The sequence below is a fragment of the Rhinatrema bivittatum genome, chromosome 4, assembly GCF_901001135.1.
Source record: "Rhinatrema bivittatum chromosome 4, aRhiBiv1.1, whole genome shotgun sequence".
NCBI lineage: Eukaryota > Metazoa > Chordata > Amphibia > Gymnophiona > Rhinatrematidae > Rhinatrema > Rhinatrema bivittatum.
Genome location: NC_042618.1, coordinates 55,254,385 through 55,322,810, shown reverse-complemented (window position 1 = coordinate 55,322,810; position 68,426 = coordinate 55,254,385). Strand labels below are relative to the sequence as shown.

Here is a 68,426-nt window from a genome sequence, read left to right as displayed (position 1 = left end):
CAATTAATACACATACACACACATACCGTATATAGAGAGAGGCATGGATATAGAATGTGAACTTTTAGCATATACCAAACCATTTTTAGTTTGAATATTCATATTGTATCAGCTAGTCGTGATTTTCACTTTTTCACATTTGCATGATTCAGGAAATGTTGTATAAATGCAGCCTATAGATATTCTTTTGCCCAGTATTAGTGCTGTTTTATGACTCATATAATAGATTTCAAAAGGCTCCTACTCTACTTTCTTAATAGGTGAGTAGTGATAAATGTACTTGTAAGCTGTTATTATTATGGCTACTTCATGGTGTTTACAAGAATCTGGTTCATATACCCATTTTAATGCAGCCAGTCCATAAAATACTGTATATTGTAAAAACAATATTAGCCATTCCCATTCTTCCAAGGATTGAGAATACAAATATTAAATTATCATATCTCTTTTCATTTGTTTGAACTAAACCTTACCTCAATTACCATAACAAAACTCAAAGTTGTTCTTCAATAATAAGCAGAAGAAATTGACATGAATTATTTTTTCTTCTTCTCCTAAAAGTAGGATTATTTTGCTCTGTCTGTGGCCCCCAGCATCTTGTATTAATCAGCCTGTCAGCTCTTAATAATGATGTAAGAAAACCTCAGCTGCTATATTGTATTTGAAAAGAAGCCAGTGCACACATTGCTATTTATAGCTGAGCGCTTGCAGATGCAGACAGGCATTTTAACCTCAGAGGGAGGAAGTGAGCAGCAGAGTACGGCACTCTGATGAAGGGCAGCGGCACCTGAGGCGTTGTAACACCATAACACAGACAGACAGGCCCATTAACAAGAAGTGGGGGGGTCAATCACACACAAGATGGAAGAACTATTTGTTTAAAGGGAAATGAGTAGTATGCAAATGAATGAACACTGTTAATGCTGATCCATAAGAACCAGGGCCAGTTCTAGGCTAACCGGAGCTCTGAATGAAAACTGAAATTGGCATAACCTTACCTGTCAGCTCTAGTGCAGTATTCCCTCCTTTGGCAGCGGAGGGGGCTGCAGCACAGTATTCCCAGCTCTTCCCCCTCCACTCCCCCATCCTCTCCCAGTATACACCCCTTCTTCCCTGCTCTCTTTCCCCCATCCACAGTGCCCAGCATCGCCTTCTCTCTCTCTGCCAACCTAGCATCCTCTTCTCTGTCACCCCTTTCCTGCCCAGCAGCATTCCCCCCCCCACCTTATTTTTCTCTTCTCCCCTCCTCCTCTTCCCTGCAGGCTGATCCTTCCACCTATCTCCACAGAAGGAAGCCTCCTTCTTCCTGCACAGCACTTTCAAGTTTCCTGCCTGCAGACATTATAGAGAAGAGGGCGGGAGGGAGGAATCAGTGGTGCCCTATTGGCGCCCTGTGCAGCCGCACAGGTCACGCCCGGTCTTGATAAGAACAGCACAAAAACCGATGTTATTTCATCTAGTCTTACACAAATCTTGACTTTGGCACACATATCAATAAACATATAGATGGATAAAACACAACATGGAGGGCAATTTTCAAAGTCATTCACCCGGGTGAATTGGCCTGTCTGAAAATTGCCCTCCTCTGCATGGCAAAAAGTGTACATTGGGCAAATACCTGAATATGCAGTCTGCCCTGAAGTGCCAAAAAGTGGAATATGAAATAAACGTTTAAAATTGTACTTTTAGCCAAGTTAAAAAGGGGGGCGAGTTTAGGTCAGGAGAGAAAATGGTGTGTGCATGTGGGATTTCCAAAAGTACATGAACTCTTTACCCTCCTCCGCCCTTCTGCTGCCTGCACAAACAGCTGGTGCACTGGATAGTTCCTCTCTAAAAAAAAAAAAAAATAGCTGCAAGTACATACGGTAAAAATACCAATGTACTTTGCAACTACCTCTGCTATTTGAAAACTGCCCACAAAGAGATCAGTCTCAGTAAAAAGAAAATATTTATATGTTTATTTTTCTAACTTTGTTATACCTAACAATATATATTTGAACTTCTGACCACATATCAGGGATTTTATGCACTAGAATAGGCCAAAGTGATCAATGTGATGCATAGTGACATAAAATACACAGCTTCCATGAAAACAAATCTAAAGAGTGTGGTGCTGAAGAGTGTATGTGTGTGTGTACTTCAGAGCCTTTTATACACGTTCTGTAGTGGAAGTGATACAAACAGATTGTACTGAATGGGAAATTGATTTAGAAATCTCTGACAAACAATCTGAAGTGATAAGTCTAGGAAAGAAGAATAAAGATTACAAAAACTAAAATGCTGTTGTAAAAGAACAACCAATAGCTTTTTTAATAACCGATGAAGGGGTGTTCTGTTTGATCATCAGTTTTAAAAAAGAAAAACACCTTAGTACAAAAGAAGTCTCTACCCTGTCAGAAGATAATGTTGCCAGATAGAAATCCAGAGCTGAAATGGATTTACACAGAATACCCCAGTTACAATTATTTTATTTAAAAGATGCTTGTATTGAATGCCACACTAGGTCTTATAGCGGGGTAAAAAGTAATCAATAACTAGAAGCATATCATATCCTGGAAAAGTCTAGGAAGCAACTGTAGATGGAAGAAGCTCCTTCTCCCATGCCTCCTTTTCCCCACCCAAACACAACACAGACAAGGTACAGTTGTACCAATATGAATACAAAGCCACAGCTCTCTGAAATGGTATTCCAGACATTGGGGATCTTCCACAGAGCTAGCCCTACCTCTGTGCCAGTTTTACTCCAGACAGAAAAAGCTTCCTCATTTGTGGACCTCAGCCACCATCAGGGGGTGGGATGTCAGGATACCACTACAATGGCAATAGGAGTTTGTTTAAGTCCTTATGTGGCCACTAATGTGCAGCTGTGATATTGAAGGGGGACCGCAGCCAGCCAGTTCCCGTCATCAAAGAACCTCCCCTTCCCCCATGGCTGGCTGGAAATTCAGAGAGGGGCACAGCCCGCTCTAAACACTTCCCTTCTCCCAGCCACTGGGATTGCCAGGGGCATTGGTTACACCAGTGATGGGCTGCACGCTAGCAGAGCTATAACTCGTCATTTCTCTGATCCCCAGTACTTTTTCCACTACCCTGGATGGTAGGATGAGAGAGACACTACTCCTGGCTTTTCATCTTTTGCTGGCACTCGCATGATTTCGGTCATTTTTCCACCTCCAAGGAGGCTTTGTGCTCTGGGCAGTAATCTCTCTTGCCCACCCTAGTTATTGCCCTGTCTCACATTTCAAACCTTATCAGCCTGAAGAGAAAATTGCTGCCACAAGAACTGGTCCAGAGCTTGATGTTCAATTGGAAGTGGGGAGAAAATGTTGCTGCGAATAAAGATGGTGACTTTCAAACCAGCATGCAGGCGCACTTTGGTGCATGTGCGTCAGTGCATGCCCAGATTCGTGGCATATTGCGTGCACATAGGCATGCATGTTATAAAATAGCCTGGCCGTGCGCACATGTGCCCCAAAATGTAAGTGGGTGCGTGCCTAGGCGTGCAAATCCTGATTCTACCACGTGAGTCAGGATATTTTATAATGGGTGCATATCCACCCGCCATCACCAGTTCATTCACCAGTTCACCCAGTTATTAGCTAGGTCCTCCAAATCCCCCTGGTTTGATAGTCTGCACTCCTCCCAGTTATCCCAGACCCTTTAAACCTGACAGAAATGGCTGGTTTTAATTTTTTTTTTTTAATTTACACCACCTCCCCAGCAGAAGAGAACTTATGCAGCAGTGGACCTAGGCTCGCACAAGGGCACATCTCTTGGCCACACTCTGAAATGCTCACAACCCACCCAGCCCACACCACACCCGTTTTTGAAATCAAGGGAGACGTGCATGCAGCGGGAGATATGTGGGCATCTGGGTGGCTTTTAAAATTTGGTCGCCACATGTAAAGCCCAACTTGTGCATGCATCCCCTAATTTATGTGTGCGCCAGGCTTTTAACATTCACCTGAGAGCTAAACATATCACCAGAGTAAATGAGCTTTCTCTTTGAGAGGTGCATTTTTTTTTAACATATTACCCATTGCTATAGTGTCTTTCCGCAAAAAAAAAAAAAAAAAAGTGCTAATTCCAAAGCACCCTACTAGGAGATGGCTACCTTTTTCTATCATTAAGGTTTCCATTTAGGGTAGTCAAATGGTGGTGTGCATATTGCAGGCACCGTTTAACAAGTCAACCTTTTTCAGTGACTGCTTTAAATTATTGATATCTTATCGTATTTTAAATTCCACCTCCGTGCTGTTCCAAACTGTCTTTATGACTAAGCAAAAGCTGCTTAGAATGCTAGAATGTATCCGCAGAAATTTTCCTGGAGAAGAGCATTGCCTTCGCATAGAGAATAGCCGTTTATATTATTTCATTTTATCGTCTGACATGTTCACGTTGGAGTGTGAACACTACTCCTCATATCACGGTTCTTTTCAGCCTGTTTTCTTTATTTCTGGAGATTTTTTTTACTTTTTTTTTTTTTTTTTTTTAAATAATCAAAATATTATTTTCTGAAGCTTACCGGCAACTATACATTTTCCTTCCTATAATTTTCCAGAGCACAGTCCCTCTTCTCCGTTTAAACTGAAATAAAATAAAATAAAAACCGCACTGCAAAGTTGCTTCTGAGATGCTGAGAGAGCGTCAATGCAGCCTAGCAACTCGCCTAGCAACGGAGCAACAGCTGCTCCCACCGGTCCAATCGTGTGAGAGCCGCAGCTGGGGCTTGTGCTGTATGCGGGGCTGAGGAGGAGGAGGAGCTGCCGCTCTCCCCCTCGCTGGTGTCCAGGTACCAGCCAAGAGCCCGCGCTTCTCGTCCATCCAGGCTGCACAGGAGGAGGCATTCGCTTCTTGGGAAAAAAAAAACCCTTCGCCAGCAGCGCTCCGGGCAGAGCCACACGCGTCACCAGTAAGGCAAGTAGCACCTCGGGCGGGGGGGGGGGGAGCGGCGCGCGCCCTGCAAATCACGCGCCCTCGCCACTGAGACCTTGCCCTCCAGCCGGCGCCAGGTGTTAAAAAAAAAACAAAACCAAAAACAACCCAGCTCCGCGCACGCACGCTCTCCCGCTCTTTCTTCAGGGATCATAGGACAGGAGGGAGGTCAAGCGACCCAAGACCTCTTCCTCCTCCGGCCACACCATTATTCAGTCCGGCTAACCCCCCCCCCCCCCCAATACTGCCAGAAACTACTTCGTAAAACTTCTGGGTAGGGGATACAAATCAAGAAAACCACAAGGAGCGAGAATCTGAATACTGGTTCTTGGGCCTGACCGATGGTCAAAACTACAGGCAAGGTGTGCCTGAAAATGAATTCCATCCTCCCCTTCCCTCGCATCCGTTTTTTCAGGTGTAGGTACGAGGCGTTCACATTTAATGCATCTGGAAGAGCTTTCCATGCGTGGCATTGTAAATGGTTATGTCATATTTTTGATACACCAAAAGATAAGGTTTATACTTTATATATGTTTAAATTGTTTAAGCTATTTTCTTACAGGATGTCTTCTTTTGTAACTTTCGATTGCTATGTATATGTTAGAAAGGGAAGAGAGTGGTGCAGTGCACGAGTCTAACTTGTTCAGCAATAATTGGGTAGGGCATATCCTTTCTCTATACAGATTCGTTCATTTTACTCTATGTCGGCAGGCAACTCCTTACATTGGAGGCAGCTGCCCACAGGTTATGGTAGGTTCTGTGCCACACGGTACATTAAAAAAAAAATTGCAGTCACTCTATAGTAAATGTTCTCATAATGTTACAAATCTTTTTAACCATAAGATGAAATACTTTTCTTAAAATTGTGACAATAATACCATACCACGATGCACGTCTATGGGGGCTGAGAGCAACAGGACGGGATGAGTTCATATCCTGGACGTACAACGATGGGGGCTCCACAGGGATCCATTCTTGGCCCGCTGCTGCATATGCTTTTATAACCAACTTTGTGTGGATGAGGAATGAATACTTTTATATGCAATGACAAATTACTGTACTTTTCAGAAAAGAGCTGTCTTGATTTACGAAGTTGCAATTTGATTTTAATAACAAAGACTTGTAAAATGCTAATATGTTGCAGCTTACTATAAAAAACAATAATGTGCTTACTGCTTTGGTAATATGGTATGGTATGAAACCTCATAGGTGGGTATTGACGCTAAGGAAGGGATCCTATATAATCAATTAGAGTTTTAAAATATATTGTTGGTTAAGTTAGGGCCATAAACTAGGAATTCTCATCTCAGATTTGGTTTACAGTTACCAAAATATTCATAGTAATTCGTGGACCACATTTATGCAGATATCTCTGATGTATAAACATTGTTTATATCATGATCAATGCCAGGCATGTTTGTGGTCCTTGAGGACTGGACTGAGAACTCCTGCAATAATTTTTGATTGCCACTTTTCTGAATTACTGAAAACAAGTAACATTAGATGTAGTTCCAAGGCAAAGGACTGTGCTATAATCTATTACAAGGAAAATCGCATGACCATGGCCTGAAATTTTGAAACAGATGTTGCTGTATTAAAAAAAACAAACAATGATTATGTTCTTAACACTCAAAATCCAGAAATCACTAAGCTAAATGAATGATTTACAGTTGAAAGAAGATGGGAAATACTGCAGCCCAGACTGACATCCAGAAATTAATCTGGTTTTATGAGTCTCATGTGCAAAATATTATTTCTTCCTGCTTAACATGTTCACTCCTTGAGGTCACTTGATAATGGAAAACTGAGTGTCTCAAAGGAAACACTGAATTACTTAAAGTCTCTTAATTTTATTTTTTTTTTAGTTTTGAGGCTGGACTGTCACTTAACATTCAGAAATATTCAACTCTTAATAGCATTATATCTGCTGTAAATGACCATTTGATAACTGAAGCATTTACACACAAATTTAGTTATCTACAGCATGTATGTAATTGCTGTGTTGTAGATGTTTTCCTTGTCTTAATTTTAATATTTTCCATATACTTTGTCACCTCCTCAGACCTAGTTAATATGGCTTTCCAGTAGTAATTATCTTATAGGAACTTGAGTTAAATATTACATTTTGGAAGTTGAAAATTTTTTCGTGAATCTAGATTTGGAAGGATAATTGTTTGTGGATTTAGAAGATAATAATAAACCTCTACATTTTAAAGAAAACAATTTTGTAAGTAAAATATTTCAAAATAAAAGTAAATGGAGGCCTTGGTATATTGCTGTAGATTACAGTTTAGACCTTTGAAGAGTAATGTGGTCAATATACTTGACATAGTTGATTTAGGGTAGTACAACAGTACAATATTTACTATCTTGAATATTTTCAATTTTAAGCATTCTTTTTGTATATTGTTGATATATTTTTAATTGTAGCATCTTTAATAATGGTACCATTTCACGCTAAATATCTTGTAAAGTTATCATGGTAATTCTTGTTCTGGATTTCCCTACATTCCTGCTGGAAAAAAAGTTTTACTTATGATTTTATTTAAGCCATTATCAGTTTTCGCCCAAGCTTAATTATAATTTTTAGGTCAGATTCTCTTAAAGTATGTATGTAACACAAGTAGTTTTATATAACATTAAATTCTAAACAAGAGGGTTTTTTTACATATATTATTTTGTTAATATGATACTCATTTTCTCTCTCCCCTCCCTTTCTTTTTTCCTGTAGTTCTGTCTCACTATCTAGCCCTCTCTCTATTCAATCCTTCTGACAATGCAGAACCCTCTCTGTAGAAAGAGAATATGATTTATCACATCTTCAGTAATCCAACACAGACTGTAGCACCTTTTAAAATAACTTGTCTCTGAGAAACAGTGGTTTCTGCCATTGAATTTTATTTTGACATAATTTGCACTTAAATTTGCAAAATGTTATAGTATTAAAGGATTTGCTATTTGAAAAACATTAGAAGGGTGCAAGATGATGATAAGTCTACCTCAGACAAGTCACGGGTGTGATATTTATAGACAAGGTAATTACATTTGTTAGACTCCCATTTCTCCAGAGATAAGTGTCATGAATATAGCTTATTTTCCCCTTCCTTTCAGCTGTTTTACTTTTGGAGCTGTCAGAGCTATAGGGAAAAGTGTATCCTTTTGCTAATCTTACTATGACATAATGAAATTATTTAAGTGCAGCTGTTTTTGAGAAAATCTTGGTACTTTTATGTTACATTCATGCTTCATTAGAGCAGAAATATATAACAAGAACAAGCATCAAAGCTGATTACTGCATAGGCTTTCCAGTGTTAGAATTGCTACAGCAACATGAACTGTTTATCGAAACCAACCAAATCAATCTGTATTCTGTTTCAATCTGTCCTTCTGTCTATCAGTCTATACACTGATTTGCCTGGCCATCTTTCCAGCTCTGTTTGTCTATATATAATTTCCATTTATTTATCTATCCCAAAATATCTCTCCTAAGTAAGTACACAACTAACTGCAGTCATACTGCATTTATCTCCCCCACACCCCTTTTTGTTTGTACTCTTACTAGGGTTAATGCAAATGTGGAACTTTGCCAAGAGTTGCTTTATATCTTTCTCCAGGTAATCTTCCAAGGAAATGCAAGCTGTGCAAGGCAAAAGTCTATACAGAATTACTACAGCAATCCAAGCAGAACTATTTTCAGACTGATTAAGCATTACAGGTACAGTAATCAATGCATTCATATATAATTAGTCATGTGTTAATTTTATTGGCATTCTGATTGCTTATATTGTACAGTACTGTATAGATAACAGATCCATTTATAATGCAGTTTAAATAACATTTCTGATCAACTGAATATGACTGAATATAACACATGCTATGATTGCAATGAGTGTATATTATTAAAAGGATGGTGTCTTGGAATCTTCACAATTCAAAATTCACCCATAGTGCTCCATACAATCACCTCTTTCCCCTATCCTTCATACAAGTTACATTTCAGACCTTTATTTTTATAAAATTGGAAACAGGCCTTATGCATACAGACCATCTAGGTAACAGACAATAAATTACCCAACCTATTTGAAAAATAGGTGTCTCTATTTAAGCATTTATACAATTCTCAACCTCATGCTTGTTACAAAATTAGTTCACTTATTACTTTTAGCTACAGACATAGCTACAGACATAAATTAAGGGAAAACAAACCATGCATATGAATATATTTGGAACATTTTCCAGCTATTGCCCTATTGAAAATGGCCTCACCATTATCAGGTCAAGGTCATTTTCAATAGGGTTGACTCCAGGACCCTGGTTGACCTTCCCACAAATTTCATCCTAATTGGTTCACTGGCATGCAAATAATTGTGCCTCTGGATGGATAGATTTAATCACCACATAAGCACTTCCTCTGCACTCAGGCAGGCCAATCCCCACAAGTGGGTTATTCACCTCTACCAACAGATAGCGACAGAGTAAAAGCTGATGTCACGGATATATAGCTCTGCCTTGACATCAGCCTGCCAGTATTCTCCGTCTCCAGCAGATGGTGGACATACATTTCCCTACTGGGGATTGCTTGTAGTAAAAAAGATGAAGATTGAGAAAAAAGAAGTTTATTGCATTGGGTCCCTCCCTCAGTTGAGTGCCTGGCAGTCATTTTGGGCATGGGTCTAAAAAAAAGAAAAAAGGGGTGAAGTGATTGAAGGATGAGGGAGGCTCAACGGGTGAAAGGCTTTTATCCTCCCCCCTGTGGCTGGAGACCCGGTCATATTCTCAGCCAGGGTGGATGGCTGAGCTTAGGTGGTAAAAAAAAGAAGAAGGATAGAGAGTAGGGAGGTTTTATTTCCCCTAATCCTTCCTTACTGGATTTTTCTCCCTCAGTTTGAGTGTTCTGCATGAGTGGTCAGCATCTTTTCTTTTTTCTCTCTCATTTCTCTGGGGAGTTTAGTGAGGTGCGGTGATGGCGCAGGCACAGCGGGTTGAGTAGCCTCTGGCTAGGTCCTGCTCCCAGACTTGCTTCTTTGAGCTGTGTGGTAGGCCATGTTGGCATTTTTGTATGCTTGTTTGTGCATATGCTTGCCACACAGTGGTGTGGTGATATAGATGCGTACGTGCTTGCCTACTTGTGTGCACAAGGCTGAGTCCTATATTTGCAGGGCGCCTATTTGGGACTTAGTACTGACTTGAGTGCATACTGAGTACTGACCTGAGTGCGTACTGAGCACCTACTTAAGTGTGTACTGACTAGAGATGTGCATCGTTATTTGTGTTCGTGTCGTTCTTCGTTTTTCGGCTGCCATGGAAAATGTCGTCTTTTTTCGGTTCGGGTCTTTTTTTTCGCGAAAAATCGATTTTTAGTTAGTGCGCGCTAACTCCTGTTAGCGTGCACTAACAAAAACCGTTAGATTTTGTTTCTTTTTGTTACTTTTTGTTAGTGCAAGCTAACAGGAGTTAGCGCGCACTAACGGGGAGTTAGTGCGCACTGACTCCCGTTAGTGTGCACTAATCAGAAAAATGAATTTTTGCGAAAAAAAAGGAAAATCCTGATTTTTTTCGGGCTCCCTGAAACATGCTGAATTGGACAATTTCGTTGCAATTTTCCAATTCGGCAAAAACGAATGCACATCTCTAGTACTGACTGCCAGATTAAGCACATACTGAGCGTCTCCTTAAGCATGTATTGAATGCCGACTTAAGTGCATACTGAACACCGACTCACACATAGACTCCTTCTTGAGTGTGAATTTACTGGGAGTGTGAGTGCATTTTTTATTTGGGCACACAAGAAAAGCGAGGCGGTATGGTGCCAGTGACAGAGAAATCTAACGTCTAGTGATTTGTGCTGCTTGCCATATAAGGGCAATACAGCTTAGGATTTCTGCAAGTCTATGCTAGTGCTGCCTGGATGCTGGGCCATCTCCTTGGTCAGGGGGGATTGGAGCTGAAGGCGGCTCATTGAAGAATTTCCCTTCTTCAGTTGGTTCCAGAGACCTCGAACATTTCTGCAGGGGCACCCAGCAGAGACAGCAATACTTTCCATGCAGGGTCGCCTACTCAGGGTTCCCAGTTATTTGTCACCATGTGCAAGCACCGCGGAACAGGGGTCCGTGATGATATGCAGGAGGATGTGGTTACAGATGATTCTGATGAGGATTTGGGGGTTTTTTTCTGGATGAGGGGGAAATTCCTCCAGATTTAGAGCCACATAGTTATCTGCTCCGTTTCTTTTCAAAGTGTTGAATTACCGAGTCTGTTATCTCTGAAGCCGCTTGATGTGGCTGGGTGCGCAAAAGACAGATCTCTTTTTGGTCACCCTACACAAGCATTATGTCATTATGTTTCTTTCCCCTCCTGGATACAATTCAAGAGTTGATTGCCCTTGTATGGAATGCTCCAGAAGCAAACCTTAAAGGGGTGTGTGCTTTGGCAGCTCTGTCCCCCTTGGAACCGGTAACAAGTTATGTTTTCTGAAGGTGGAAGCACTGGAGCGTTCTATGTCTAAGCAGACCACCATTCCAGTAGAACCAAGAGACCTCAGGTGTCAGAGCAAATGGATACAGTCATTGTATGGTCAGAGCAACATCTTCTGGACTGATTCGCCTCCCACATTGCTGCAAAGGGCAATGTAAGGCCATGTTTTTCAGCAGTCGGGCCTTGGACCCTGGAGAGTGGGAGTTGTCAAATGAAGCCTTTCCATTCATGGTGGTGTGCTGGGGTCGCCCATTTCTGGATTTGCTGGCAACTTCAGCCAACGCAAAGTTCCATGGTTCTTCAGTTGCAGACAGGATTCAAAAGCTCTGCATATTGATGTTCTCGTTCCAGCAGAGCCATGGGGTGGGGGTGGGGGGGCTATATGCCTTCCTGCCATGGCCACTATTAGGTAGGGTTGTTCGAAAGATCATAAGCCAGACCAAAACCATGATTCTGGTGGCTCTGGATTAGTCCAGAGGCCATGGTATGCCGGATTGTGGCGACTGCTGGTAGGCAGTCCTCTCAAACGGCCGACCTGGATGGATCTGTTGTGGTAGGGTCCCATTCTAGTTGACGATCTATTTTGCCCTTTGATTGTTGTAGTTATTCCACCTTGCTCTGGGCTGGAACATTTTCTATGCCTTTGGCTTATGTTAGAGTTTGGGAGTGTTTTCAAGGCCTGGTGTGAAGAGCAAAGTCCTCAGCCTATCAAAATGGAAATTCCATTAATTTTGGAAGTTTCACGTGGCAGCTCTCATCTCTTCTAGGGGGCGAGTTGATGGAGGGTCTTAGTCTTCCCCTCCGGATGTGTCTCAGTTCTTGAAGGGAGTTAAGAATCTTTGTCCTCCCCTGGTGGTCCTTGTGGAATCTTAATCTGGTTCTGGATTCTTGGCGGGTTCTTCTTTTCAACCACTACATAGCCTCTCCTTGAAGCTAATTCTCTCAGAGATAGTTTTTTCTACGTATGACTCCGGGAATGGTGCAGCTGCTGGACAGGAATAGAGATGAGAGTGAATATTGCCTCTTGTGTGCCTTGGATGTCAAGTGGCATCTGAGGTGATGGTTGGAGGCTTCTAAGCTTGTCAGGAAGTCTGCTCGATTGTTCCTGCTCCATGGTGGAGGTACACAAGGGGAACCGACAACGCGAGCAACTATAGCCCGTTGGAAAAAGGATATTATCACGGCCTCCTGTATGGATTACAAGATTCCTTTTTCTAAGCGACTTAGAGTGTATTCCATTAGAGCCCAGGTGGTATTGTGGGTGAAGCCTTGGTTATCATCTCCGGCTGAGTTTACCAGGGTACCAATTTCGTCTTCCTTGCATACCAGGTTTTACCGCTTGGATGTTAGGACTCTGAAGCGCAAAGTCGTCACATGGGCGGGGTTGACTGCAGGCAGCCTCCCATCCTGTTTGGGAGTTGCTTTGGAACATTCCACTTGTGGGAATTGGCCTGCCTGAATGCAAAGGAAGGAGAAATTACTGCTTACTTGATCATTTTCTTTCCTCTAATGAAGGCAAGCCAATCCCCATCTTGCCCTTAGCTGCTGATTTTTTGCCTTTGGTTTGCTTTTTAGGTGTGGGCATTGCAGAGTAGTAAGTATTTTAACCGGTCCCTCAGTTTAGTGAACGTTAATTCTTTGGTCTGCATGCAATGTTCTCTATTGGTTGGAAGCATGATGTTGATTGTTAATAATCATTTTAAAGTATAATCATTGTCCACAGTTTGGCTTTTCTAGAGAATACTGGTGGGTTGACGATGGGGCAGGGCTATATATCTGTGATATCAACTTTTACTCTGTCTCCATCTGCTGGTAGAGGTGCATAACCCACTTGTGGGGATTGGCCTGCCTTCATTAGAGGAAAGAAAATTATCAGATGAGTAGTAATTTCTCCTTTTGATACTTGCATTCAAAAGCACCAAAATGTTTAAAAACTTCATCAGTATTCAGAGTAGTTGATAAAAGTAATGACTCAGGAAACAGAGTGTACACAATGCAAAATTTGACTTGGGATCATTTTTGTCATACTAATAACAGCTTGTCCTTCGAATGTATCAACTGTGTTTAAAACAAACAGAAGTTATATGTATATCTGAAATTGGGAAGTACCAATATGAATATGAGTTTTAAATTATCTGCGTATAAGGAGAGCAGTGATTGTTAGGGATGTAAATTGGTACCGGACTCGTTTCCGGTATCGTGTTCGGGTAAAAACTGCGGGAAATCTTCGTTCCCGTGATTCTTACCCGTTTTAATCGGCTGTGTCGTGCCGAAAAAAAACCCCACCCGACCCTTTAAATTTAATTCTTTCGCATCCCCCACCCTCCTGACCCCCCCCACCCAAATTTTTAAAATACCTGGTGGTCCAGCGGGGGTCCCGGGAGCGATCTCCCGCTCTTGGGCCGTCGGCTGCCACTAATCAAAATGGCGCCAATGGCCCTTTGCCCTTAGCATGTGACAGGGTATCCGTGCCATTGGCCGGCCCCTGTCACATGGTAGGAGCAATGGATGGCCCGCTAAGGGCAAAGGGCCATTGGCGCCATTTTGATTAGTGGCAGCCGACGGCCTGAGAGCGGGAGATCGCTCCCGGGACCCACACTGGACCACCAGGTACTCTAAAAATTTTGGGGGGGTCGGGAGGGTGGGGGATGCGAAAGAATTAAATTTAAAGGGTCAGGGTGGGTTTGGGGTTTATTTTTAAGTGCCCTTTCTTCCCGCCCCCCCCCAAAATGATAAGAGAACCCCACAAAAATTTTTGTGGGGTTTTCCTATTGGGTTCGGGGGCCCCCCAAATTTTGACAAGTTTGAAAATATCTTCCAATATTTTCAATCATCAGAAAAACGATTCACATCCCTAGTGATTGTGACTAATGTACATTAAAATCTGAAATTAAATTGAAGGTAGATAATAATGTGTTGGTTATTGAAAAAACAGAAATAATTTAGTCAAATTTATTTATTGACCTAGACAGGTACATTGAAATCTTAGACTTGCTACATAGACAACCTATCTGATAACAAGTAGTTTTAAAAATCTTTTAATGCTTTTCTCCCTTCAAACTCAAGCTTGATTTGGAGAATTGTAAAAATGTTGATTGCTGCAGGTACAGATTGGACTTCTGAGAAAACAGCTTCTGACTGTAAAACAATTTGGGTGATTCACTGCCTTTGACTATAGCTTTAGGTTCTATGGAAATAAAGGCTTAAAAAGTTGATGTATGTCTAAACTTTTGTACATTCAAGGAACATTCTGCATGAATTTCTGTATGCATTCCTGTAGTACATTTATCCAAAGTGCGATAAAGTATCTAATTACTCCTGAGGGAATTTTGCGCAAAAAAACTTTAAATTCTGCAAAATTCTGCAAAATGTTGAGATTACTTACCTGATAATCTCCTTTTCTTTAGTGTAGACAGATGGACTCAGAACAAATGGGTATAGTGTGCTCGTGCTAGCAGTTGGAGACGGATCTGACGTCAGCACGGGTACATATACCCCCACAGGAAGTGTGACAACTCAGTAATCTTCCTTGCAAAAGCTGTTATGGATGTATGTGTACTGACGATCAATGAATTAGTGAAACAGGATTCCTGACCGATTGATAGGAGCTGGAGACCACCAGCATTCACAACCGGAAGGCGTCGACACCTGGTAAAGGGGACGCTCTTATGTAAGAAAATGACATGGCCTACCTGGAATCGGTGAAACCCATGTATACCGGCAGCCAGGCGGGATGCTGAGTCCATCTGTCTACACTAAGGAAAAGGAGATTATCAGGTAAGTAATCTCAACATTTCCTAGCGTGTAGCCAGATGGACTCAGAACAAATGGGATGTACAAAAGCTTTACTCCCAGCCTGGGCGGGAGGCTGCCTGAGGACCGCGTAGGACCGCCCTCACAAATGCTGTGTCCTCCCTGGCCTGAACATCCAGACGGTAGTTCCTGGAGAAAGTATGGAGGGAGGACCATGTCGCCGCTTTACATATTTCTGCAGGCAACAGCATCCTGGATTCTGCCCAAGATGCTGCTTGGGCTCTGGTAGAATGAGCCTTGACTTGTAGAGGCGGTGACTTCCCGGCCTCTACGTAAGCCGCTCTGATAACTTCTTTAATCCAGCGGGCGATGGTGGGCCGAGAGGCCGCTTCTCCTTGTTTCTTCCCGCTGTGCAGGACGAACAGATGGTCCGTTTTTCGTACTTCTTCTGTCATTTCCAGATATCTGGGCAGCAATCTGCCGATGTCGAGATGGCGTAGTAAACGCCCTTCTTCTGATTTCTTCAAACCCGCCGTGGTAGGCAAGGATATGGTTTGGTTGAGGTGAAATTGTGAAACTACTTTAGGTAGAAAGGAGGGAACCGTGCGAAGATGGATAGCCTCAGGAGTGATTCTGAGAAAGGGATCACGGCAGGACAGCGCTTGTAGCTCTGAGATGCGGCATGCTGAACACACTGCCAGCAGAAACACCATCTTCAAAGTTAGAGAACGGAGAGACAGGCCCCAAAGGGGTCTGAAGGTGGATCCCGCGAGGAAATCCAAAACTAGGTTGAGGTTCCACAGGGGCACTGGCCACTTCAGTGGCGGACGAATGTGCTTGACTCCTTTCAGGAAGCGAGAAACATCTGGATGCGTGGCAATGGACTTGCCATCCCTCCTGGGACCGTAGCAGGACAGCGCAGCCACCTGAACCTTGATGGAGCTTAGGGAGAGACCCTTCTGAAGCCCATCCTGCAGAAAATCCAAAACAATAGGGGTAGTGGTCGCATGTGGATTGGTGCCATGAGTATCGCACCAGGCTTCAAATACTCTCCAGATCCTTACGTAGGTGAGGGATGTGGAAAACTTGCGAGCTCGGAGGAGAGTATCTATCACCGGCTCCGAGTAACCTCTTTTCCTCAGCCTAGCCCTCTCAATGGCCAGACCGTAAGAGAGAATTGAGCCGGATCCTCGTGGAGGATGGGACCTTGACGTAGCAGGTCCCTGAGAGGAGGCAGGGGAAGGGGTTCCCCGCCAGTAGTCTTCTCATGTCCGCGTACCAGGGTCTTCTTGGCCAGTCTGGTGCCACTAGAAGAACTAGGCCCCGGTGCTTCTGAATCTTGTGGATAAGGGCGCCCAGCAGAGGCCACGGAGGAAAAGCGTATAGCAGAGTCCCTGGAGGCCATGGCTGAACCAGGGCGTCGATCCCGTGAGAGAACGGATCTCGCTTGCGGCTGAAGTATCTGGGTACTTGAGCATTGGACCTGTCCGCTAGTAAGTCCATGTCCGGAATCCCCCACTGATCCACAATCATCTGGAAGGCTGTGGGGGACAGCTGCCATTCCCCCGGATTTAGGCTTTCTCTGCTGAGGAAGTCTGCCATGGTGTTGTCCTTCCCGGCAATGTGGACGGTGGAGATGTCCTGAAGATTCGCCTCTGCCCAAGCCATCAGCGGGGCTATCTCTAGGGATACCTGTCGGCTTCTGGTTCCGCCCTGACGGTTGATGTATGCCACCATGGTGGCGTTGTCGGACATCACTCTGACTGCCCTGTTCCGCAGTCTGTGAGTAAGTGGCAGGCAGGCCAACCGGACTGCCCGTGCCTCTAGACGGTTGATGTTCCACCCTGACTCTTCTCTGTCCCACCGCCCTTGTGCGGTGAGTTCTTCGCAGTGTGCTCCCCATCCGCTCAGGCTGGCATCTGTGGTGAGCAGAATCCACGTGGGGGAGGACATCCTCGACCCCCTGCCCGTGTGGTTGGACTGCAACCACCACCGTAACTGGGTCCGCACTCTGGCTGGCAGAGGTAGATGCACGGAATAATTCCGGAAGCGAGGGCTCCAGCGAGAGAGCAGGGAGCGTTGTAGAGGTCTCGTATGGGCCCTTGCCCAGGGTACCACTTCCAGGGTGGATGCCATGAGGCTGAGAACCTGCAGATAGTCCCAAGTTATGGGCCGGCTGGCTCCCATCAAGGACTGGAGACGCATCTGAAGTTTTAACCTTCTCTTGGTAGTGAGACTGACTTTGTCTGCCTGGGTGTCGAACTGGACTCCTAGGTATTCCAGTGATTGGGAAGGCTGTAGGCAACTCTTGTTGAGGTTGACTACCCATCCCAGGCTTTCCAGAAGGGCGATCACTCTGTTGGTTGCCCGATGGCTCTCCTCTCGTGATTTCGCCCTGATCAGCCAATCATCTAGGTAGGGATGGACAAGGATTCCTTCCCGTCTGAGCGCCGCTGCTACCACTACGACCACCTTGGTGAAGGTCCGCGGCGCCGTGGCTAACCCCAAGGGCAGAGCCCGGAATTGGAAGTGTTGTCCCAGAACCTTGAAGCGTAGGTAGCGCTGATGATCCGCATGGATCGGGATATGCAGGTAGGCTTCTGACAAGTCTAAGGCCATGAGGAATTCTCCTGGCTGTACTGCGGTCTTGACTGAGCGCAGAGTTTCCATGCGAAACCTCGGGATCCTTAAGTATCGATTGACTGACTTGAGGTCCAGTACGGGCCGGAAAGTGCCCTCTTTCTTGGGTACCATGAAATAAATGGAATAGTGCCCAGAATCCATTTCCCATGCAGGTACTGGGATTATGGCTTTCAAGGACAGGAGCCTCGCCAGGGTGGCTTCCAATGCCGCCTTCTTGTGTAATGGACACGAAGATTCCACAAACCTGTCCGGAGGGAGGTGATGGAAGTCCAGATAATACCCCTCTCGGATGATGGCGAGGACCCACTGGTCCGACGTAATCTCAACCCATCTGGGGTAGAAGAGGGTTAACCTGCCCCCTATGGCTCCGTCCCCCAGATGGATCGGCTGATTCTCATTGGGAGGCGTGGCCAGGCCGTGAACCCGAGCCGGCTCCCCTCTTATGCTGCTTGGTCCGAAAGGACTGGTTCCTGGCCTGACGACGAGGTGCCTGGTAGCGACTCCTATAGGGAGTGAAGCGCTGGGAGCTTCTACCTCTGGAGGATGAGACCCCCTTTGCTGTTGTACGGACTAGGTCGGATGCGGCATCCGTGAGGAACGAGAGAGCTGACTCCATGTCTGCTGCCGGAGCATTGTTCCTGACCTGTGACAAACAGCAGCAGGTTGCGATCTGCAAAGATAGAGCTGCCACCTCAAAGGTCTGTTTCAGGATGGCGTCCAGTCACCGGTCATGAGGCTCCTTGAGGGCCGCCCCCCTTCAACTGGAATGGTAGTGCGCTTGACCACAGCGCTAACCAAGGCGTCCACCTGAGGGCATGCCAGCATCTCCTTGATTGCCGGTTCCAGGGGGTACATGCCCGTCAGGGCCCGACCCCCCTTTGAATGAGGCCGCTGGTGCAGCCCATTCCAAATCTATCAGTTGCTGTGCTGCTTGCAAGAAGGGAAAATAGCGGGCTGTAGGACGAAGACCTTCCAGCAGAGGTTCTGCGTAGAGGGCACCGTAGTGCTGAGACCTGTAATAGCCAACTCCGCCAGGCACTGAGATACCAGGTCAGGGAGATCTTCCTTGGGAAAGAACCGCCTCATGGTTCGATATGGCTCAATCCCCGAGGGAAGTTCCCCCTCCTCAGGGGGTTCGGACTCGTCCTCCAAGACATCAGGGTCCGCCTGAACCGGAGTGCTCGGAGGCGGGTGCCCACGATAAGGGCGCGAAGGTCCAGGGGCAGGATCAGCTGGAGCGGCAGCAGGGCCTGGGCGGGAAGCTGATTGCATCTGTACAAAGGCATGGATCCCCTTAAAGAGATCCACCCAGGAAATGGAAGCGGTCTCTAGTCGTCGGGGTACCAGGTCCCTCGGGATCCCAGGTTGGTCGAGACTGCCCGCTAGATCCGGGGTGGCCCCTGGGGAACTGCCAGCAAACCTCGGTTGAGACTGGTCCTGGTCCGAGGCTCCCACTGCCTCCTCACATTGGGCACAAAGGGAGTCTGGCTCTTCGCTGTGCGTGGCTCTAAGCTGGCATGCTGAGCAGAGGCCGAGAGCTTTTATGCCAGAATCAGGAGGCGCCGCCGCAGGAGACGCTGGGGCGTTCGAATGTTCCATCGCGGCTTGCGAATGTAGCGCTGAATACAATATGCGCTCAATAATATGCGGCAGCAATATGCACGTAATACAACAGGCGCTCAATAATACGCGGCAGCAATATGCGCTTAATACAACAAGCGCTCAATAATATGTGGCAGCAATATGCGCTTAATACAACAGGCGCTCAATAATATGTGGCAGCAATATGCGCGTAATACAACAGGCGCTCAATAATACGTGGCAGCAATATACGCTCAATACAATATGCGCTCAATAATATGCGGTCAGCAATATACGCTCAATGATATCCAATATGCGCTCATTAGTATGTGGTCAGCAATATACGCTCAATAATATCCAATATGCGCTCATTAGTATGCGGTCAGCAATATACGCTCAATGATATACAATATGCGCTGAATCATATACAGGTGCCTATCATGGGCGCTGAATACCTGACCAAGGGCGACAAAATGGCGACCTCCACGGTGTGCCGCCTGCAGGCAACGCCGCCGATCCTCGTACCTCGGAGACCAAAAGCAAGAGATGTACGCCTTACCTGATCCTCGGCGCTTCCCGGTTGGAACCCGAGCGGTCTCCGGCTGCGGGGGGAGAGGGGAAATACCTTCACCGCCACGCTTGAGGAAATGCACCCGCTGCCTCTAGGTTCACGCCGGGACCAAGGCGCCTCTCAGCCCAACCCGAGCCCTTCTCGCTCGGGGGCTAGATCCCTGCCGCGATTCGGCCACCGGACCGAGGCCTAGACCTCCGAGGGATCGCGGAAATCACCCCGGGAAACTCAACTGGGGGAGGGACCCGAGGGTATCACCGCAGGAGTGCGGGGCTCGATGTTCCTGTAGAAATTTAGTAAGTAGAATATAGAAAGTAGTATTGGAAAACACGCTCTGCGAGCGTGCAGGCTCTCCAAACTGCTTTGGAGACGGAAATTACTGAGTTGCTACACTTCCTGTGGGGGTATATGTACCCGTGCTGACGTCAGATCCGTCTCCAACTGCTAGCACGAGCACACTATACCCATTTGTTCTGAGTCCATCTGGCTACACGCTAGGAAATTGTGTTATTCAAAATAACACAATTTACCTGACAGTCTTTAAGTACCGTATTTTTCGCTCCATAAGACGCACTTTTTTCCCCCCAAAAGTGGGGGGGGGGGGGGGGGGAATGTATGTGCGTCTTATGGAGCGAATATTAAAAAAAAAATAAAATCTAACAAACCCCCCCACCCTCCTGACTCCCCCAAGACCTGCCAACTTAATTTACTACAACCCCCCACCCTCCTGACCCCCCCAAGACCTGCCGACTTAATTTACTACAACCCCCCACCCTCCTGACCCCCCCAAGACCTTCCAAACATCCCTGGTGGTCCAGCGGGGGTCCGGGAACGATCTCCTGGGCGTGGGCCGTCGGCTGCCAGTAAACAAAATGGCGCCGACGGCCCTTTGCCCTCACTATGTCACTGGGACCGACCGCTGCTATTGGTCGGTCTCAGTGACATAGTGAGGGCAAAGGGCCATCGGCGCCATTTTGTTTACTGGCAGCCGACGGCCGAAGCCTAGGAGATCGTTCCCGGACCGCTCCTGGACCCCAGCTGGACTACCAGGGACGTTTGGCAGGTCTTGGGGGGGGGTCAGGAGGGGGGGGTTGTAGTAAATTAAGTCGGCAGGTCTTGGGGGAGTCAGGAGGGTGGGGGGTTTGTAGTAAATTAAGTCGGCAGGTCTTGGGGGGGGTCAGGAGGGTGGGGGGTTGCAGTAAATTAAGTCGGCAGGTCTTGGGGGGGTCAGGAGGGTGGGGGGTTGTAGTAAATTAAGTCGGCAGGTCTTGGGGGGGTCAGGAGGGTGGGGGGTTGTAGTAAATTAAGTCGGCAGGTCTTGGGGGGGTCAGGAGGGTGGGGGGTTGTAGTAAATTAAGTCGGCAGGTCTTGGGGGGTCAGGAGGGTGGGGGGTTGTAGTAAATTAAGTCGGCAGGTCTTGGGGGGGGGTCAGGAGGGTGGGGGTTGTAGTAAATTAAGTCGGCAGGTCTTGGGGGGGTCAGGAGGGTGGGGGTTGTTAATTTAAAGGGTTGGGATGGGGGTTTTTTTTGGGGGGGAGGGGTTCCCAGAGAAAGAAAAGTTTTCTGATCTGGGGAGTGGACCGAAATGGCCCTCCCCAGACCCGAAAACAAAATGGGGAGAAAAAAAACAAACTATGCACTCCCCTAATTTGCTCCATAAGACGCCCAGACGCAGAGCCGGTTTAGCACAAATTTTTTTTTTTTATTTTCCCCCTCTGAATCCTAGGTGCGTCTTATAGTCAGGTGCGTCTTATGGAGCGAAAAATACGGTAATTACATTTTAAATTAATACAGAAAAAAAGTTATTACTTAAAGATGAAGAATTTTAAATATTTTGAGCAGATTTTCCCTAGAAATTCACTATAAGAGTGTCTCTTCCACTCACTTTCCCTACTCCCCTGGCCACTTTGCTGTCTCAGGCCCCAATTCCTCTACCTGTCAGCATCTCTCCCCTCTACCTCTAGGCTCAACTCCTTCCACTCTATCACCACTCCCAGAGTTTGACCCCGTTCTCAGTTCTGCCCCTCTCACAGGATCCCTCTATCCCTCTCTCTCTCACACACATGCTTCCTCTCTCTAGTGCACATAGACACACCCTCATACAGGATCCCTCACTCTCTGGCACACAAACATCCCCTGATTCAGAGTCCCTTTCTCTCGCACACACACATCCCCTTATACAGGGTCCCTCTCTCTTGCATGCACAGTACACCCACACAAGCTCCCTTTCTCCCTCACGCATACACTCTCACACAGGCTACCTATGACTCTCTCTCACACACCCCTTCACACAGGCTCTCTCTCACACATACACAATCCCTTCACATAGGCTAGCATCCTCACATACTCACAATCTCTTTTTCCTACACACGTCCTTTTTTCATACACACCAGCTCCCAATCTCTCACACACATCCACACTCCTTCACAATCTCCTCATATAGGCTACCTCTCTCTGGCACCCACACTCAAGCACCCCCCGGTCTCTCTCAATCCCATGTTCTTTCTCACATTCCCCTGCTTAACCCCCCTGGTCTCTCTCACATCCCCCTGCTTTCTTACCTCCCCTGCTCTCTCTCATACCCTCAGCCTTCATCTTCACCGCGAATGGCACTCGCTCTGTTCGTGGCATGTTGAGGTCTCCTCTGCCATTTCTGCACGGGGGGGGGGGGGGGGGGGGGAATTCTGCGCAAATTCTGCATTTTGCGGTAATGCAGAATTCCCCCAGGACTATCTAATAAAGGATAGATCAGATGGCTTAGAATTTTTCTACAACTAATCAGGGTTTTTCTACAGACCAGATTGTAGAATGCGTGATGGAATTTAGCCATGATAACAAGAATAACATAAATAAACTTCCATGAGGTATTTACTATCAACAGAGCAGAACAGATCTTGGATTAATATGTAATTGTAAAGATGATATCTTAGCACAGTATCCCTTGACAGCATGAGCACTGACTGAAAGAGCTGTGTTTCCCAATCTTATCCAGCCAAACTCACGTCTACATTATCAAAAATGTTGTGAGGCACACCAACCTCCATGGGGCAGGCAGTGCAGACATGGAAAGGACCATGGTCTAAAGCAGTGGTTCTCAACCGGTATGTCACGATACACCAGTGTGTCGCCAAGCACTCACAGGTGTGTCGCCACACTTCCCGCTCCCCTCCTGATCCAGCTGCTCCTCCTGCCCCATTGAAATAGGAACTCATCCTCCGCCCGGGCTTAAAATGTTGATAGCCCAGATTGAACATGGCAGGAGAGCTGGAGTCAGCGGCACCAGAATGGTCTCCTCTTCCCACCCCCCGCAGCTCGGAAGAGGAAGTGGTATGCATTGGCCATGCGCATGGGAAGAACAGACCATGCTAGTACTTGCACCATCAGCCCGAAGAAGAGAGATGCGGCCTGAAGAAGTGCACCGCGGCGCGGAGCAAAAGAGGAGCAACATCAGCCCCCGCGGCGGATTGGAGTCCTTTCTCGAGTCCGCAAGGGCTGGAAGTGGAGGAGGCTGCTACTGCTGCTAAGGCAGGAAATGGAGGAGGCTGCTGCAGTTGCTAGTTTGGTGGGGGAGAGAGATAATGAGTGAGTGAGCAAGCATATGTGTTTGAGAACCTGTATGCGAGATAGCATGGATGTGAGTGATTGAGAGCTTGTATGTGTAAGTGTGTGATTAAAAACCTGTTTGTGTGAAAGAGTGTGTGTGTGATTGAGAGCCTGTGTGTGACCAAAATCCTGTGTGTGAGAGAGATAGCATGAATGATTGAATCTGTATGTGAGAGAGATCTTGTGTATGAATGATTAAGAGCCTGTGTGTATAAGTAAGAGAGAAAGCATGTGTGTCTATGTGTGATTGAGAGCCGGTGTAGGTGAGAGAGCATGTGAGTATGTAATTGAGAGCCTGTGTGTAAGTGAGAGAAAGAGAGAACATGTTTATAAGTGTGTAAATGAGTCTATGTGTGTGAGAGAAAGAGACAGCATGTATGTAATTGTGCGATTGAAAGTCTGTATGAGTGTAAATGTGAAAAGACAGACAGCATGTGAGTAAATGTGTGATTAAGAGCCTATATAGGTGAGAGTGAAAAAGCATGTATATGTGTGTGTGATTGAAAGCCTATGTAAATGAGAGAGAGAGCATGTGTATATGTGTGTAATTGAGAACCAGTGTGAGAGAGAGAGCTTGTGTGTGACAGAGAGCGGTGAAAGTTACAAGCAAACCATTCCTCCTCCTGCAAATTCAAAACAATCTCAGGGCACCTGGATATCAATGTTCCCAGGTATGCAGAGCAAAGCATTTTTTATCCTTAATTTTCATTATTGGGTCTTTGTGTCTGCTATTTTGAAATATTTTATTGGTATATAGAAATTTTTGATACAAGTTTTTAATTATTGGTATTCCATTCATCAGCTATTTTGAAATCTGTTCTTTTTGTTAGTATAATTTTATAGCTATTGATTTTATATTTCTTGATTTGTTTTGAGGACTGGTGAAGTTTCTCTTTTTCGTTTGTTACACTGCATACAGTCTCTCTGGCTTGTTGTGGTTTCCTATTCTGTTTTTCTCTGCATGTTTCTATTTATGCTTTATGGTCTCCTTATTCTTTTTTAGGTGAGGGTCTGCACATGTGACTGAGGTTAGGTTTTCTGCTGGTGTGTAGTTTCTGTGTAGGGCTCTATAGCAGCCTGACTTGGTCTGTTTTCCTATTAGGAGGTGTATTGCTGTTTTAAGGCCTGGTATAATAGTTTCAGTGTTGCCTTTCCTTAGGTAAGGTGGTTACTGCTTGAGTGCTGGAAATTGGTGTTTTGCTGTGGGATGTTTGCTATTTATGCAATTTCTGTTCAGACAGAGTATTTATCTTTCCCTTGTGTCATGCTTAACAATAAAAACAATACTGGGCCTTTATTTTTTATTTCCGCCGTGAATTGTAATGAGCAGTGTGTCACACATGTGAGCGTGGTCTGTCAGGTGTGTCACGATGGGAAAAAAGGTTGAGAACCACTGGTCTAAAGAACAGCTAGGGTAGCACTGAAAGCCCTATCAGTCTCTCTTCCAAATTTTAAAACAAAAGGGGAGGGGCAGAGACACATTTACCCTCCTTACAATGGACTGGTCCACTCTATGTACAGGTGCAGAAGAAGGGAGAAGTCGGTGTGATTGGGCTGCCAGCTTTGTTCATTACCTTGGCTGCTACATGTGGCTGCTAAAGCTCCTCTACTGCTATTGCTCCCAACAGTCAGAATGAGTCACATCCAGTGCTCCGTGCACACTTTCCCTCTTTCACTCAGCCTGGGGATAAGACAGAGGCTGCAAGGACTCAAATGAAGAAACTCAGGAGAGGGAAGATAAGGAGCTGCTGTGTGCACTATGGGGCGGATTTTAAGAGCCCTGCTCGCCTAAATCCGCCCAAATCCGGGCGGATTTAGGCGAGCAGGGCCCTGCGCGCCGGTAAGCCTATTTTACATAGGCCTACCGGCGCGCGCAGAGCCCCGGGACTCGCGTAAGTCCCGGGGTTCTCCGAGGGGGGCGTGTTGGGGGCGGTCCCGGTCGTCGCGGCGTTTTCGGGGCGTGTCGGCAGCGTTTTGGGGGCGGGTACGGGGGCGTGGCTACAGCCTGGGGCGGTCCGGGGGCATGGCCGCGCCCTCCGTACCCGCCCCCAGGTCGCGGCCCGGCGCACAAGAGGCCCGCTGGCGCGCGGGGATTTACGCCTCCCTCTGGGAGGCGTAAATCCCCCGACAAAGGTAAGGTGGGGGCTTAGACAGGGCCGGGTGGGTGGGTTAGGTAGGGGAAGGGAGGGGAAGGTGAGGGGAGGGCAAAAGGAAGTTCCCTCCGAGGCTGCTCCGATTTCGGAGCGGCCTCGGAGGGAACGGGGGTAGGCTGCGCGGCTCGGCGCGCGCCGGCTATACAAAATCGATAGCCTTGCGCGCGCCGATCCAGGTTTTTAGCAGATACGCGCGGCTCCGCGCGTATCTACTAAAATCCAGCGTACTTTTGTTTGCGCCTGGAGCGCAAACAAAAGTAGGCCTATTCGCGGAGTATGAAAATCCGCCCCTATGTGTGCTACATCAAGTGGTGCCCGGCTATCCATGCCTTGCCTGTTTGTTGCTCATTGATTATCACACTCCAGGGTTCATGCAGTGGCTAGGAAGAAGTGTCATGCATGTTTACACATATTCTCAGACAGGAGCTCCTACATGTTTAAGAGTCAGTGCTGGTTACTCTTGTTGCTGCCAGGTGCTGAGAACAGAGCTCAGGTTCTGGCCTGGATCTGAACATCGAGCAGTAGTAACTTTTCCATGGCACACCTGATCAGGTTTGAAGGAACAGTGGTTGGGAAATAGTGTTTTTAGGACACCCACTGTTCTGCTGTTCTATGGAGATGAGATGTGCATACATTTTCATACAAAACCCATGAAATGTAAACACTGGAATCTTTTCCCATTAAAACAAATCAGGGAACGTTGCTCTTATATGTGCCCTTCTCTATCGTCAAATCTCAGCTTTTCATTTTCCACCTTGCTGCAGTAGCCATCCTGAACATGTATGTCATGCTCTCTCTCTTACCTGATTAAAATCCAGCCTAAAAACTCATCTCTTTGAGGCCATTTTTAAAACCTGGACCTACTTCTTCCTGCACAAGACTTTAATTTTAACCATTTTCTAGGTAACAAATGGTCCCAGAACATATTATTGTTCTGTCTGTGTGTTTTGTCTAGATTGTAAGTTCCATGTGTCTCTACAGCATTGTATGTGCGTTCTAGTACTATATAAATAAATAATAATAATAATCATAAACACTCCTTTTCATTTAAGTATTTTGTTCTATAGAAGCACATTATAAATACCAATTGACTTCACCTTTTATTTTTTTTTAGATTTCATTATTTTCCCAATTTCTTCTAGAAAGTAATGGGTTTTCACTTATTTTGTCATCATTGTTTATTTACTGTTTATCATGCTTTTCTAACCATGGAGTTCAAAGCATGTTACAGCAGAAATGGACTTTACAGTATATGTATATAGGATACGATGATCAACAAGGTTTAGCAAGTATAGGTTACAGTTTATAGGATTAAATGTTTGAGAGACAGATATATAAGAATAAACTTCATTAGAAGTATGAATTAATAAGACAGGTGTGATGAAGTCACCCTGTTTTCCCCCTTTTTGTGCATACAGGACAAGGCTAGATGCCTGGTCCACCTTAAATCCCACAGAGGGAGAAAACTCTGTGAATGAACTGGGAAAACTGGTCATGGCACCGGCATGGGTGTCTATTAAAACCCCCCATTTATGTGGTTGAAGCAGCGTTTGTTGTGCATAGGCCTGCATCCACTTAAAATTGCATGCACATGTGCATGCGGGCAGGCTATTTTATAACATGCATGCATATACATGTGTATGTTATAAAATGGCCGCGTCTCTCGGCGCGGGCCGATGAACGCTCGCACATGTACCGGTTTAAAAGTTACCATCCCTTTGTATTGAACTGTACTTCCAATGTAGCAAGGAATTCTAAGTATAAAAAATGTGTGCATAGTGTAAATGTTCATGCGTATGTTTAAGCGCATGTTTAAGTTTCATTTTAGAAAGTATATGTGCAAATGGTTAACCCGCCCTAACTCTGCCCCAGGAACACCTCTTTCAATTACATCTAAAAGTATGCATGAAATTGCTTCCATGCATACTTTCATGCATATAACCCCTGGGGTAATTTTCAAAAGGCCTATATATTCTTATAAAACAGTGTTTTATGTGCATATATGCTTTTGAAAATTCAGTCTTGTGCGTTTTGCACACACAACTCTTAGGAGCACAGTGTATTTGTAATGGGAGGCGTTTAATGTAAGTGCAAAGGAATATTATAAAAAACAACTAGATTCCTCAAAAAGTAGGACATTCAAGTTATTTTGCATAGTACACAGTCTTAGCAATCTACATCAAAGGACACCCTGATTACTTTACCCTCTTGCCAAATTCTGGCCAACTACTTTGTATCTAAGACCCATTGGTGCAGATTTTCAAAGGGTTACGCGCGTAACTTATGTGCATAACCCCAAAAAAGTGCCCCTGTGCGCGCCGAGCCGATTTTGCATAGGCTCGGCAACGCGCGCAAGCCCTGGGACACGCGTATGTCCCGGGGCTTTGAAAAAGGGACGGGAAGGGGGCGTGGGCAGGGTGCCGATCCAGGGGCGGGACTGCTGTGCCAGAGGATTGCGTACCAGCAGCTGGCTGGCAGGCGTAACTAAGACAACAAAGGTGGTGGGGGGGATTTAGGTAGGGCTGGGGGGCGGGTTAGATAGGGAAAGGGAGGGGAAGGTGGGGGGGAGTGGAGGGAACGGGGAAGCCATTGGGGCTCCCCTAGGGCTCGGCGCGCGTAAGGTGCACAAGTGTGCACACCAACCCCGGATTTTATAACATGCGTGTGGCTGTGCACGCATGTTATAAAATTGGGCGTAGATTTGTGCGCGCCGGGTTGTGCGCACAAATCTACACCCGCGCACATGTTAGAAAATCTGGCCCATTGTCTTTTAACCAATATCGCTAGTGACACTAATAGTGAAGATATAGTATATATAAAAGAGCAGAAGAGTCAATAGGCTTCTTTTGATTATGTTTCATTTACAGAAATAGAGCATTCAATGAGTGTTTTGAAATAATCTTTCTGTGCTTTGGATCCATACACAATGAGTGTGTTGTGTAAAAGATATGTTTCTCCCAATCTTTCATACTATTATAAACTAATGTTTGGTGACAGGTATGTTTCCTGACTCATAGGCTAGTGCTCAAACAAGAGTCTCTCCCTGTGGACCAATGTGCTAGTTACAGGCCAATTTCCAATTTGCCGTCCTTTGCTAAGATTATTGAATGTTTGATACACCAACAATTAGTCTCGTTTCTAGCTCAAAATGCGGTCTTGAATTCTAACCAATGCGGTTTTAGAGTCAGACACAGTACTTAAACATTACTTGTGTCAGTTTCTGATTTTCTCCTCCATCAAGTAGATGCCAAAAAAGCTGTTATGGTTGTATTTCTAGATATGTCTTCTGTTTGACAAAGTGAAAATGATTTGTTACTTTGCAGACTAGCTGAATTTGGTACTGGTGGGCAGGTATACTCACGGTTTGCTTCATATCTAGCTAACAGGATATTCCAAATAGAAAATGATAATTATTGCTCGAATTGGTGTCTCATGAAAGCTGGTATTCCCCTATTGATTTAAAATCTGCCCATATGCTCCTAAATCATGTTTTGTGCGCATAACTCATGCTTTATACGCAGAAGATGCTGTGCACATAAAATATGTCTTTTGGTCATATTTTCAGACTAGCATGCTTTTTTAAACTCCCTATGCATTCACATACCATTAGCTTACTGCATCAGGAGTTAAATTATTACTTTTTTTGCACACGTAATAAACTGTGTGCTAAATTTCAGCGCAGTTTTAATACATAATTATTATATCAACCCCAAAAGAGAGAGCTAAAAGGAAAGATAAATCCATCGATTGCTTTTATATATCCTTTCTCACTTCTTTTTGTGCAGTACTGCTTACAGTTCTATATGTTGCTGTAGGATTTTTATTCCTGATTTCTCAGTTCAAACAATTGTTAGCAAATAAGTCATTGCAACGACTGCCTCCATGTGGCGTAAGAAATTGATGTCTGGCATACAGCATAACTAATGCTTACAGAAAGTAAAACGACAGAGTATCAGAATGTGACAACACCATTACAGTAAAACCTCAGCTGTATAAAACAGTTACTAATAGAGAACACTCAATTTCCCCTCCAAACTTACTATAGGTCATACATTGCCTGGTATTTAATTTATTATACCCTAAGAGCATTTTACATTTTTTTTATTGCACTCAAATATTCAATAGAATAAGCCTGCTTTTTCTAATTATACCTTAAGGCAAGTCAGGAGAATTTTATAGAATAAACTCTTTCAAGGCTGCTATCAGAAACGTTTACTGCAATGAATAATCTTGTGCTGAATAATTCTCCTTTACTGTACATTTGCCTTCATCCCTGATTACAAATTTGCAATTGTCTTGCTTCTCCTCAAAACATAATAATTTGCATCATCATCCTCAGCAACATAAGAGTAACTTGTTGGTTGCATGAGAGCCATATTAATTTAATCTGATCAGTGAATTTTTTTAAATACATAGACACCAACTAAATGTTTTTTATTCTTATTCGGTTTTTGCTGGGGATTTATGAAAAAGGCTGCTAAAAATGGTAGCTACTTATGAAAATGAATTAACATCATGGGGTCTATGCAGTAAAACTCATACCAAAAATGTTAGTGTGTGACTTGCTAAAATTTAGAGTGCATGTCAAAAAAGTAGTTTTAACATATCGGGGCAGATTTTTAAAGTTCTGCGTGGGGGGTACATTTGTGCACGCTACCCGGCGCGCACAAATGTACACCCGATTTTATAACATGGTGCGCTGCCGCATGCTTGTTATAAAATCCGGGGTTGGCGCGCGCAAGGGGGTGCACACTTGTGCACCTTGCATGCGCCGAGCCCTAGGGGAGCCCCGATGGCTTTCCCTGTTTCCTCCAAGGCCGATCCGAAATCGGAGTGGCCTCGGAGGGAACTTTTTTTTGCCCCCCCAACCTTTCCCTCTCTTCCCCTATCTAACCCACCCCCCAGCCCTACCTAAATCCCCCCCCCCACCTTATTTTGGTGAGTAACGCCTGCCCAAGGCAGGCGTAACTTGCGCGTGCCGGCCAGCTGCCGGTGAGCGAACCTCCAGCACGGCCGCTGTGCCGGAGGACTCAGGACTACTCCTTACCGCCGCCCCGTCCCCGCCCCCGGACTGCCATCACGCCCCTGCCCCCGCCCCAGCCCGCCCATTTTCAAAAGCCCCGGGACATACACGCATCCCGGGGCTTGCGCGCACCGCCGAGCAGGGGCAGATTTTCTCAGGTTACGCACTTATGTTATACGCGTAGCCTTTGAAAATCTGCCCCATTATGTAATAAATTTTAGCAAGTCTATGCTAAAAAATGTTACAGACAGGGGTTCCTGAACATACCCAGATCAGTCCAGAAAAGTGGGTTGCGTATGCCTACCAGCAGGTGGACCTCATCAGGTAAAAAACACTGTGCATATCCTTCAAACCTCAGGAAATTAAATCATAAAAAAAATGGAGGTAATCCAATAACCATTATACCATATTTAGATCCATTTAAATCAACTTCTTTATTAACCATTTACAATGGACCTATGTGAAACATTAAAACACATACCATACACCCAACTCTTCTACTACTCAAACATTCATTCTCATACTACACATACATGCTTTACCCCCACATTATCATACTCACATCCATACTAAACTATACTATATATATCCATAAAAATAAGGCTTTCACATGTTCACATATGAGGTACAATCCCTTATAACTTCCACTTAATGCCTTATAACCAATACATTGAATCAGTATATTTTTACAGACAAGTCTTCCTTTGTTTTAAATCCAAACCGGTAGATCTTTCAAACCAAGTCCAGTCTATCTTTGATGTAATCTTGAAAACAATCCGACAAGAGCCTTGTTTCCCCCTGTGCTCCAGGGCTTCTTCAAGGACTTATCTTGCACAAATGTTTAATTCAACATACTGATTCCCGTGTCCATAGGTCCTGCTGTATTCGTTTATATCAATTTTACATTTAAATCAAACAGCAGTCTTCACCTTTAAAGGTTCCCCTGTGGGAAATGCTCGGTGGTAAAGCAGCCCAGTCTCCTGGGGGCAGGTTCAGACCCGCCTGAGAAAAGAGGTCGGGGTACGGACCCTCGTCAGCGCCTCTCTGATCAGGTTCATCCCACAGGGGAACCTTTAAAGGGTTTCTTTGTAAGATACATGATGAAAGTTAACACAACGATTTGAATTCTACTAATCGTGTGGGGAACGCTGTGAACGGGCACTGGCAGCTAAGCACAGCTGCGACACAGAGTATGAAGACACAGTATGTGAAGAGTGCTGTTTGATTTAAATGTAAAATTGATATAAATGAATGGCGCAACATGGCGCAGTCCATCAGCAAGGAAAGCGGCATGTCCAGAAGTGGGGAGCAGGATGCCCACCGATACAGAAACATTAAGGCCCAGTTCAAGGCCAAGGTGGTGGCGAGAGCAAAACACCAATGCATGACTGGAGGAGGAACGTCCTGTCCAATCCAGGGGACGCAGATGGAGGAGCAACTGATAGAGGGGCTGGGACCAGACATGTTCAAGGGCATCGCTGAGCAGCTGGACATGATGCGAGCTGGAGTTGGTAAGTTTGCCTCACCCCTAAATGGGCAGGCTGTAATGGGTGCACACATCATTTGGCATAAGATGCTCACCTTGCAAAGAAGGAAAGTGCAGCTCTCATGTCTAATCAAAAAAGGATAATTGCTGGCATATGTACTATTGTCTTCTTTTTTGTTTCTTCTCTTTTGTTTCCACAAATCTCAAGTGCAAGCTGCCAGTCCAAGCCAGGAACGGGGAAGGCCCACGGATCAGCCAGGATGCCCCTGGGAGCAACTGCCCAATAGCAGTTCTTTAGAGGCCCTTATTGATGGATGCCGAGACACAGTGGAGCGAGGAGGAGGAGGAGCAGCAGCAGCCACAGGATTCACAGCCATTGCTGTTACTACAAAAGCTGGCTTCAAGAATTCCACTTCAGGGCTCCCTCAATCTGTTCACATTCACGGAGGAAGGCGATCTTGACTGGCAACCTTCACAACCGCATCTACCATGAGCCAGTACACCACTCCAGCATGTGGAGCCACCATCCCCAGGCAAGTGGAGGGCACCACCCCACTGATGCGCATCCTGGACCTTCACACACCAGTTGTGCCATCAGCCCCAGCAATGACAGCCCCACCGTCAATGACAGCCCCACCATCAACGACAGCGCCAGCAGCACCAGGACCGGCACCAGCAAGCATACCTGTAGCTGAACTGAGGCACTTGCAGAGAGAGATAAGGCTACTCAGAAGATCAGTGGACTGGCAGAACAGAATACTCCAACACAATATGGCTGCAAACATGCAAAATGTTAACACCCTTGTTGCTGCCATCAACAACATGAGAAATGTGGTTTCACAAAAACTGCACTGCATGCCAGAGCAGGCTTGTGAGTCCTCAGCTCCATCCCTCGAATCAACACCACGCAGCAGTCCCAGAGAGGCAAGACACCGAAGGGGTAGGCCCTCAAAAGGTATGTCCCCCAAGTGGGAAGTCTTGACATGGCTGTAAAGAAAATGGCCAGTAAGGACCAAGAAGACAAAATTTGTGACAAGACTGGGCCAGCCTCTTCACAGAGTTGCTGTGCTCTCTAGATGGAAGAAACCAGCTCTGCGTGTCCTCTTCACAGGCTTGTTGTACCGTCAAGATGGAAGAAACCTGCTCAACGTGTCCTCATTACAGAGTTGCTGTGCCATCTAGATGGAAGAAACCTGCTTTGTGTATTTTCATTACAGAGTTGCTGTGCTGTCTAGATGGAAGAAACCTGCTCTGTGTGTCCTCATTACAGAGTTGCTGTGCCACCATGCATAATGAATGGCCTTGTGTGAAGCATTTTCATGCAGCACACTAACTAAGAACCCCTCCTTGAGAATCTGCCCCAATACAAGGTTGTTTAAGTAGCCTGCAATCACTTTCCAGCTGCTGGCTCTTGTCATGCTGTCTCATTTCCTGCTCAATGCTGCTGGGTGTCATCTTATCTCATCTCCTGCAAGTGGTGGTTCCATGCTGCTGTGTCTCCTCCTGGGCCTCCTGCCTCTATGCTGCTGTATCTCCTTCTGGGCCTCATGCTTCCATGCTGCTGGGTCTCCTGCCTCCATGCTGCTGGGATTTGTGCTGCTCCTGCTGCATTGATGCTGCACTCTGCGGTCCTGCTTCTGCCGCCTCCATGCTGAGCTGTTTGGTGCTGCTCCTATTGCCTTCATGCTGAACTGTCATGCTGTGGCCCATAGGCTGTCCCTTTCAACATGGACTGCCTGGGGCCTTTACTTGAACTTTGCTGCCATGGCACTTAAGCTGTCCCCTTTTAGCGCACTCTTTCAACATGGACTGTCTGGGGCCTTTGGCTTGACAGCGCATAGTAGTGCTGCATGTAGCTGTTATTTAACAGCACTACTATAGCTTTTGGGGGTGCCACTTCCTCTTTCTGTGTTCTTAGCTGTAATCATGATTGTGCCTAAAGGATAAGATGCAATGCCTGTATATGTAATGATGCCATTTCAGTCTATTATTGCAGTGGTTCTCAATCTTTTATCTGTCAGGACACACCTGGCAGATTGTTCTCACATGCATGATACACTGAACACATGACCATCACTAGGCTAAATGTAAACATACACTCTGCATCCACAGGAACCCGGACCCCCCAACAGTGGGTGCAGGCAGAACTTGGACATGGCCCGTACAATGTGTCATCTTAGTAACAGCAACACTACCAGATGCAATAGTCCTATTTATGAAAAGACAGCAATTTACCACCAATGCATGTCATAATAACATAAGAACATGCCATAATGGGTCAGAGCAAGGGTCCATCAAGCCCAGCATCCTGTCTCCAACAGTGGCCAATCCAGGCTATTAGAACCTGGCAAGTTCCCAAAAACTAAATCTATCCCATCTTACTGTTGCTAGTAATAGCAGTGTCTATTTTCTAAGTCAACTTAATTAATAGCAGGTAATGGACTTCTCCTCCAAGAACTTATCCAATCCTTTTTTAAACACAGCTATATTAACTGCACTAATCACATCCCCTGGCAACAAATTCCAGAGTTTAATTGTGTGTTGAGTGAAAAAGAACTTTCTCTGATTAGTTTTAAATGTGCCCCATGCTAACTTCATGGAGTGCCCCCTAATCCTTCTATTATCTGAAAGAGTAAATAACCGATTCACATTTACCTGTTGTAGACCTCTCATGATTTTAAACACCTCTATCATATCCCCCCTCAGCTGTCTCTTCTCCAAGCTGAAAAGTCCTAACCTCTTTAGACTTTTCTCATAGGGGAGCTGTTCCATCCCCTTTATCATTTTGATCGCCCTTCTCTGTACCTTCTCCATCGCAACTATATCTTTTTTGAGATGCAGCAACCAGAATTGTACACAGTATTCAAGGTGCAGTCTCACCATGGAGCGATACAGAGGCATTATGACATTTTCCGTTTTATTCACCATTCCCTTTCTAATAATTCCCAACATTCTGTTTGCTTTTTTGACTGCCACAGCACACTGAACCGACAATTTCAATGCGTTATCCACTATGATGCCTAGATCTCTTTCTTGGGTGGTAGGTACTAATATGGAACCTAACATTGTGTAACTATAGCATGGGTTATTTTTCCCTATATGCATAACCTTGCTCTTATCTACATTAAATTTCATCTGCCATTTGGATGCCCAATTTTCCAGTCTCACAAGGTCTTTCTGCAATTTATCACAATCTGCTTGTGATTTAACTACTCTGAATAATTTTGTATCATCTGCAAATTTGATTACATCACTCGTCATATTTCTTTCCAGATCATTTATAAATATATTGAAAAGTAGGGGTCCCAATACAGATCCCTGAGGCACTCTACTGCCCACTCCCTTCCACTGAGAAAATTGTCTATTTAATCTTACTCTCTGTTTCCTGTCTTTTAGCCAATTTGTAATCCACGAAAGGACATCGCCAGCTATCCCATGACTTTTTACTTTTCCTAAAAGCCTCTCATGAGGAACTTTGTCAAATGCCTTCTGAAAATCCAAATACACTACATCTACAGGTTCACCTTTATCTACATGTTTATTAACTCCTTCAAAAAAGTGAAGCAGATTTGTGAGGCAAGACTTGCCTTGGGTAAAGCCATGTTGACTTTGTTCCATTAAACTATTCAGAAAACATAATAAATAAGTAATACAAATGCCCTCATGCTAGTAAAATATCTCACCTTAGTCACATACACATTGGTATGAAGTCACTTTCACCAAGAACAGAAAGACCTCAAATTAGAAATATGGAGACAGAAACTGGAATGGAAACCCAAAAAAAGGCACTGTGCATGCAGTGCAAAACTGGAGGAATGGAAACAGAAATACAGTACCTAACAGACTCCTAGGATCTGCATTATTGCACACAAACTAATCCACACAAAGTTACACATGTATTATGGAACACACTCAACCAGTAACAACCCATCCTAAACACCAATACACCTCCTATTAGGAAAACAGAACAAGTCAAGCTGCTATAGAAACTACAAGCTTGCAGAATACCTCACTTCAGTCACACATGCAGAACATAGACAAATACAGAATAAAGTGATCATAAAGTTAATGTTTTTTGTTTTCCATTGTTACACTGCATACAGAGTGTGGCTTCTTACTGTTTCCAGTTCAGATTTGGTCTGCACATTTCTACTTAAACATTCCTCAAGTAATATAAAATAATAATTGTAAAATATACTAATAAACAGAATAAATGTTTCAAAACAGCTGATGATAGATACCACCACATAATAAATGTAAAAAGCTGATGTTATTTACCTTCTCCAGCAACTCTCCTACTCCTTTCCCTGCAAGCCAGTAGCACACAACAGCAGCAGTAGTAGCTTCTGAAGCTCTGTCCTCACAGTCCTCTTCCTTAGGGCCCAAGACCAGTCTCTCTCTCTCTCTCACACACACACACACCAGTTACAGCCCCATAACTAGTTTCTGTCTCTCACACACCAATCATCTGTAGCATGGGATCTTCTTGGTGTTTGGGTACTTGCCAGGTTCTTGTGGCCTGGTTTGGCCTCTGTTGGAAACAGGATGCTGGGCTTGATGGACCCTTGGTCTGACCCAGCATGGCAATTTCTTATGTTATTATGTTCTTAACCTCCCTGACTAGTCTCTCTCATTCATAGTCATCTCTCTGACCAATCTCTTTCTCACACACACCAATCACCTCCTTGACTAGTCTCTTTGACACACATAATCATCTCCCTGACTGGTCTCTCTCTTTCACACACACACACACACACACCAGTCACCTCCCTGACCAGTCTCTGTCTCTCTCACATACACCAGCCACCTCTCTGACCAGTCTCTCACACATACTAGTCACCTCCCTGACTAGTCTTTCACACACACACCAGACACCTCCCTGTCCAGTCTCTCACATGCACTAGTCACCTCCCTGACCAGTCTTTAACATACATCAGTCACCTCCCTGACCAGTCTCTTTTACTACGCACACACAAAAGTCACCATCCTGATCAGTCTCTCTCTGTTGCGTCCGTTGGTGCTAGACAGCTTCGCCCCATTTGCCTCACCTTGTTCACTGCTCCTCTCACTTCCCTTGGGAAAATGGCTGCCGCCGTGTCTACAAGCCGACCTCTCCGGCATCCCCGGAATGCTGCAGGACAGTCTAGGAGCACAGAGTGAGTCAGAAGAGGAGTGGTCTACGGAGTGCCTAGTGGTTCCTGAAGAGCCTGAGAGAGATGTGACAGGAGATGAGGAACAAACCCAGAATTTGGTAGAGTACGAGCCTTTCCCCACCTATAGCAAAACACATACTTGTGATCTCTAGAGCAAGATGTTGATGAAGAGAAAGGCAGAGAATGGGAAAAGGTCAGCTTTTCTCCAAGAGCTGATGCAGAGGTGTCTTTCACTCCAGCTGAGAGCTGCAGGCTGATCGAAATGATAGAATGTTAGTCCTTCTTGTAGGCATAAGGCAGGATATACAGTAGGGATGTGAATCGTTTTTTGACGATTTAAAAAATCGTCCGATATATTTTAAATCGTCAAAAATTGTTATGATACAATAGGAATTCCCCCGATTTATCGTCAAAAATCGTAAATCGGGGGAGGGGGAGGGGATGGGGGAGGGCGGGAAAACCGGCACACTAAAACAACCCTAAAACACCCCAACCCTTTAAAATAAATCTCCCACCCTCCCGAACCCCCCCAAAATGTTTTAAATTACCTGGGGTCCAGTGGGGGGGTCCCGGTGTGATCTTCCACTCTCGGGCCATGGCTGCATTAATTTTGGTTCCTGTCCCCCGACGTCACGAGCGCAGTAGTGACCACATATTACTGCACATATTACTGCACAGAAGCACCAGACTTGGATAGGCCAAGATACCCCCCCCCCCCGCCCCCCAGAGGAAGAGAGAGTCCCAGAAAACAATAATTTGTTTGCTATACCCAATCATTACCTTTCTGAAAGAACATAAGAAGAACATAAGAACATGCCATACTGGGTCAGTCCAAGGGTCCATCAAGCCCAGTATTCTGTTTCCAACAGTGGCCAATCCAGTAGAGGAAGGGAGGGGAAGGTGAGGGGAGGGCGTTAGAGGATTCCCTCTGAGGCCGCTCCGATTTCGGAGCGGCCTCGGAGGGAACGGGGGTAGGCTGCGCGGCTTGGCGTGCGCCGGCTATACAGAATCGATAGCCTTGTGCGCGCCGATCCAGGATTTTAGCGGCTACGCGCGTATCTACTAAAATCCCGCGTACTTTTGCTTGCGCCTGATGCGCCAGCAAAAGTTCGCCTATTTGCGCGGTCTGAAAATCTACCCCATATTGAACAGTAAGGGTCCCAATACAGATCCCTGAGGCACTCCACTGTCCACTCCCTTCCACTGAGAAAATTGCCTATTTGCCCATTTGACCATTTAGAATTTAGGATTATGAGGTACACCACATTATACCAAAAAAACTGGCATTAATATAAATAGTAAAGACCATTGTTATACAATAATTTCAGTATGAAAAGGGAACGAAGGGGATAAGCAGAGATATTCAGTGAAGGTCAAAATCCATGTAAGCCATATCCAGGAAGAACTGGGCTGTTTTCTGTAAATTTGGTGGGCAGGGACCTTTTGATCACACAGTATTTTCACATTTTATTTTGTATTGAATATTGTATATGTATTATGGAGAACATTCTGGTGCCTAAACTCCACCTCCCTCCTTTCCTGAATCAAGGTGTCCTTGCTGCAACAGTGTGATGTGTGCATGGAGCAGATAAATAGGATGAGCAGATAAATAGGATGTGCTTTCAAAAACATTGAACAGTAGTACTTCTACAGAAAGAAATAACATTAAGATCTTAAAAGAGGAATCTCACATATTTTAACTATAATAATATTTTTTTTATTTTTAGCCTGCTTTTCAAAAGAATGCTCATAGTGGGATACATCCTTATTAGAATTCAGGTACAATAAGTCCCTGCCCAAAAGAGCTTAACATTCAAAGTGGTACCTGAGGCAACAGGAGATAAAGTGAATTGTCCAAGGTCATGAGTATCAATGGGGAAAATGGAATTTGATCCCTGGTTCTCTCTCTCTCTCTCCCTCTTGAAAAATATAATTTGCATTTTATATCTATAAGCTTTAAAATAATGCCTGATCCTTTTATTTTGTTTGTAGCTGGTCCATTCTTTGTAGTAAATACATTAACAACGTCGAAAGTAGCCTACTTTAAGAGAAAATATGCAGAAGAAGATTTACATCAAGATTACCAGGGGTATCTTCCAAAAGTGAGTTTAGTTTTTGCAATGATATAATTGCTTGGTTGATTCTTAATATTTCTAAATATTCCATGGGGGTGGGGGGTTGGATAGCTGAAAGGAATCCTCACAGAATTACAGAGCCTTTCATCTCTAGGTCACTGATTCAAATTCAGTTCAAGCCAGTAGTTTCTTAAAATGGTGAACTATGTGAACTGAGTTGATAGTCCCAGAAGGCAACAACCCCTGTCAGATTCCTATAAATCTATGAATTCTTCTGCATACCTTGTCACTGGTTTATGACAAGGCAAGAGAGATGTTTTAAAAAAAATATGTTTCTGGTAATGTTTTAAAATAAATATTCTTCAGTTTGATAGGCTTGCCGATATAAAATAATGATACTTTATTTTCTTCCCCTCTCACCCCTTTTATAGCACCTGATATTACCTGAAGACCGGACTTGTATTTTAAAACTTTCTCTGGAAAAGCTTAGGTTTCTTGAAGACCCAGAAGTCTACTTGCGGAGGTCTGTTTTAATTAACAACTTACTGAGGAAGATACATCTGGAGGTGGAGAAAGAAAGCTATGAGTACTTTAAGGAAGAGCCCTGCTACCGAACTGCATACTCTGATGCAAGAAAACGGCTGAAATTCATGGTCCAGGACTGCTGTTCTCAGTCATTGTTCTATGAGGAGCTGCATTCATTTCATATTGTGCCTTATTCTCCAGAGAATGTCATTTATGGAATGGGCTATGCAAGCCGTCATCTAGAGCAGAATTCTCAGCTGCTTATTTATAAAGTGAACGAGAGTGATTGTTAGATCCTACGATGTTTGGTTTCAGGATGGCTGGATTGTTTATCAGAGGGCATGCTACTATGAGGCACTTGTTGCAAACTTTATGTAAGATCAAAGAGGGAATGCATAGTGAATTGAATATGTAGATTAGAGATCATCAGTTACCAGTGTCATTTAAATTGCACAAAAGATATGTTCACATATACATTCATCTCTGGTATGTGGACAGATTGTAGAAGAAGGGATCTGTACTTTGTTTTCTCTGGATGGAACTTGTGATGCCAAAAGAAATTATTAACAGCAATTTTATTTATTTATTCTAAATATTAGGGTTTTCTAGAATAAGCCAAGTGTGATAATGACAGATTAACCTCCTATAACAAATGTGTTATAAATTGAGACTATGAGAGCTTTCTTTTGTTCCATTAAATTCTAATTTTTTTCACTTTTACATGTTAAGCTGGTAGTGTGTTTGCTATGTAATGGGTGCAACATTAGTGGAGACTAGAAAGAGATTATTTCTCTATCTGCTAGTTAATAATGTCTAAGAATAATTTCAAACTCCTTCGATCTGCCTGGCTGAAATTCCATAGTAATTCTGTGGTCTAGTACACAGTCTGTCATCAAAGCTGTTGAAAATGACCCTTTAGATTAACTGGTTACTATATTTTGTGATTTTAAAGTATAGATGATATATTTGACAGCTTTATTAATGCATGATTCCTTACAGAGGTAGTCATCCTCACTAATGTGACTAGCTGATTTTGAGGGTGGATTTCAGAATTTCTGTTTTGGATGGATTTTTTTTTTTTTTTAAATTAACAATGAAATTGTACAGATTGAGGAACCTCTAGCTGCCAAAGGATCTGTTCAAAGCATACCAAAGAGTAGTGTTTTGGGTGAGAATGACATAAAGGACAGCAGAGACAGAGTAAAGGATTGTGCTATGGTATAACTACTATTAATCAAGCAAAATACTCTTCAAGATTAAGAAATATTTAAGGGTAGTTGATTGCATAGAAGTGTTGGGAACATTTAATTGAAGAAGCAGCTTTGAACCTTAGTATTATAGGCTATGGCCTTCCATTGCCAAAAGCCTTTGTGCACTAGACTGACTATTCGTGATCATGCAGTGCTCTGAGTTTGCTGTATATATGTTCCACGTGCATGTTTTACTATCCAAAAGATTATTTTTGTAATAGATAGCTCATTCAGCTTGTTTGCGTTACACAAATACTTTTGCTACATTGTTTTATGGAATGGTAGGATATTTGCAAAATACTGGATGATTAATTTTTAAAATATGGAGGCAGAGAACTTTAGCTGCATCTGAAACTGCAATGCCTTATTTAGATTAACTGCCTGTAAAAAGATTAAAAAAAAAAAAAAAAGGCCTGTTCTGCCTATAGTGAGAGCCACACAATCAAAAAGTGAAGGACTAGAAAATTTAAATAAAAACTAATATGAAGAATCAAATTGCAATGCAACATTAGCAGTAGAAAGATCTGAAAATCCACGTGGAAATTGTAGCAAATGACTTTCACCTGATTCTCAGAGCTCAGTTGCGTTTTCCCATTTTCCAGCATCGACAGTAAAGAAGAGATCTGTAAGTAGATAATATAATTCTGCAAATGAAATTTTTATATATAACATTTTGTAGCTGTGACAAAAAAGTATAATTCTTGCTGTTTCCCTGGGGATTAATATGCAAAATGTGAGCTCTCGGGAAGTACAAACAATCAAATAACTACCAGTACACAAAGCTGGCTTCAGCACACACTGTACTTTTGAAATCTGAAACGTGACAGGGCAAGAAGGTTAAAAGCACATGCAAAAGAAGGAAGGGCAACAATATTTGTATAAAAGGATCAAATTATGTTAAGTTCAGAACACAAAGCAATTTATTGTACCAGAGTTGGATAGTGAAATGAGATAACTGTATTGTAAACTGCTACAGGTTGCTTGCTACAGTTTTTCTACTGCCAGTATTTTGGGTCAATAAACTAGTAGACGTGAGGGAAAGCAGGTTGTGAAATTAAATGACTTACCTGAAATAATGATTATAACACATCCCATTTCATATCAACATTGACCCATGCTGGTAAGATCTTCTGTTCATTCTTGTCCCGACCCTGACCAAACACACCTTTTACGTCACCCCTTCCCCTCAGAGCTATCAAATCCTAAAATTAAATGATACAGCAAGTACCAAGTAGTGTACACAAAAATAGTATCTAGATACAAGAACACTATGTTCATGTGCTTCATTACAGCAGGAATGGCTGTCTAAAATTTAAATTCTTGAATAATTCATAAGGCAGATTCATTTTTTGAGCCATGAGCTGTACAATCATGGCCTGAACATTTGGCAAAACTACTGTTGATGCACTGCTTTTAATATCTTTATTTTTGTTTTAAGAAAACATAAATGTTTTCTAATTTTTTATGATTTAATGTTACATACTATGGGCCTCATTTTCAAAGCAGTTTACTGCGTGCGATAAATTCGCAAATCGCGTTAACAGCTGTTAACGCGATTTGCGAATGCAAATTAGTAATTTGGTATTCAGGGGCGGAGTTGGGGCGGAGCATATGCAAAGCGGGAACCAGTTTATCGTGTGCGGCGAAACAGCCGCAGTGTTAGCGCGGCTGCTAACTACAACCCTCAAATTTGCGGTACGGACTGCGCTACAGGCAAGTAAAGGATTATCGCAGTCCACGAGACTAGCTTGATGGACACTCTACCTGGGCAACAACAAGCTAGGTGGAGAGAACGTAGCCCAAATCTCTTCTTGGAGTGAGTTTCCTCACTCCGACGGCCAGCAAATCTGCACTAGAGACCACTGTTCTGTCCGTAGGTCTCATGTGGAATGCGAAAGTGGCCCCCAACCCCCGACGCTCATACCTAATCCCCACCCCGAGTTAGTAGGTGGCCCTCCCATAGGGGTTAAAATACCTGTCTAGGGCATAGGCACCTTAATAAGGTTCTCTCTCTCTCTCTCTCTCTCTCTCTCTCTCTCTCTCTCTCTCTCTCTCTCTCTCTCTCTCTCTCTCTCTCTCTCTCTCTCTCAATATTGTGCACTGCTGGCGAAAACATCGCCGCACGCGATGTTTCCCCACTGCACGAAAGAAGCCTCATTTGCATTGGTAACGCCCCCTACTGTGTTACCAATGCGATATTGGAAAATGAGGCCTATGTGCTTAATGGAAAAATTTGAAATATATTATCTTATAAACCATAATAGTACATAAGTGAAGGCTGGCATTAGACCAGATACCTTATTTAGCCCAACCCCCTATAACTCCCACTAGTTTAACCTAAATATATTGATGCAAAAATTACTAAGTATGTCCAAGCAAATAATCAGGATTATTTATGAACAGTTCATGCCCTGATAGTCTCTCCAATTAAAGAACGAACAAACGAACTGCACTTATACCACACAGATATACACTGCAGTCTTTATTTATTTATTTCTAACTTTGGGATTTCACCCATCCTCTTGAAATATGCCCAGGGTGGGTTAGAACAAGACATAATAAAAGCATAACAACTGCAGAGAAGATTTCCCATTCTCACTGCTGGCCCATTCCTGCATCAGAAAGCCCTTCCACATGCACACAAGCTCCTGTTTTGTAATCTACAATAGGGAATAAATAGATCTTTAAATTTCATCTGAACTGCTTCAAATCTACCTTTTTGGAGTATTTCTCCATGCAGCTTGTTTCAAATGTGAAGAACTGCACAGGAAAAAACACGGGCCCGAGCCTTAGCATGTTTTATCCGTTGCAAAAATAGAACCTCCAGACAGCCAATTGCTTGGGAAGAACGTGCCCAACCAGGATGATATCTTGGTATTACTGGGGCTGAAGTAAGTTGCGCGTGCCGCGATCCCCAGCACAGCAGCAAATGGCTGCTGAGCCGGGAGCATCTGACCCCGCCCTGCCCTGCACCGCCCCCGGACCGTCCCGCCCCACCCCTCCCCGCCGCTTTTTGCAAGCCCCGGGACTTACACGTGTCCCAGGGCTTTACGCGCATTGCTGGGTTTTTTGAAAATAGGCCCGGTGCGCATAATCTTTTGAAAATCCGGCCCTTAATGTGGGTAAAACCTATTGACAATTCAATGGTATATATTACAGCAATTTTTAAAAACCCACTTGCATGGGTAAACTGCATTTACATGTGTAAAACCCAGTTTTAAGTTTGCAAATGCATTTGAAAATCAGGCCCAAGTTATCTCTCTGCATCAGCAATGGTAATAACAGATGGAAATTTGAATTTCAAAAACAAGAATAGGCTATAAAAACATATGCTGTGCTTTCTTTAGGTTTTGCATTGTCATTGTTTCCACTTCAAAAATACCTTACCCCCACATATTTAGAGGTTAATTTTAAAAGCCCGGTGCATGCCAAAATTGGGAGATGTGCGCATGTAGGACATGTGCGCATCCAGCAGATTTTAAAAACCGCCTGCATGAGGTGTGGGTGTGGTTTGTGTGGGGCATGAGAGTTCTGGGACAGGGCCTAGAGATGTGCACGCAAATACTTATGTGCCTGGACGTGTGCCCAGGCCCAGTGCCGCTGCGTAACTTTACTTTTGCTATAAAGGAAGTGTAACGTATAAAAAAACCCCAAAACAGCCATTTCTGAGAGGTTTAAAGGGTCTGGGGTAACTGGAGAGAGTGCAGATTATTAAACTGGGGGGTGGAGGGGGGAGGTTTGGAGGGCCGAGCTCTACATTGGCTGAACTAGTGGATGAACTAGTTAAACTGGTCATGATGTGGTTACACGGATGTCTGCAGCTGTGTGCGCCCAGTTGCAAAATACGGTGCACACCTACACTCACCCAGGCTATTTTATAATATTTGCGTGTATGTGCGTATATATGTTAAATTAGCCACATCCCTGGGCGACACGTCAATTTGCACTTGCACACCCCTTTGCAAGTTACCATCCCTATCTTTTCTAAACATGAACTAGATAATTAAAAAAAATCACTTCTGATAGCATCATATTTATTTTGAAACTAAAGAAGGTTCAGAAAACAGTTGTCCCTATAGTGTTCTCTATATTTATATGGAAAAATCTCTGGTTTATCCTATTAACATGAAACTTTGTAAATTTAATATATTGATTGTAAGTAAGACAAATGGATTATATTGCTTCTTCCCTACAAAGGTATGTGAAGTATGGTTATGTGGTTACACAATTGTGTAAAGGGTGAGTTTGCATTCCTGTCAAACCTTTTCTACTGGGAATATATTGTGTGCATTAAAAAAAATATGCAGTGGAACCACACCAAAATTGCCTGACACAGTTACGAGTGCTTAAATATCTGCATTTAGAATTGCAAAATATTTTCTGTATTACAAGTGGATTTGTCCTGCTAGGTAAATGGACTATTGTGCCTTAACGTCCTCTGTGCATCTGAGCCTTTGTATATTTTCTGTGAAAAGTGCAAAGCACTGTATACTGGGCCAAGTTTTGACATAAAAATGTATATATACACTTCCATGCAAGGGTAAACTACAAAAATCAGTAGGAATTATGAAGACTGTGTCTATGATTTTTTTTCTTTTTTTTTTAAATATCCTCTTGACCATGAAAGCCAGATTAAGTCAAATGTTTGTTTTTCAACTGGACCCTGGAAGCACAGAGAGATAAGGTGTCTTGTCCAAGGTCACAGAGTCAGTGGCAGAGGACATTGATAAATTTAACCCAGGGCTTCTCATCAATCATAGGAGAATGCTCTAACTCAGGGATAAGCACGCCTGTTGGTTTTTAGGATATCCACTGTGAATATACATGAGATGTATTGGCATGCAATACAAGCAGTGCATGCAGATACTTCTCATGCATATTCATTGTGGATATCCTGAAAATCTGCTTGGTTTGTGGCACTTGAAGACTGGAGTTGGCTAACTGTGCTCTGACTACTAGATTACAAATGGCCAACGTATCCTTGCTAGAAACAGATCTGGTTTATAAGATGTCCACAATGAATATTCCTGAGCTCTCTGTACATATGTTTGCTCTACGATCCTGATGAATATGCATATTTGGTTTTCATGAGCTCCAGATTTGTGTTTGGCCACAGAGGACCAACATTGGTCATCTCTGCACTAAACCAGTATGCCTGTCTAAATTAAAGGTATTCTTGTGAATTATAAGCCAAGCTTCTGCCATTTACATTTCCTTTAATGACCTTTGTAATGAGAATAGTTTTAAGCTGTATATTATAGTAGTTACTAGCCTTTGTTGCATTTTTTGATTTCTGACAATTGTCATGCTGTTTTAAGCCTGCTACTGTTTATCCATTATCAGGCTGACGGACTGAGGAATGGCATGAGTTGCTAGTAATAAACAGGCAAGTCTCTGTCATATACGTCACTGCGTTGTCTCTGATTAATGTACACATTTCTAACATTTTTTTCTGAGACATTTGAGTTGAGGGAGAAGTGACACAGTCTGAATCTGTTCCATTTTCATGACAAAGACTCATAACTAGATAGGAAAATGAGAGAAGCCTAAGCTCTTTGATTCTAATTTTGAAACTATCGTCATAGTCTTAACTTATCAGCAAACTAATTGTAGTTGTGGTTTTTTTTACTGTATTTCTGTTATTGTTGTTTTTAAAAATGTTCATATAAAGTCCTGCCTAGAGGTTTGTAAACAAATGCATATGTTTTTCTTGCTTGATCATGCAGTATGCTGAAACCACATATGAGAAAAGTTGTGTGGTGGCTTCCTATCCAATGTACTAAAATTATGTATTGGTTGAAAAATGTCTTTCACAGCCTCTTTTGTTTATTTCTTCTGAAAAAGTGGAAGTATGGTCTCTTGTATCTTGTATTAACAACCTTTTGTCCTATTTCTTCTGTAGAAGGTGGTTGAGGTCATTGATTACTCTGAATAAAGATTCTCATGAATGAGTAAGCAGCAACAATGGAAATATCCCTAATGCAATGCAGGGATTTTGCTTCATAAGACTATATTTTCAAATTTGGCTGTGACTTGTAGCAGATTCTAATTATTATTAAATGAATTATTAAATGTTACAGTTGATAAGAGCATTACCAAGTGAATTTTGTTTTAAACACTGCATGACAACAAAACATCTGATGGTTTATATTTGTTCAGAGAATTAATTTAATGAATAAATTAATGTAATGGATAGTGTGACAGGGTACCTATTATAAAGTTAGATTACGGTTACCTTCCAAATTTCATATTTTTATCCTAAATTTACTAATTCCATTTTTCCCTCGATTATGCCTTATAAGGTGACCGAAAAAGGCCTATTTACTAACCTGTGTAAAACCTGTGCATTAATATATGTTAGTTCCCATGGTATTCATTAAACTGTGGTAACTGAGGCCTGGATTTTCCATTCTCGCAGAGAATGGTAAATCCAGTGGTAACGGGGGATGAAGGGGGGCAGGCCTGTGAAAGCCGGCAGCGATCGCACCACCGCGGTGTTATTGCTGCCGGCTTTCGCACCCAATAGCGCCACCGTGAAAGGTGGCGCTATTGGGCACGCTACTGGCGATGATAACGGTCCTTACATTATCGCCGCCAGCGAAGATAATGCCGCCTCCCTGCCGCCCCGACTCATCCCCTCCCTGTCCCTCCCCACCACGACTCTGCCCCCGGCAAGCTATCGCACGCGAAAAGGGACTTTTCGCGTGCTATAGGCTTAGAAAATGACCCCCTGAGTACTGCATTTTACTGAATTCCTCAGTAAGGGTGGTACCCATGGGCATTGCCAGCGACAGAAACATCCGCATGTTACCAACCCATGGAAATGCATGTTCCTGGCCTTCCAATGGCGAATGCTTGTTCTTGGCCTTTCCAAAATGTTCCCTTACTGAAAATCAAACCCCTCCAGGCTGTCCCTCTTCAGCATCCTCCTCTAAAAATGTGTAAAGCTCTGAACCTCATTCCCCACCCCTAAACGAAAAAAAATATTTCCACACCCTTGTACTCCCAAGTTACCTTCTTCCCGGACCCTACCTCCTGTCTTCAGGAGCCACCGGGTCACTAATTGGGACAGGAGCTCATGCTCAAGAATACCCATCATCCATATTGATGCCGGCTGACCCAAGGCTCTCTTTTCCCCCTAATAATAATACAAGTAAAGCCAGATTTAGAGATGGTACATATGAGAAACGCAGCACTAGTTTTTGAAAAGCAACTTTTAAAGAGGAGATTTCAACTAATGTTTAAAAATAGGATTCAGTTATTAAAACCTGGCATGGCAGGGTGGGTGGATGGCACAGTTCTGCCTTGTAGAGTGAAAGGAAGTTAGTTTTCTGATTTTCTCCAAGTGTAGATTTAAATGTCTACAAATTTATGTAATCAAATTTATGTATTCAGTATAGAATAGAAAAAGCATATTCTGTTTATTTAAATAAGGGACCCTTGGGGGCTTCAGATCCTTTTTCTCTGTTTCATGTCTGAAAGAGAGATGAGTAAACTAGCTTAGATTCAGTCCAAGCGTCTCCAATCCAGGGCAAGATAGGATCGGCTGAATTACAGCTACCGCTGTCCTTGGTATACAATGGGTTACATCATAGCCCTATTGACTCAGCTCCCCAAATCTTAGATTACTCTGACTTACCTCTGTCTCCCATTCATGATTGGGTTCACAGGTCTTGAGAAGGGGCCGTAAACTTCTTAAAATTATACAAAAGTTGGAAGATTTGCTTGAACCATGGGAAATCATCCTGCTTGTCCTACTAGGAAAATGGAGAAAATCTGAAATAACTATAATACAAATTCCAAAATGGCTAACATTAATTTTCTGTGATAGCTTGATTAAAATTTAGAAACATGCTGAGCAAATTCAAGCCATCCTAAAAAAAATTTGGATTTTGATGTGAACTGGATAGATGCTGCATCAAATCAAATGTTAACTGTATTTTTGTTTTTGTCTATGTTTTATGTATACTTTTGGGTGTCTCGCTATAATCCACACACAACATGTGGTTGGAGGATGCAGAATATAAGCTTTTTTATATAAATAAAGTAAATAAACATGTAAACACAAATTGAAGATAGGCCTAATTCTAAAAGAAAACTGGGTGACAACTAGGCCACTTTTAACCTTTGCCTGAAAGCTGGGTTTTGATTTTATCTCCATTGGCACAAATATTGCTTTACTTAATTTTACCAGTAGAGGGTAGCAATCAAGTACTGTTTTAAAGGTACTGCACATTGCAGCTAATTCATTTAAGATATGGATATTAATAGCCAAGGCCAAGTATATGCACTGTTGAAGTGGATTTCTTGTAATTCAGATAAAATAAAGATCTTTATTTGCTCTTTTGCAGACATTAAGTACTCATCTTGTGGCATTTTCTGAAAGAAAAATGTAAGCTTTTCCCAAAGTATTGTCTATCTTTTTTCAAATCCTTTGCTGTGCTATGCACAAAATTTCTGATGCAGTCCATCCCAGTAGTAGCTATTTTTTATCCTGCTTGTAAAATATTTTTGTGATTTTGTGTAGATTATATAATTACAGCTTTTCTTTTTGTTTTCACTAACAAAACTATATATTTAAACACAATTGTTATTTATAGGTGATAATGCTTCTTGCTCATTAAGCAATTATGAAAAACAGATAGGAGATATGAAAATTGTTAGGAAGCGCTAGGAGAGTGGTTCCATTTTCCAGGGGATTGTGTGTTCTTGGACCACGGTTCGACTCCAGAGGAACTCCAAAGAGGTGCCGCAGCAGGCGAGGCATGCCCGAACATGGGCAGGACAGGAGTGAGGCTGAACTGAAGACAGATGACTGAAGATACTGACACTCCTCTGGACCCGCACGCTTCGGGAAGACCAGCAACACAATGGTGGTCTTTATGAACAGTCCTCCGACTGTTCCAAACCCTTTCGGACCTGCCGCTGGGTAACGGCAAGAAGCAGCAGGCCGGATGGAGGCCAGGGCAGCGAAGACCGGAACATGGAGATTCAGACAAAGATTCAGGAACAAGGTACTTGGATGCACAGACGAAGACTCAGGAATGAGGTACTTGGATGCACAGACGAGACTCAGGAACAAGGTACTTGGAGAAAGGTTCAAGGTATTCAGAAGACTCAAGCTAGGTTCAAGATATTCAGGAGAGTCAAGCAAAGTTCAAGGTATTCAGGAGAGTCAAGTAAAGTACTGGGTTGAGACTGCGACACAGCACGCCCTACACAGCCCACCCGCGGGGCTGGTCGCGGACCACACTGGACTCAAAGAGCCTCTAGACGAGATGTGGAGTAAAGAAAGGAACATGTCTCAGAAGCTGTAGAGGCCTACACCAGGGCGTGCCCTACACAGCCGCCAGTGGCTGGTCGCGGACCATGCTGGGACGGCACAGGTACTAGCAGAATCTTTGGCATGGACGGAGCAAGCGCAAGGCACTCCGTAGACCAGGGACAAGGATACAAGCAGAAGTCTCCCAGAGGCTTGTGCTGCAGAAGTGAGGAAGGCATTGCACCACGAGGCGCCCTACACAGCCCACCCGTGGGACTGGTTGTGGACCACGACGTGGCACGACAGGAAGGGTGGCAACGAGGAACCAGGGGTTCAGGACAACTGGACTGGATCACGGACATCGGGATCAGGAGACGGACATCAGAACTGGGTCACAGACATCAGGAACAGGAGACAGACATCAGAACCGGGTCACAGACATCAGGAACAGGAGATGGACATCAGGACCGGATCACGGACATCTGGACTGGATCACGGACATCAGGATCACGAACTTCAGGACAAGACATGAAGCTCCGACAGGAAACAAGGAACACAGGACCTTGAAGAAGAGCTGGAACAGAGAAGACTCCTGGAGCAAAGACAGGAACATCCAGGAGCATCTAACTCTTTGCGAAGGCAAAGCTGGAATGAATGCTGGGCTCTTTTGTAAGGCTGAAGAGGACAACGCCCAGGGAGGAGCTAGCAGAGGGCTAGCAGAGGGCCAAACCCTTTCGCGAGGGTTCCGGACCTCGCTGAACGACCTCCTGCAGTCGATCTCCTGCCGGCGCCATTTTCCGTACGGACAATGGCGCCGGCCATACGCGTATGGCCGGCGCCATTTTCCGTACGGAAAACGATTCGCGGCAAGAAATCGCTCCTTGACCCCCACTGGACCCCCAGGAACTTTTGGCCAGCTTGGGGGGGCCTCCTGACCCCCACAAGACTTGCCAAAAGTCCAGCGGGGGTCCGGAACGACCTCTTGCTTCGAATCGTTTTCGTCTATGGCTGCCGCCATTTTGTGGCGGCCATTTTGAAAAATGGCGCCGGCTGAAGACCTCACGATTTAGTGTGCCGGTTTTCGTGCTCTCCCCCTTCCCCCGATTTAGCCACGGACCGCCGCTACGGAGGACTCCCAGGTAATTTAATGCATTTGGGGGGGGGTTCGGGAGGGTGGGGGGATTTAATTTAAAGGGTCGGGGTGGGTTTTAGGGGGTTTTAGTGTGCCGCTGGACCACCAGGTAATTTAAGGCATGGGGGGGGGGATTTAATTTAAAGGGTCGGGGGTGGGTTTTAGGGGGTTTTAGTGTGCCGGCTCACGATTTTAACGATTATCACGATACTTTACACACACAAACGGCAACAATACGATTCCCTCCCCCTCCCAGCCGAAATCGATCGTTAAGACGATCGAGGACACGATTCACATCTCTAATACCCACAGATTGCTGCATATGTCTGCTACAACAGTGCCGACTGGCTGACCAGGGCAGTCACTGAGAAAGTTTCTGATCCATTAAAAACACATTTCTGATACAAAAAAAATCTCACAGGTGAATGTATATTTATTTACAACAGGACATTAATTAGACACATTCCTACACCCATAGCAACCTAAAACTTAAGTAGGAACTGAACAAATTTGATATGAAGGCAGCATTCCAGCAGCAAGGTGGGGGCTTCCCAGTCTTTTTTTTTTTTTTTTTAATTTATTTTTTATGATGCATTTCACAAATATTGACAGCAATTTCGGCATGTCAAGGAATGGGTACAAATAATATTACAGGTAATTCAAAGCCGGAACTGCACTCTATTTAAATTTAGAGTATAAATTGAATTTGCATACAATAATTTTCCAAAAGAATACAGTCTGGAATCTAAGCAAACCCCCGTTATAAAGCAAAAGGGAGATCCAATAATGTTATACATGAGCAAAAATAAAGCATTTATAACTAACATCAAGCAGTTGTGCTGTGCTTACTACTAATATTCCCTTAACAGATCTCAGCAAGGTCTAGGTAATTTTGCATCAATAAATCTGCGCAGTTCAAGCGGCTCTAAAAACACAAACCTCTCGTTCTGGAATTTAACTACACATTTACAGGGGTAATAAATCACAATCTGAGCCCCAAGGGTTTTTCCCTCTTGGCACATTGAAAGAAACTTTTTTCTGCGTGTTTGTGTAGTTTTAGTTATGTCCGGGTATGTCCACACTTTTTGACCCAAAAACTTCTTTTCTCTATTTTTAAGAGATAATCTTAATATTTTATCTCTGTCTGTTGCATTTATGAATTTCACACATAACGTTCCCCGTTGTTCAATTTGCTCAGTCATGCTTTGTTCCAAAAAGGCTGTGATGTCTTCCATCTCTTGTTGTTGCAAACCATTTTTTTCTTGATCTTTATTCTCTATTTTTCTTTGATTTATAAAGAAAATCTTCTCCATAACTGGTATTTCTCCTGATGTTAACTTCAAAACTTCAGATAGATATTTTTTATACATCTCGTAAGTAGATATTAGTTTAACGCTAGGGAAGTTTAGTATCCTAAGATTTTTATATCTCAATTGGTTTTCTAATGTCTCAATTTTCCTGGAATTCGCAGTATCTCCACATATCAGTCCTATTTGGGTTTTCTCTACAGATTCCACTCTATTCTCAAGAGACTGAAATTTTTCTTTGTGCTCAGACAATACCGGGTCTATCTGGGAAACGCGATTCTGCGTTTCTACCATCGTTTTATTCAGGATCTCAATAGATGACTTCAATTCCATAAGGACTACCCACACATTTTCCAAAGTTATTTTAGACATTTGTGGAACGCTTGTAACATTTTTATAACTCACTGTTCTCTCCGTGCAGAGTTCTTGCCTCTCTCCTGAGGCCTCTGCTCGGCCTTTGCTCTCCTCCGGTGTTGAAGTTAGAGGATCTCCTCCCCCTCTAACTTTATGGCTCGACCCTTCTCCCAACGGGTTTCCCTTGAAGGAGTCTGGTAAGTCCGGCAACTCCGGTCAGGCTTCCGTACCCAAGTCCGGGGATAGGGCGAGTCCAGGAGGCAAAGGTTTGAAGGGAGCCCCAGGGCTCAGCGAGGTGTTTGAGCCTTGTTGAGTCGGCGTTTGCTCTTCGTCGACGCCCAAAATGGCCACATCTCCCGGGGCATTAGCACTGCTCGGCGAGAAGAAGTTCCCGATAGAGAGCTGTGTAGAAGAGGAAGTCAGGGCTGTCGAGGTCTCTACCCTGACTCTCCCTTTTCTTTTTGTGTGCGGCATAGTTTCGTGGAAATTCTTTCAGCTCGGGAGCTCACTTCTCACACGTCCTGCTTCAGAGACGCCGGCTTCCCAGTCTTTTGCATCGAGTGTCACATGTATGATTTTTTACCCACCGGTGAGAAATTGTACATGTGCATGTGATGCAAAGAGCTCCTGGCTCTCAGAGAACAAGTCCGATCTCTAGAGGCTAGAGTAGCAGACCTAGAGGAGCTGAGGCAGACAGAGAGGTATATAGATGAGACCTTCAGGGACATAGTAGCCAAGTCCCAACTTCAAGCTGGCAGCCCTGGTGCTGCCTTGGAGGAAGAAGGTCTCATGATTGGAGAACATCAACCTGGTGCAGCAGGAAAGGATCCTGTAGCATGGACCTGCTCTCCAGGTGATGCATTGTCCTTTTGCACCGAGGATATCTCCCCAAGGCCTACTGCCCAGGAGGGAAGGGTTAGGTCAGCCGTCATAGTTGGTGATTTGATTATTAGGAATGTAGACAGCTGGGTGGCTGGTGGGCATGAGGATCGCCTGGTAACATGCCTATCTGGTGCGAAGGTGGCGGACCTCACGCGTCACCTAGATAGGATTTTAGACAGTGCTGGGGAGGAGCCGGCTGTTCTGGTACATGTGGGCACCAACGACATAGGAAAATGTGGGAGGGAGGTTCTGGAAGCCAAATTTAGGCTCTTAGGGAGAAAGCTTAAATCCAGAACCTCCAGGGTAGCATTCTCTGAAATGCTCTCTGTTCCATGCGCAGGACACCAGAGGCAGGCAGAGCTCCGGAGTCTCAATGCGTGGATGAGACGATGGTGCAAGGAAGAGGGATTCAGTTTTGTTAGGAACCGGGGAACCTTTTGGGGAAGGGGGAGTCTCTTCTGAAGTGATGGGCTCCACCTTAACCAGGGTGGAACCAGACTGCTGGCGTTAACCTTTAAAAAGGAGATAGAGCAGCTTTTAAACTAGAACAAAAGGGGAAAGCCGACAGTTGCTCAGCAGCGCATGGTTCGGAGAGAGGTATCTTTAAAGGATACTAATGATGTATTAGAATTAGGGCATCCCGACAGTGAGGTTCCAATAATTAGAAAAGTAGTCCAAGTGCCTGTAACTAAAAACTCACCTGAGCTAAAAAATTCTAACATATCCCTATCAATTAAAAAGCAGAATGAAAATACAAACAAAAAACAAACTAATGTTTGTATGCTAATGCCAGAAGTCTAAGAAGTAAGATGGGAGAATTAGAATGTATAGCAGTGAATGATGACATAGACTTACAGGTCGATCCAGTAAGGCCGCGGTAGAAACAGTGCGGTAGTGTCAGGCGCACCCTTACTCCCCGCACGCACAGTTCTCTTCACTAACTCCCCGATACTCTCCTCTAATCGCATGCAAATGCATGCCACGGCTTTAAAGCGGTAGGGAAGGGTTATGGCCGCGTAACCCATTTTACTGTATAGGCGCTTAATACAGCGCCTATACAGTAACCAGGGTGCGCTGGTACCTGTCATTTCAAATGACATTTGAAATGACAGGTACCAGGAAGTGTAAAAATCAAAATTTTTAAATACCTGTCGGAGGGCCGCGTGGGTCCAGGCGGCCGGCGGGATCCGGGGGGCCGGTGGTCGCGTGTTAAATCTAGGCCGCGGGCGGGTGGGCGCCTGTTCCGGGCGGCGGGGGGTGGACGCGCGTTAGTTTCAGACAGCCGCGTGGGTCCAGGCGGCCGGCGGCGGCGGGAGCCGGGTGGTCGCGTGTTAAATCTAGGCCGCGGGCGGGTGGGCGCCTGTTCCGGGCGGCGGCAGCGGCGGCGGGGGGACACGCGTTAGTTCGAGACGGCCGGCGGGTGGTCGCGTGTTAAATCTAGGCCGGGTCTGCACAGGCGCGCATTCACTGCCGGTGGGGGCTGCCTCTCCCGGCAGTGAATGAATTCATTCATCCAGGCGGAGGAGCCGGTGGCGAAAGCAGCCGGCTCCTCCGCCTGGATGAATGAATGCGCGCCTGTGCGACCCCTGCGATTCGGCGCTCAAGGCAGTCACATGCCGTGACGTCACGCCTTGAGCGCCGAATCGCAGGGGTCGCACAGGCGCGCATTCATTCATCCAGGCGGAGGAGCCGGTGGCGAAAGCAGCCGGCTCCTCCGCCTGGATGAATGAATTCATTCACTGCCGGTGGGGGCTGCCTCTCCCGGCAGCCCCCACCGGCAGTGAATGAATGCGCGCCTGTGCGACCCCTGCGATTCGGCGCTCAAGGCAGTCACATGCCGTGACGTCACGCCTTGAGCGCCCAATCGCAGGGGTCGCACAGGCGCGCATTCATTCATTCACTGCCGGTGGGGGCTGCCGGGAGAGGCAGCCCCCACCGGCAGTGAATGCGCGCCTGTGCGGTCCCGGCCTAGATTTAACACGCGACCGCCCGCCGGCCGTCTCGAACTAACGCGTGTCCCCCCGCCGCCGCTGCCGCCGCCGCCCGGAACAGGCGCCCACCCGCCCGCGGCCTAGATTTAACACGCGACCACCCGGCTCCCGCCGCCTGGACCCACGTCGGCCGCCTGGACCCACGCGGCCCTCCGACAGGTATTTAAAAATTTTTATTTTTTCTTCTGACAGGTTTTATGTGTCCCACATCATTACATTTTCTCGATCATCTCTGTATCGCTTTTTTTTTAAATTGTGTTTTATTGTTTTTGAGTATCTTAAGCGGTGTCGATGGATTTATTACTAGACTCACAGTCCTAACTCCTACTAGGGGGAGGCGGTAAACTAACACGTTACGGCCGCGGCAAAACAGTGCGTTACTAATGAGAGAACCTGAGCGCGCGTTACGGTATCGGAGGGGAATAGCTAATTCCTTCATTATACAGCTAATTCGTTCATTTACATGCCGGGTGCGGGAAGGGTTACGCGTCTGTTTTAAGAAGCACTACGGATGCGCAAAATTGGAGACTGTATCGCTGGTTTGCCTTACGCGTCCGAATTGTGCGCAGCGAGCTCGTTACAGACGAGAAATCTTCAACTGAACTTTACTGAATCGAGCTGTTAATTGGCATCTTAAAGACATGGTGAAAGGAGGACAACAAATGGGACAGTGCTATACCGGGGTACAAATTATATCACAATGACAGAGAGGAGTACCCGGGAGGCGGTGTGGCACTTTATGTCAGGGATGGCATAGAGTCCAACAGGATAAACATCCTGCATGAGATTAAGGGGCGGATTTTAAGAGCCCTGCTCGCGTAAATCCGCCCGGATTTACGCGAGCAGGGCCCTGCGCGCAGGTGCGCCTATGTTCAATAGGCCTACCGGCGCGCGCAGAGCCCCGGGACTTGCGTAAGTCCGGGGGTTTTCCGAGGGGGGCGTGTCGGGGGCGGGGCCGAGCGGCGCACCATTTTCGGGGCGGGACGCGGCGTTTCGGGGGCGGGCCCGGGGGTGTGGTTTTGGCCCGGGGCGGTCCGGGGGCGTGGCCGTGCCCTCCGGAACCGCCCCCAGGTTGCGTCTAGGCGCGTCAGCGGCCCGCTGGCGCGCGGGGATTTACTTCTCCCTCTGGGAGGCGTAAATCCCCCAACAAAGGTAGGGGGGGTTTAGACAGGGCCGGGGGGGTGGGTTAGTTAGAGGAAGGGAGGGGACGGTGAGGGGAGGGCGTTAGCGAATTCCCTCCGAGGCCGCTCCGATTTCGGAGCGGCCTTGGAGGGAACGGAGGTAGGCTGCGCGGCTCGGCGCGCGCCGGCTACACGAAATCGGTAGCCTTGCGCGTGCCGATCCAGGATTTTAGCGGATACGTGCGGCTACGCGCGTATCTACTAAAATCCCGCGTACTTTTGTTGGCGCCTGGAGCGCCAACAAAAGTACGCCAACACGCCATTTTTGAAAATCTACCCCTAAATGCACAATTGAATGTTTATGGGTAGAAACCCTTGTGTGTCGGGGAAGACTATAGTGATAGGAGTATACTACCGTCCACCTGGTCAAGATGGTGAGACTGACAGTGAAATGCTAAGATAAATTAGGGAAGCAAACCAAATTGGTAGTGCGGTAATAATGGGAGACTTCAATTACCCCAATATTAACTGGGTAAATGTATCATCGGTACATGCTAGAGATATAAAGTTCCTGAATGGAATAAATGAAATTTTTGTGGAGCAACTGGTTCAGGAACCGACAAGAGAGGGAGCAATTTTAGATCTAATTCTCAGTGGAGCACAGGATTTGGTGACAGAGGTAACGGTGGTGGGGCCGCTTGGCAATAGTGATCATAATATGATCAAATTTGAATTAATGACTGGAAGGGGGACAGTAAGCAAATCCATGGATCTCGTGCTAAACTTTCAAAAGGGAAATTTTGATAAAATGAGAAAAATTGTTAGAAAAAAACTGAAAGGAGCAGCTACAAAGGTAAAAAGTGTGCAAGAGGTGAGGTCATTGTTAAAAAATACCTTCCTAGAAGCACAGTCCAGATGTATTTCACACATTAAAAAAGGTGGAAAGAAGGCAAAACGATTGCCGGCATGGTTAAAAGGGGAGGTGAAAGAAGCTATTTTAGCCAAAAGATCTTCATTCAAAAATTGGAAGAAGGATCCAACAGAAGAAAATAGGATAATGCATAAGTGTTGGCAAGTTAAATGTAAGACATTGATAAGACAGGCTAAGAGAGAATTTGAAAAGAAGTTGGCTGTAGAGGCAAAAACTCACAGTAAAAACTTTTAAAAATATATCTGAAGCAGAAAGCCTGTGAGGGAGTCAGTTGGACTGTTAGATGATTGAGGGGTTAAAGGGGCACTGGAGTATAGCTAATATAACCCCAATATTTAAAAAGGGCTCCAGGGGCGATCCGGGAAACTACAGACCGGTTAGCCTGACTTCAGTGCCAGGAAAAATAGTGAAATGTGTTTTAAACATCAAAATCACAGAACATATAGAAAGACATGTTTAATGGAACAAATTCAGCATGGCTTTACCCAAGGCAAGTCTTGCCTCACAAATCTGCTTCACTTTTTTGAAGGAGTTAATAAACATGTGGATAAAGGTAAACCAGTAGATGTAGTGTACTTGGATTTTCAGAAGGCGTTTGACAAAGTTCCTCATGAGAGGTTTCTAGGAAAAGTAAAAAGTCATGGGATAGGTGGCGATGTCCTTTCGTGGATTACAAACTGGCTAAAAGACAGGAAACAAAGAGTAGGATTAAATGGACAATTTTCTCAGTGGAAGGGAATGGACAGTGGAGTGCCTCAGGGATCTGTATTGGGACCCTTACTTTTCAATATATTTATAAATCATCTGGAAAGAAATACGATGAGTGAGGTAATCAAATTTGCAAATGATACAAAATTGTTCAGAGTAGTTAAATCACAAGTAGATTGTGATAAATTGCAGGAAGAACTTGTGAGACTGGAAAATTGGGCATCAAAATGGCAGATGAAATGTAATGTGAATAAATGCAAGGTGATGCATAAAGGGAAAAATAACCCATGCTATAGTTACACAATGTTAGGTTCCATATTAGGTGCTACCACCCAAGAAAGAGATCTAGGCGTCATAGTGGATAACACATTGAAATCATCGGTTCAGTGTGCTGCGACAGTCAAAAAAGCAAAGAGAATGTTGGGAATTATTTGGAAGGGAATGGTGAATAAAACAGAAAATGTCATAATGCCGCTGTATCGCTCCATGGTGAGACCACACCTTGAATACTGTGTACAATTCTGGTCACCGCATCTCAAAAAAGATATAATTGCGATGGAGAAGGTACAGAGAAGGGCGACCAAAATGATAAGGGGAATAGAACAGCTCCCCTATGAGGAAAGACTAACGAGGTTAGGACTTTTCAGCTTGGAGAAGAGACGGCTGAGGGGGGATATGATAGAGGTGTTTAAAATCATGAGAGGTCTAGAATGGGTAGATGTGAATCAGTTATTTACTCTTTCAGATAATAGAAAGACTAGGGGGCACTCCATGAAGTTAGCATGTGGCACATTTTAAACTAATCGGAGAAAGTTCTTTTTCACTCAACACATAATTAAATTCTGGAATTTGTTGCCAGAGGATGTGGTTAGTGCAGTTAGTGTAGCTGTGTTTAAAAAAGGATTGGATAAGTTCTTGGAGGAGAAGTCATTTACCTGCTATTAATTAAGTTGACTTAGAAAATAGCCACTGCTATTACTAGCAACAGTACCATGGAATATACTTAGTTTTTGGGTACTTGCCAGGTTCTTATGGCCTGGATTGTCCACTGTTGGAAACAGGATGCTGGGCTTGATGGACTCTTGGTCTGACCCAGTATGGCATGTTCTTATGTTCTTTCAGAAAGGTAATGATTGGGTATAGCAAACACATGATTGTTTTCTGGGACTCTCTCTTCCTCTGGGGGGCGGAGGGGGGGGGGGGGAGTATTTTGGCCTATCCAAGTCTGGTGCTTCTGCGCAGTAATATGTGGTCACTGCTGACAGTGGCTTTGGAGGCCACAGACACAGAAGGCAGTGGCAAGGGGTGATAGCTACAAGAGAGCTCCAGAGGTGAGAAGGGTTCCTGAGAGCTGATGTTTGGGGGGCCAGTGGATGAAGGTCTTGTAGCAATGGTTTGTCTCTTCTCTTCAGATGGTGTGCAAGATGAGGCCATCCCCATTTCAGCAAAGGTGAATGTCTCCACCTATGTCATGGGGGGAGGGGGACCTTCTTCTAAAGTGGTGGAGATGTTGATGAAGAAGTCCTCCTTGGAGGTGTTAGGTCCATAGTTTAAGGAGGAGGCATCATAGGTGAGTGTGGACACAAGGGGAGCCTCACAGCAGGCTGACAGAAGTACAGGTAGCAAAAGAACAAGCCATAATGGTGGTAGTACAAATTCAGGAGGTGGCTGCATCCAGGGACCCTGTGGCTTCCGGAAGCATTCCATCTGAATGCGGCTGGCATGGAGGCTTCAACTGAAGCATCTCCCTCCAGACAGAAGACATGGACTGCAATTCCTCCCACAACATCCGGCCAGCATCCTCTCTTACACCCTGTAGCTCTTCCAGCAACATTTCCTTGAGGCCCTGTATATCCTGCCTTATGCCTACAAGAAGGACTAACATTCTATCAATTCTTTCAGCCTGCAGCTCTCAGCTGGAGTGAAAGACACCTCTGCATCAGCTCTTGGAGAAAAGCTGACCTTTTCCCATTCTCTGCCTTTCTCTTCATCAACATCTTGCTCTAGAGATCACAAGTATGTGCTTTGCTATAGGTGGGGAAAGGCTCGTACTCTACCAAATTCTGGGTTTGTTCCTCATCTCCTGTCACATCTCTCTCAGGCTCTTCAGGGACCACTAGGCACTCCATAGACCACTCCTCTTCTGACTCACTCTGTTCTTCTAGACTGTCCTACAGCATTTGTGGACATTGCCTAGGCCTTCCCAACCCACTGGGTCCCTAGCCATCAGAGTCATGTTTGTGTCATCCCCTGCAAGAAGGTAAAGTACAAAAACTGTCAATATGGACTCTATCTGGCCTTTTCTCTTCTCTCCCACTGGACCTTCCTTAAAGCCATGGAGAACAGCTACATGGCTCCCACGTTATGACCTTCAGCTACTGAACAACCTACTAGTCTAGGATGCCCTAGGGTGCAAGTGCTACCATTATGCATTTTTTAAAAATGTATGTATTTATTTATTTATTTGTTTAAAATCTTTTCTATATCATTGCTAAGTTAAATACCATTGCAACGGTTTACATGTTGGCACATAAATTAAGGTGATTGAGTGCGTACTATAGTACATTCTAACACAGGGGTCGGGAACCTTTTTGGCTGAGAGAGCCATGAACGCCACATATTTTAAAATGTAATTCCGTGAGAGTCATACAAGACCTACCAAATTAATTTACTACACCCCCCTACTCTCCTGACGCCCCTCCCAAGACCTGCCAAATTAATTTACTACAACCCCCTACCCTCCTGACCGCCCCCCCCCCCCAAGACCTGCCAAAAGTCCCTGGTGGTCCAGCGGGGGTCCAGGGCTCGCAGACAAATCTTTAATAAAAAGTAAAAATCTAACAAAACCCCCCCACCCTCCTGACACCCCCCAAGAACTCCAAAATTAATTTACTACAATCCCCCACCGTCCCGACCCCCCCAAGACCTGGCAAAAGTCCCTGGTGGTCCAGCAGGGGTCCAGGGCTCGCAGACAAATCTTTAACAAAAAAGTAAAAATCTAACAAAACCCTCCACTCTCCTGACGCCCCCCAAGACCTCCAAAATTAATTTACTACAAAACCCCCCCCCCAGACCTGCCAAAAGTCCCTGGTGGTCCAGCGGGAGTCCAGGAGCGGTCCGGGAGCGATCTCCTGGACTTGGGCTGTCGGCTGCCAGTAGTCAAAATGGCGCCGAAGGCCCTTTGCCCTCACTATGTCACTGGGGTCGACCAATGGCGATGTCGACCCCAGTGACATAGTGAGGGCAAAGGGCCTTCGGCGCCATTTTGACTACTGGCAGCCGATAGCCCAAGTCCAGGAGATCACTCCCGGACCGCTCCTGGACCCCCGCTGGACCTCCAGAGACTTTTGGCAGGTCTTGGGGGGGTCAAGAGGGTGGGGGGTTGTAGTAAATTAATTTTGGGGGGGCGTCAGGAGGATGGGGGGTTTTGTTAAGATTTTTACTTTTTTATTAAAGATTTGTCTGCGAGCCCTGGACCCCCGCTGAGCCAGATGCAGCCATCAAAAGAGCCACATCTGGCTCGCGAGCCATAGGTTCCCGACCCCTGTTCTAACAGGTGCCGCAAAAGGTTCTGTTACAATATATCAAAGGAATAAGTAATCAATTGAAAAGTGAAGTAGGTCATGCCCAGGTGTGCCTTTACGGTACTAAAAGAACAGAAAAAGTACTGACAGCATGGAGTGTCATGACAGCAGCCCTATCTGCCATTTGGATCATAGAATATCTGTATATATATATATATATATATATATATATATATATATAAATAGTTAGAAATCTTATAATAGTTACTATTAGGGATGTGCAGAGGGACGCCATACGTTGCATTCGTGATTCGGATTCGTCGGGGAGCAGATACGTTGCATTCGGCCGTATGGCTCCCCGATGCGTTAATACGGCGATTTCTATTCATGTGCCAGCTAAAATTCAAATTAACTACAACCCCCCACCCTCCTGACCCCTCCAAGACTTACCAAAACTCCCTGGTGGTCCAGCGGGGGGTCCGGTAGCCATCCCCTGCACTCACACCCTCGGTGCCAGTTTCATCATGGCGCCGATAGCCTTTGTCACAGGGGCTACCGGTGCCATTGGTCAGCCCCTGTCACATGGCCATCGGTGCCATCTTGTGCTCCTACCATGTGACAGGGGCTGACCAATGGCACCGGTAGCCCCTGTGACATAGTATGGGCAAAGGCTATCGGCGCCATTTTGAGTAGTGGCATCGGATGATCATAGAAACATAGAAACATAGAAATGACGGCAGAAAAAGACCAAATGGCCCATCCAGTCTGCCCAGCAAGCTTCACACATTTTTTTCTCTCATACTTATCTGTTTCTCTTAGCTCTTGGTTCTATTTCCCTTCCACCCCCACCTTTAATGTAGAGAGCAGTGATGGAGCTGCATCCAAGTGAAATATCTAGCTTGATTAGTTAGGGTAGTAGCCGCCGCAATAAGCAAGCTACACCCATGCTTATTTGTTTTACCCAGACTATGTTATACAGCCCTTATTGGTTGTTTTTCTTCTCCCATGCTGTTGAAGCAGAGAGCCATGCTGGATATGCATCGAAAGTGAAGTATCAGGCACATTTGGTTTGGGGTAGTAACCGATCGGAGTGCAGGAGGGCTCTCCGAGACCCCCAGGGACTTTTGGCCAGCTTGGGGGGGCCTCCTGACCCCCACAAGACTTGCCAAAAGTCCAGCAGGGGTCCGGGAGCGACCTCCTGCACGCCGGCCGTCCGATGCCAGTACTCAAAATGGCGCCGATCACCTTTGCCCTCACTATGTCACAGGTACCGATGGTCGGCCTATGTGACATAGTGAGGGCAAAGGCGATCGGCGCCATTTTGAATATTGGCATCGGATGGCCGGCGTGCAGGAGGTCGCTCCCGGACCCCCGCTGGACTTTTGGCAAGTCTTGTGGGGGTCAGGAGGCCCCCCCAAGCTGGCCGAAAGTCCCTGGGGGTCCAACGGGGGTCCCGGAGTGACCTCCTGCACTCCAGCCGTCCGATGCCAGTACTCAAAATGGCGCTGATAGCCTTTGCCCATATTATGTCACAGGGGCTACCGGTGCCATTGGTCAGCCCCTGTCACATGGTAGGAGCACAAGATGGCGCCGATGGCCATGTGACAGTGGCTGACCAATGGCACCAGTAGCCCCTGTGACAAAGGCTATCGGCGCCATGATGAAACCGGCACCAAGGGTGTGAGTGCAGGGGATGGATCCCGGACCCCCCGCTGGACCACCAGGGAGTTTTGGTAAGTCTTGGGGGGGGTTCAGGAGGGTGGGGGGTTTGTTTAAATTGTTATTTAGGTGGCCATATAATTCGGGGGAAGATTTGTGTATTCGTGGGGAATACGGCGAAAACGAATGCACACCCCTAGTTACTATATACAAGAACCTTCTATACCTTTCTTACCTTGTCACCCTTGAGAGTGTGAGAGGTCCTGATCACAACCCATCACACTGCAGCCTCTATTATGGTGTTCAGGACCATCTATTTTGCTTGGGTGAAGATTATCTGACTGGCGTGCCTTTCTGCTCTCATTCTTGCCTATTTCTCCTTGACCTTCCATCTAAGGTCTCACCACTTTTGATTGAGGTCTTGCAAACTTTTTTTGTTGTGGAAGACAGCATTCAGTTTATGGTGGATCTTTTCCCAGATCTGTTTCATTCTGTAGGCTCTTATTTTCTGAAACTCCTTCTCATACAAGGTGTTCTGCAGGGGTGATTCTATAATTAGGCAGGGTGAGGCAGCTCCCTCAGGCAGCAAACTTTTGGAGCAGCGGAAAATGCCTACCCAAATACCCTTGCAGTAGCCACCTGACTGTCTTATTACCTTATCCAAATGCCAGCACAGCATCAAGCATTAAATGAGAAGCTTGAGGGTTTCTCACATCCCCAGCGATAAAAGAATCTGCATGGTGGTGGCAGCGGCAGAAGCTGATAGGGATGTGAATCGTTTTTTGACGATTTAAAATATCGTCCGATGAGAGGATCCAAGATGGCCGCTTGACTGGACGCATATTCAGACGCTCCTGCCTTTCGTTACACTTACCGGACTCTCGTTGAAAATGCCTCACAAAAGAAAGGGGAAGGTGAGGGTTTATCCCCCCGAGCCCACACTTCCCGCAGGTCAGCGTGTTATACTGCAATATGCTTCTCCCATTTCGACTGGAGTAGCGAGCCCCGCTAGCGGAATAGGAGGAGGAGTCCTATCTCCGCTTGGGGAAATATCGCTAACTCCCCCGGAACCACGATTACCGCCGAATGCTGTCTCACCGAATGCCTCGGGGCAAGAGGAGTCGCTGGTGAGAAGCGTCACAAGTGCGACCCCTGAGGGAGGACTCTCGCGAGACATTTCGAGTTTGGAGGGGTTTGCCAGTGCCTCGAATCCCCCTGAAGCTGCGGCATGGAGAGAACAGAGGGTTGAAGAAATGCCGCAAGGATTGTTAACACCGATGGGTCGAGGAGAGGTAATGAATAACCCTGTAAGGAGTCCCATTGAGATTAAAAGACCAGCGGTAATCACTATGGAGTCCCTTTGGGAAGTGGTTGTGGGTTTAACGAAGGCGTTCAATGAACAGACCCAAAAAACCGAAGAAATCGCCCAAAAAATGGTATCTATCGAAAATCACTTACATTTGAAGGGGACAGAGCAGCTGCGAGAGTTACAGCAAGTTAAAGAAAATCTTAAACAAGTGACTGATACTAACGTTGCATGTGTGAAAGATCAAATGATCCTAACACGGCGGCTGGAATCTGTAGAAAATCATTTGAGGCAGTTAAACCTTAGGGTTTTAAACTTCCCAAAAGTGGTGGGTGAGATACCACTAATAACTTTTAAAAGATATATGAAGGAAATATTACAGATACCAGAGGAGCAAATTCCAGCAGTTAAAAAGATTTTGTTTTTAAAACAAGGACAGAGCCAGTTTCAAATATCTCCAGTAGGAGAAATCGGAAATTTTAACAACTTATCTGAATATTTGGAAAGCTCTGGACTGGAAATTGCTGAAAGGGCAGTGCTCTTTATTTCTTTGTTTTCAGAATTTGATAGAGCCCTTATTATGAAGTATTACTTTAAAGTAATTAATGTTACATATATGGGTGGTTTGGTTAGGATATTTCCTGATTTATCCAGGGCTACTCAACTACGCAGGAAATCTTTTCTAATAATGCGTCCTGAAGCGATAGCTATAGGGGCAAGTTTTCTTTTACGTTATCCTGCTAAATGCGTGGTAAAGTACTCTGGTAATACCTATATATTTTATAATCCAGAGCAATTAAGGGTATTCTTGGATGCCAAGAAAGAAACCCCTATAACCTAGAACATCTGGTTCCTTAAATATATATATGATTGGGAGTAATAGTCAAGGGGCTTATTTGTTAATATAAAGTTTTCTTTTCTTTGTAATACTCCTCTTTTTCTTTCCTCTCCACCAAATATTGCTTAGAACAAAGGAGATAAAATTGTATAATGAATTAGTTGTGTAATTATGATATAATTGCATTTATTAATGTATAATATTTTTCTTTTTTGTAAATCTCCTGATTGAAGCAAAGGATTCTTTGTTTATAGTTTGTAAAATGGATAAATAAATAATTAAAAAAAAAAAAATATATCGTCCGATATATTTTAAATCGTCAAAAATCGTTAGAGGCGATATATAATAGGAATTCCCCCGATTTATCGTCAAAAATCATAAATCGGGGGAGGGGAAGGGGGAGGGCGGGAAAACCGGCACACTAAAACAACCCTAAAACCCACCCCGACCCTTTAAAATAAATCCCCCACCCTCCCGAACCCCCCCAAAATGTCTTAAATTACCTGGGGTCCAGTGGGGGGGTCCCGGTGTGATCTTCCACTCTCGGGCCACGGGTGCGTTGATAGAAATGGCGCCGGCGCTACCTTTGCCCTGTCATATGACAGGGCAAAGGTAGCGCCGGCGCCATTTTGGTTCCTGTCCCCCGACGTCACGAGCATAGGAGATTGCTCCCGGACCCCCGCTGGACCCCCAGGGACTTTTGGCCAGCTTGGGGGGGCCTCCTGACCCCCACAAGACTTGCCAAAAGTCCAGCGGGAGTCCGGGAATGACCTCCTGCACTCGAATCGTGTTGCCGTATTGCAAAATGGCACCGGCCATATGGCCATACGGCCATACGGCCGGCGCCATTTCGCAATACTCGCAAAATGGTGCCGGCCGTATGGCCATATTGCCGAGATAACCCATAACCTTGCCCCCAACTTTCCCAGGGCTTTTGGGAAGGGGGGCACACCATTTCATCCCTTGCCTCAGGCTGCATGTTGTCTTGAGTCACCTATGGTGTTCTGCACCTTCAGGACCTCCCTGAGAAGAAGGTTGACTTCCCCTGGCTGGATGTTAGGTTTCCTAAGCAGGGGGTCCCTTTCCTTCAGGCATGGTTTGAAAGTGGGGCTCCAAGTTATTAACTTGATATCCTCCACAGCAATTTTCTTGGTGGTTGCTTGTAATTTAGTACTGTTGTGAGGCTAATCATGAAAATTAAATTAATTCAGATCCCTCGTATGCAAGTGCACTGATAAGAGTGTGTGTGAGCGAATGAGACAGAAGAAATAAAACTTTCAGTTATATAGATTTGAAACTACAGATATACTCTGTAATGTGCATAATACATGTCTATTTTCCAGTATTTATGCTGTTAAGTTTTTAATTCTTGTGTGATTTTTGCAGCACTTCTACGAGTAAAGATTCATTCATATCCATCTTGTTCAGCAGATGGCAGTAGTTTCTAATCTATAATACACTAGTAATTCTGTTTCAACATGGGAAGAAAATCAGTGTACAAATAGTTCATCAGGCTGAGGACTCATCTCAAAGATCTGCACTGGAAATGGCTTAAAAAGTTGTGAATAGTCAATGTGAGGTCCATATTCAGCCACCGTGCAGCTCTGCTAATTAATCTGATAAACATATCTGGCTAACTAGTGTTATCCCGCTAATTCAGCTCCTCCTGGAATGCCTTTGAATCGCAATGGAACGCCCCTCACTTATCTGGTCAAATTCTAGCTGGACAAATAAATAGTTCCAGCTGGATTTATAGTAATATAGTAATACAGTAACTTAGTAATGACAGCAGAAAAAGAACAAATGGTCCATCTAGTCTTCCCAGCAAGTTTCCTATGGTAACAACTGCCACTCTGTGCAGGTTACCCCCATGTTTCTGTTAAGGATAGTAACTGCTGCTCCGTGCAGATTATCCCCAAGTCTTATGTATTAAATAAGCAACATTTTTACTGGGTGAGGAGCATTCTTCAAAATTCAAACAATGTTGCTTGACTTAATTTGCTTTTGAACTTGGCCGAAGAAGCAGTCCTGTGCTTTTTCCATTATGTCTGGGTATCTATACCCCAGACAGTAAAGGTTGGGGGCTCATGTTGGTTGTGCTCTGAATCCAATTCCTCTCCCCCCCCCCACACTGTCAAAGTAAAAGTTGATGTCAAAGTGGAGAACAGTTGCATCAAAAGCATCGAG

The 68,426-nt window shown here is 44.9% G+C and overlaps 1 long non-coding RNA gene across 1 annotated transcript; it reads left to right on the top strand.

The window, feature by feature from the left end:
* Window positions 1-8,553: 8,553 nt before the first annotated feature.
* LOC115089820 lies at window positions 8,554-40,685 on the top strand. Its single transcript, XR_003856244.1, has 3 exons — window positions 8,554-8,650; window positions 39,367-39,476; window positions 39,881-40,685. It is a non-coding gene; the product is annotated as an uncharacterized LOC115089820 (long non-coding RNA).
* Window positions 40,686-68,426: the final 27,741 nt, after the last annotated feature.